Source organism: Perna viridis, chromosome 6 (assembly GCF_037379345.1).
Source record: "Perna viridis isolate PV_CMFRI_1.1 ecotype Kerala chromosome 6, ASM3737934v1, whole genome shotgun sequence".
NCBI lineage: Eukaryota > Metazoa > Mollusca > Bivalvia > Mytilida > Mytilidae > Perna > Perna viridis.
In genome coordinates this window covers 15980923-16041938 of record NC_142450.1, presented here as the reverse complement: position 1 = coordinate 16041938, position 61016 = coordinate 15980923, and the positions used below count along the sequence as shown (strand labels likewise).

The 61016-nt window shown below is 32.1% G+C and overlaps 1 protein-coding gene across 1 annotated transcript; it reads right to left on the bottom strand.

The window, feature by feature from the left end:
* Nucleotides 1–3745: 3745 nt before the first annotated feature.
* Nucleotides 3746–57216, bottom strand: LOC148613845 (hemicentin-2-like). The gene is made up of 13 exons (XM_088587481.1): nucleotides 57084–57216; nucleotides 27834–27965; nucleotides 26765–26919; nucleotides 23528–23652; nucleotides 23109–23227; nucleotides 20857–20901; nucleotides 20273–20329; nucleotides 16383–16688; nucleotides 15581–15850; nucleotides 14439–14765; nucleotides 10183–10455; nucleotides 9026–9325; nucleotides 3746–8322 (listed from the first exon to the last, which is right to left on the bottom strand). The coding sequence occupies exons 1-13, from the start codon at nucleotides 57160–57162 to the stop codon at nucleotides 8024–8026; spliced, it is 2487 nt and encodes an 828-aa protein (XP_088443607.1). The 5' UTR covers nucleotides 57163–57216; the 3' UTR covers nucleotides 3746–8023.
* Between the last annotated feature and the right edge of the window lie 3800 nt (nucleotides 57217–61016).

Genomic DNA, 61016 nt, shown 5'->3' with positions numbered 1-61016 from the left:
GTGTGAAGAAAAACAGATGGACGAACACTTTAATTTTGGAAATTTTCAAAATGGCAAGTGACCTACAGTTTTAGCCTTTTTATCGGAAATAGAATAAAGTAGCAATTTGACTTGACATTGAAGAAGTAGTTTTTGAAGCGAGGAGCCCAAAACAAAGAAGTCTCTTTCTCACTAGTTTGATATGTTTATCTTGACTGTTATCAGTCTTTTTATCGGCTTTGTTTTTTAATCAGTTGTTGAAATTGTATATATATATATTTTGTTTAAAATAAAAGCAGTATTGTATGGACTTTTTTGTTTTTTTGTTCAAAATAAAAGACATTTGATATATGACAGTCTTTTAGAACAAAAAAAAATCAATGAAAATGTTTCCCCAATCATATACCGTTAAAGAACTTATATAAAAAAAATTAGATAAAAAATTATCATGCTGAATATCCAGTTAATTCTGTTAAAAACTTCCCTCAATGTCACTGAATTCAATTGAAAAAAGAACTATATTCATGACCTAGTTTCACTGTTTTCCATTATAAACATTTCCCTGTTATTTTTTTTTCCAAGAAATATCTATTGTATGTAATAACTGTTGTATATACTCCTGATTCAACAGTAAAAAAAAACAAATTCATGGTTTTGCCTATTCGGGACAAGTGAAAATAAATGACTGAAGTTCAACTGGAGAATTTTCATGGTAGTTCACACAATGTCAAGTACATCCGTCCTTTGTTGCAATGTAACGTTAATATAAATATTTTTTTAATCGACTATGGATGGTTCATTTCCGTTACACAGCAATCAGATTTTGCATACAAAATTAGTATCTCCCTTCTTCATTGAATATCAATGCTTTCTAAGTAATCTCTTTTCCTCAAATCGTCGAAGCTAAAACTAATTTTCAATTTGTAGGAAGGATGAATAGTAATATAAATTGGTTGAATTCTATCATGTGCCACCCACCGCCTGTGTTTTTATGGTTTTGCTCTTAAATAATTATCAATCAATTAAATTAATTTTAGTTGCTCTTCAGAAAATAGGAATTTATCATTACACAGTTATAAAAAAATCCAAACAAGGAAATAACACATAAAAATCCTGCTTTCTATGTATAAACATATATATTTAAACCTATTTCGTGCTTCATACCACTATCTTACATTAGAGACTGAATGAAAGACAGTACCTTATTACCAGTTCTTTCAAGAGTGCCACAAGACCCCCTCCTCATCAGTAACAAAGGCACACGACAATGTAAGCGACCACTCTGTTCGACATGTACTTTCATTTGGGAGACGGCGGACAAGGTTGTCGGGCCAGCTAACGTCTTGTCTTAAAGTTAGCATAATTTTGGTTTCATCTGTACCTCAGAAAAAATCGTTTACGTTCAGATTTGCAAACACTGTCAAATGGTTTACATGGGCGACCAATATTGAAGGTTGTGTGATCGTTTTGAAGAACAGAAACAAACCCTCACCTATAGGAAGGATTGTCAAGTCGGTTATCATTTTCGAGAGCCAAACCAGTGTCGAAAACTTTTGAAAACATATTCAGGCAAAATCCAACAAACGTTTCTAGAATTTCACCAGCTTTCTTAGACTGCCTATCCCTATGGAATGAATGTCAAAACCTGCATTATTTAGTCAATATAACACGCCTTCAATTGCTTTTCGTCTGCTACACTTACAATTTTAATTTTCTTTCATCTTGAACTTGACGCATCTTCTCAATAACCAAGATCAATTTTAAAGGGCACTTTGTCTCTGTGGTGTGGGTCGGTAGTTGTCTCTTTTCCTTTTAATACGTTTTGCCCCTGGCTAAGGTCGTACGTGTACATATTCGGCATGTTTTTACTTTTTATTTTGATTTTATTTGTAGTATAGTTCCTTTTAATTTTTGAACGTGGCCATTTTTCACTGTTTCATTATCTTTATAATCAAAATTTTTTTCCTAACGGAAATCATAAATGAATCTAGAATTTGATAATGAAAACATGACTTATATGTTTTCGCTTTACATTAGTTTAACATCTAACGATTTCTGGTGTATCATTTTGACTCAATAAATCAACATTTCTTTTGAACATTAACAAACCAAGTACCTAACCGACATACTAGTAAAAAACTACGAACATTCGAGAGCGAAGTGCCAGATTACTATACTGAAAATTCTAAACATGGTACGTAATAGAATGTTGTCAATCAATGTTTTGGTTAGGAACTTAATATAGTAATGTAGTTCCAAATTTAAAAGTAAACCCGTATGAAAAAAAAAGCGGTTAAGATTGTTACTAAGAAACTATTTCATTTTCGAGGGGACTTGTTTTCGCTATTTAGGAAGTTTTGGAAAATCGCGAAACCAATACCCGCGACATTGATTTGCAACACATTATTACGCTAACTATATTTTAAAACCGCGAAAAATGATACCCTGGGATATGTTTACTTAATATAATCCGCAAAAAAAAATATACGCTTGCAATTACTATTTTTAACACCAAATATAAAGAATCAATGCAACGCGAGGCGGGCGTAATCCGTTTCGTAATAAACACGCAGATTTGATATTTTTATACTTATAGTTAGTTTTTTTAGGAGGTAGGGTACCTTAGGGTAGGACGTAAGGTAAGGGACACAACTCTTACAAATCATTGGAACGTTTGTATCCAACATTTTCCATTAATCATGTAAACATCACAGTAACTTAGACTGCTCTCATTTTGTGTCAATTGAAAGCTTGATCAGTTTCGGTGAAATTGAATGACATACAAGTACATCACTAATTTCAAGAGTTATACCCCTTACACTGGATCTACTTCCTTAAGTTCCAATCGATAGCCAATAAAGGTAAATAATTATAGAATTGGTGAGGTAATTTTGTTGATACAACAAATAACAATATAGAACAGACTTACGTACTCAAAAATTATTACATACATGTACAATTTAAATTTCTGTTGAATTGAATACTAAATATCGGAATATTGGAAGACTTGTTACACAAATTGTATGATTGTACGCTTCCTTTACAAAATGCTACTCTTTAAAAATTGAGCATTAGAAAAAAATCAATGGCAAATTTAATTTCCTTTACTATCGATTTCTAAGTGTAGGTCAAAATATGAGGTTGGCTTCATAGTGTATGTAGTATCTTTAATCTCAAGTTCTTTGGGGTAGATTCGATGTATCAAATCCTCAAAATTAGGATTGTTTAAAGATAATACGTCATCTATATAGCGGAACCGAGATTGAATGATGTAGCCAAACGATATTCTTTCTTTCTGATCAGATCAGCTATAAAGTCAGCCTCATAAGAGTAAAGGAATAGGTCAGCAAGTAAAGGAGCACAATTTGTTCCCATTGGAATGCCGACCGTTTGTTGAAAAAAAACATGTCATCTATATACCAGAAACTGAGATTTAAGGATCTAGCTAAAGGACATTATTTCTTTCGGGCCAGCTATAAAATCAGACTCATAAGAGTGAAGGAATAAAGCTCTTTGTCAATCATGTAGGAATCTAACACCAACTGATCACCTTGAGAATGAAATTGCAAGTAAGAGTTAATTGTTTTTTTTTCCTGTTTTTTGTTCGTCGTAAAAGAATTGTTGATGCGTAAAAATGTGAACTAGCATTGTAAAAGTAAATGCCAATTATGGAAATATCAGTGTAAAAGCAGTCTCTAAGGTATATGTCTCATGTTTTTTTTTCAATCGAGTTGACTTTAGATAAAAAAATGATTTAAGGCTTATATTTCACTCTTTATTTTATGAATGATATAATAGAATCACCGAACTCATAATCACATATCTGAAAGACATATTGAATAATACAAAATATAATGCAAAGTCAATAATAAATTGGTAAAAGAAAAAAAAACCGCCACTGTGAATGATGTATTTCGAAGTGAAACGTTAAGTTAACCTTGTTTTATTGCTAACCAAACCACATGTTTCAATATTTGCGATATCAGTTCAAGTATAGGTTAATATTATGTTCATAAAAGTCAAAAAATAGTAGAAAGAGTTGACACAATTAAGGTACGCAAAAATTTTATTCCTTTGAATTTCATGATAAGTTTGCAATTTATTGGTTTTAAAAAATAACAAAGCATAACAATCAGTCCTCTTTTGAGTTGAATTCACTATTCTATGGAAGAAAGAGGATGCAAGGTTTTTAATTGTTGAACGAAGATAACAAGAAACTGGAAAAAAAAAACAAAATAGATGATCATTAAACATAATAATGCAACTTTTAAGAATAAGAATACAATGCTCATATAATGTATTTAATAATTTTATATAAGACATCTTAACAATACAATGACAGATCTTATAATTGGAATCCTGATATTTTTCATTCATTCCTTTTTGGGGTAAATTTCTGTCTCCTTTTCCCCATTCTCCATTCCCCTATTCCCTATCCAAAATAGATCTTTAACCATATTCCACGTCCAATTCCTACTTTACATTCAACATTGCCTTATACCCAATCGTCCATCTCCCCGTACCCGCTACCCCTGTACTCCATTATATTGGAAGTTTATCAAATTCTGATGCTGTAGAATTTCATTTTTTTAAATTTTAAAAGAATTTCTGATTAAACTTAAATACATTTGAAATTTGTTTTTCGATTTTCGAATGACACACACCAGATCAATAACTAAATTCACACATACAACGCATTTTGGTTTAAATATTCAATTATACATAATATTCTGCGTATCCGTTAGAAATACATGACAAAAAAGACTTCTAGATGTGATAACCATTATAATAAACTGATTCAAAAACTGTATTTACATTTTAAACATTTACATACGTAAAATATTCTATCCCTATCTAAATACACAATAATTGCATTAAAAAAAAATTGTTATGAGAAAATATTGAAAAGCGCGACATTATAGTTTATACTAAAAATATATATTCACTTCGTATTCATTATTTCTTTTGCAATCATGGGTCTTTCTTTGTAAATGCAATACATGAACATCTATTGTTTCTACTTTTCATATTAATGTTCGATACATCTTTTTTTCGGACTATTTTTATCGTAATGAATGTCCTCTTATGAATGCCACTAACCCTTTTTTAAGTAACGATTTGACATTTTCTGTCGTTTGATTGCTATTAATCTATTTGTTTTTTGGTTAAGATGATGTTTATATATTAACATTCACTTAACGATGTTTTATCTTTTGAAATGTTATGAAATGAAATGCATCCATCATTAGGGTCCTCAAATGATACAAAACATTTCATGTATAAATCAGAAGTGACCTGTGGATCAATCATTAACTGTCAGTCTCTGAATCTGAGAGTGGGTGAAACATGGTATGAAAAAACCATCATTTTGAAAGTTTACGTTGACTGTACTATTAGCATCCAAGGGAAATGATAAGGTTTTCTATGTCAATTTGGTACACTGAAAAAAGATCATTTCAAGGGTTAACTTTAAAAGAAAACCCTCCTTTTTGCAATATGAAACTAAAATGAATCCTGAATAAATGCAGTGATGCAATAATCAAATAATGGTCTTTTCAAATAGGGAATGTACCTTTGAGTAAAATTATATTGTCAGATTGGTGAATTTCTGACATGCAAGTTTCTTTTATTCTTCCCTTTTTGTCTGATTCTTTAAAAGAATTACATCAAATAAAAATCAGAAAGCAAAGACATAAATCCTAATTGTATAATCAGGAGTCATAAACTGCACATTTTTACTGTGAAACTACAATGTTGATGATTATTTGTTGTTTTATTACTGAATTTTACAACAAAACACATGACAACAGTTTACATTATGCCAGCTAGAAGACATGTATGGTTTTCATGTCAATTAAAATCGATTTTTTTTAAATTTTTCCCGTCTTTTCGGTTTAACAATGAAACAAAAAAAAGTTTGAATGATACTGTGAAAGTATTCGTGGGGTACCAATTTTTTGAATTTTTGAAAATTGGTTTCCAACAAAAAGTTAGAGTTAGAAGGCAAAAACAAAACAAAACAAAAACAGATTTTGATTGAATGATAGGTTCGAAATGTTACCCTTACATTATCTAAAATAAAATGAATTTAAAACTGTTACTATAAACATGTAATAATTACTTATTACTTACCTAACAAATTGAGGTACTAATTTTGTCGGTAGTGTGGAGCATTGTAATCAAGAATCAAACAAACAATAAACTGTTAAAAAATTGGAATGTTCTTTTTACATGAGGTTAGAAGTCTCTAACGGTCAACGTCGTGTTTTCTAGTAAGTGTTTAACGGTTTTTAAAATATTTACCGATCCTTGAACTACTAATCTTGCACCCAACGAAATGTTTTTTTTCTGACTTAACATAAAATTCGGAACCCTCGGAAAAACAAAACAAAACAAAACAAAAAAAAAAAAAAAAAAAAAAAAAAAAAAAAAAAAAAAAGTAGTTACAGTAACTATAGTTACAATAAATTTAGTTTGACATTTAAATGAAACGAATGTTTACCTTCAGTTAATGTTTACCTGTTCCAAGTCAATTGTATGGTCAATGTAAAACTTAAATACCAAAATTCATTTGGATAAATTAGCATGCAGCATATTATTTCCGTATGTTAAAAAAACTTTATTTTTACTTTATTTTACTTTTTGAATGGGGGTATTGAAGTTTTGTGGTCCTAATTTTTAGATACGGTATATGGGAGACAACTGTGAAACATTTAGCCTTATTAGCAAGCTTTCATCTTCCCAATACCAACATAAAAATCATTAGATGCACAGTGGTACTACCTATTATTCAAGACCACAAAAATTGAAGTAGAAAAAAAGAATAGTCAACGCAATCAAGATTCTAGTGGAAACAAAAGAATGTACTCCAGGGACAAAGACCAGACAGGGACACATACTCACAAAAAGAACATAAAATAACCAAAATAATAATTGGCATTTGTTACGGTAGCAATTCTAAAGTGCAAAATCAAAAGATCAGATATACAATGGTAAAAATGAGCATATAAACTTTGATTGAAACAACAAAAGACAGGAGGTGAGGGATATTCTTATCACAATTAATGCCTCTACAAAATGGGACTTAATAACAAATAGCAGATCTGGATGCTTATTTTCATGTAAGTATAATTGTTAAATGTCTTTGTTTACTTGAGGTTTATTCATCTGAAACCATTGCATTCCTTTGACGGTGGAACATTTAGTAACAGTCCACATAAAACTCAGGCACTGCCAATGGTAAAGTGATTCATTGTTTATTAAAACCCACCAAATGAATCAGAACAATAATCATTTATATATTCAAATCTACATTTTTTAGAGAATCATAAGTTTATCTTCCACTAAATTCACCCAAGTCAAACCAAATCAATGAGGATAATGCTTGCAAAGTGCTAATGTCATGTACAATCCATTTATTCTTATCCCACAATGCGCAACGACTAAATAGAAAACCAAAACTGGTTATGTGACCAGCAATTGTTTCTAAATAGAAATAAAAGTTAGTTAATTGGGTTTTTGACTTACATGAATCAACTTCTATCTGATTTGGTTTATAGCGACTTATGCTTAAATGAAAGAAATAAATTACTCATAGGAATAACAATAGCATTGAATAATGCAACGTAACCAACACTAATCTAACTCGATAATTACATATTTGTTTTTTTTTAAATTCACATAACAATTGTACTAAAAAGTAGTAATGTCTTAAAAAAATATGTCTAAGTTAATAGAATTATTGTTTAAGAAAACAATTTGATGGAAAATTACAAATGTTTTTTTTTTTTTAAATAGCGCAGAGAGTATTAAAACAATAACTGGTTAATACAAAAAAAAGTATTAGTTTTGAAATATCTTCAAATTTCAGAAAAAAATAATCTGAGTACCAAGAAGTGAGAATTTAAAATTGTAATTAAATACTCAAAATAATTATAAACACAAGGACTTTACAAAATTAAAAACGTATACACAAACACTACTCAGACCTTCCGCAAAGGTTGCCATCCTGATGAATCAATTTTCAATTATTTGCTACTTTCTTTTACTTCGAACAAAATTGTAAGCACGTAACAATATCAAACAGTATGACCACAACTATGGCTGCTACAATTATCACTATACCAAGAGTTCCGATTTGTTCTGCAGACTTCCGGTCGTCAGGCGCACTTGTAAGTTTCCGGATAATGGCGGATATCTTTGATTTATCTATGCTGATGTTGCTCAAGATTTCTTTCATCAAAGGCTGCATTTCCATTAGGAGTTCATCTTTTGAGATATTTTTACTTTTCCAGAATTCCAATTTTGCTTTGAATGTACAGCTACAAGGACACATTGGTACACCTATTTAACAGTAAACATGATAATGTTAAAAAGTGGTTAAAAAGTTTGGAAAAGATTACAATGATCTACAGAATCAATCAAAGGTGTTGAAGTATCGCAATCGCCACAGACGTCTACACATGGATATATTTCCATTAGTTATACTGACTTTTACAAAGTTTTTGACGGAGCAGATGATTTTGATTTCGATTTCACATTGAATGGATATATGGAAGATATGCTTTATAAGTTATGTCCTGTTCTTTTATATACTGTCGTTGCATTGGCTGACAGGTGCAATACAACTCAAGAAAGATTCTCAATAACGTTATAAAAGTGAAGCATAACAAACAGGTTTGTTGCACCATAGTACGTGTACTAACAAGTATCGATTGAGTTATTCAACTTAAATGCAATGTTCCGATTTGTTATGTACCCTCAGACACATCTATCGTTGTATGACAGAGGTCAATAGGTATTTGCGCAGAAAGTCTTCGAAAGACATTTAAATTGTAAGTAAACCATCCGGTTTTGCCATCTGGATTCTAATACAAATGCATTTTTAGTTACCTTTCTCATAAAGATTTAATCGTGGCAATTTTACATCTAACGCATACAAGAAATCTATCACCAATGTTTTTGTTGCAAAAGTGCAAAGTATATCTTGTTTTGAAAAGTCTTACCAATATAGGCAATATAACTTAACTCGATAATCATTACTCACTTTCGCTTACTTGCAATGATACTGAATTTCCAATGCTTGAGCCGACTGCGTTTGTCACATTGCAGGTGTAGTTTCCTTCATCTCCCAATCCTACTTGATCAAAAACTAGATTCGGTGACCCAACCGTGCGATGAATCTTGAATGTATTCCCATCTTTTTCTTTTATCCAGAAAATATTTATTGCTGAGGGTAAAGCTGAAATATTACAAATTAGTTTGGCACTATCCGATTTGTTGACGCTCAGGAAATCCGAGTATGCCCGATCTTGATATTGAATTGTACTGGTGACTGCCGGGTAATCTAAATTAATTTAAAAATGATTAAACATATTTAGAATGACCATGCTGTAATTTATATCTTGGCTGTACTTAAAGGGATAAATGTCACAATATCTGTTGATAGGATAGGGAGTTTGGGACACAAGAACAAGACAATGTTGATCTAATTTAAATATATGTGTGTACAGCAGAAACCTATATATAATTCATTATTAAAATAAATATTGGAAATGTAAAAAATTAACAAAAAATAAGATTTAGATTTGTAAAATGGTCAAAGAATATAAAAATGGTATTAAAGGAATTTTATATGTATACGGAATTGGAACGATGGGTAATAAGGAGTTTGGGTGTTAACCTGTGTAAACCGAACGTTTATACCATTCTAGAGCTGCTTATGTATGCTTATGTATGCTGTTCAGGCATCAGTGCCTAACTGGAAAAAAATTATCTGCCCTTGAAATATTCATTTTGTGCATTTCAATGAAGTGATAACCCATTTTACCAAAATGCTATGGAATTTTGTTTATTTCTTTATTCTAATGGTGACAAAAAACCCGAATTTAAACGTAAAAAAGCGGGTTAATTCAGACCACGCTTAGCCCGTTGACTGATTCTTACAAAAACTGCCTGCTAATGCCAAACACAATGGTACAAAAGAACAAATACATGTATATCTTAACAAGCAATTAAGAACAAATATTTTTTCAACAAAATTGTTTCATAATAATTAAAGAACACAAAACACAAAATTTAACACTTTTTAACTTGCAAAATGCCTCACTTTAAACAGATACAAATGTTCATTAATGTAAACTCCTTATAATAACTATCCGGTTCAATATCATAATTGTTGGTTTTAGTTGTTTTAAAACTTACCTCCAATGACATGCACAAGAAATCCATCGCTTAACTTGGTTTGTTTTGAGTTTTCCACTAAACATTTATACTCTCCACTGTTTCTGAAATCAGCTTCGGTAATTTGATAGTCCCAAATAGTTGACAGTGACATAAATTCCATAGGGTTAACGAAGGTGTCATTCAAAAGCCAAGAAACAGAAGTTGGTTGTGGATTGACGAATTCTATCGGGCATGTAAGATTTATCGTCTCTCCATATACAACATTGATATCAGTAAGATTGGAAAATATTACTGGAATGACAGAAAAGCATCATGTGGTTCAACTGGAATATATATATACTAACATAAACTTGAAGCGTCTTTTAGCCAGAAACAAAGTTTATTTTTCATCTGTCACGTTTCAGTGCTGGTAATAGAGTTTGATATAAAACAACACGTACCGAGCGGTGTATTGCAAACACAGGGTTTATATTGTTTGCGTATCAAACATGTTGTAAGGGATATACTTCCCATTCTATTGTCTATATAAATGATAACATATTAATCGAAATCATGTGAATAAGCTGAAATAATTCCGTCAAACGTAATCGCATTATTTAGTAGAGAGAAAGCTAATAACTTAAAAAAAATAAACATTCATTATTTTAGTTGCCTTATATTCGGATGAATAGAACAGTGCAAACGTGCAAGATATGGTTTGTAATTTAATTATGAAAAATGTATGACAATTAAATGTTGAACCGGGATTTTTATGGGAAATAGGGAACCGCAGATGGTATATAGTGTTCAAATAATTGTATGAAGAATTGGAAACTGTAGATTATACACTAAGATTAAATGTACATTTTCGAACAACGAATTTATGTTCGTTTTCACTTGACTCCTTTTATGTGTTCATCATCTTATTGTATTTTAAATGCATAACGAGTGTAGAGTTATTTTTCAGAATCTTTAAAAAGTAGCCATGTTAGCAAAATTATCCCACAAAAATTGATTAATTCAAAACTGTTTTTTTTTTTTAATAATAATTTCTCAGGTCAATAATAAGTACGTAAACGTCATATAGCAAACCATAACGACATTGTAGAAACATGACGCGAAATTGTTCATTGACGGTACTGTGCTCTTGTATCAATCCTTTCCCGTCATTAGTGTTCATTGTGGGGTTTAGTATAGCACAAACTTATCTAACAAGATCTAGTTTATAAAACACTTTCCATTGTTAATATTATATTTTAACATAATTGCGTGTTATTAGAGATTTCACTAAATTGACGAACCAACGGACGTACCGATAGGGATCGTCTGTTTTGTTATGTGTACTAAATTGCAGTAGAAATAATGCTTCAACCAAAGTTTAACTCATTTCAGTTTAAATGATGATATAAACAAAATTAATGTTATTCCTCTAGAAACTTGGCCTTTTATAATATCACGTATCGTTCGTTCGAAATATGTATTGCTGGGATTATGGAAGGAAAGGAAATTATTTCTAAGCTTTATTTTTTTTTCTTAAAGTTTTTTGTCAATATTTCTCATATTTTTTTACATAACCTGAATAAAAAACAAACTTTTATTTGTATGTGTTCTTTTAAAATATAAATTGTTATTTCTTCAAAAAATGTTTGCAAAAGCTACCCATCATTTAAACATTTTCAAGGCAATACGCGAACCATACATAGATGTATCGAACATCAATTTCTTTTTTCAATTACAGATGTTCGAAGGCCATATAATAGCTGATCTAAACATGCAAGTCATGTCGCGTGTACAAATTCACGCATTTTAGCAAATTACAGTTTTTCCCGCTGAATGTGCATTTCGCAATTTTCAAAACTAGTCTTCTTGGAAAGGATATTTCGTGAAGTTTTGTAGATTTTTATACCAGAGTAGACTCGGCGAATGACTATTTTGATTCTAATCATTTCACGTAGGAACTGTATCAAAGTCGGAGTAAAGATCTAGTGCATCTATACCACCCTTAACTGCAATCATTATGCGTTATATTATACTGAATGTTCGGACATTTTCTCAAGAATTTATCGAGATGTTTTTTTTTCCGAAATTATATTTTCTCCCTCTTTCTTCTTTGTTGGGTTCATCAAGAGAAAAATAACTTACATTTCGGGCGAAAAGTATATATGTGATCTGCACCTGTATAGGGTTATTGTAGTGGAGTGGAAATGGCCGATGATTTTCATTAAAGATAAATACTTATTAGTTACTGGAATCCTTTAAAATAACAGAAACATTGCAAAAGAAACAAAAAGTACAATCTTCAGCTGTGATGTATTTTGTAAGTAACTTCTCCGAACACCCCATCACTTAAATCATTTTCAGAAAATTGCTAACGCAAGGGCGAATCCAGGATTCAATGTTAGATATAAATGCCTAGCAAAATTAACACAATGCGTCGTCAAATAAAAAAAAATATAATAAACAAGAATAATTATTTATTTGAGAACGTCGTTGAACATTCATTTGATTTTATGGAGATCTAGATAGTTGGCTTTTTTACTTTGACGTACTTCAAAATATAATTGTTTGTTGTTTGTACATGCTGGAACAATATCATAACCATAAGTCAATTTCAATCTATTGTTGAAATGTATTTTGAATAATACTATTGATACACATTTGTTTTCAATACAATTTTTCAAGTCTCGAGATATGATGTGGGACGATTGCCTTGCCATTGGACTTTTAAATAATGACATAACAGGTAACTTGTCTTTTAGTGGCATTTAAGATCCTTTCGTTGAAAGGGACAAAATAACCCGTGCTTCATAAATTGTGCTTAATTCCATACTTTAAGATAACCAATTAACTACAAATTCTTTCAAAATTTGACACTTAACCAAAACTTCAAACTTTGTAAAAAATTATATGTAATATAAAACACAATTAGCTATGGCTAAAAATATGCATTTTACATTAACTATCGCAGTGCTGGAGCTTGAAGAGGATTTGCGGTTTGGAAACCCTATTTTGTATTGGAAAAGGTTGCTAACTTCATGCAAAATTAAGACATAAACAAGCTTTTTATAAGCTTGTATCCGGCCTTTTCTTCCACCCTCCTTTTTTTAATCACTGAAACCGCCTCCGAAGTCGCATTTATCTGCTTATCGGAAGCACTGCACAGAATATTAGATTCAAAATATTGTGTTAATATTGTTGATCTCCAATAAAGATATGAACTGTGAAATAGATATGAATGTTTCTATGATTTTTATCTGCACTTAGTATAAATGATTTCTTCCGACCTTCACGGTATGTCGCATAAGGTTCTGTTAGGGAGAGTTTCGTTAAGTTACGTTTGTTTACGCTGAGTTCCGTCAGTTGAGTAGAAATCTCTATAAGCGATTGTTATTTGGTTCCAGACACTGATATTTACAAGAGACTTTAAACGAATTTTAATCATAAAATATGCTTTTCACGGGTGATGGACCACAATCATTCTTTGCAGTACAGCGACAAAGATTTATTAACGTTTACATTTCAAAAATCCAAAAACAAACACTAGAACTACAGTGTTTTCCGACACACACGTCTTCCCGAATTATTTATATTTAGACACTTAAGCGACTATTAATTCTGATTTGGATACTGTTGTGGATTTTTAACCAAGGTTTGATGGAATAGACAGCTAGCTCCGAGTACTTTTGTTTGAAAGCAATTTGGTTTTGCTACGCTAAAAATGGTGCATAAAATCGGATGTTAACGTTTAAGATGGTGTCCTCTTACAGAATAATATGGATGAGGAAATTATAATACAAAATGCCTTAACTGCTCATTGTGGACAAAACCACGACAATAAACCAGCTGAGAATATGTTTACTTACAATTTGAAAACATTATCAAGGAAGAAAATTAAAAAAAGAACACTTCTATTTTTTCCTACCATATGTTTAAGCCATTGCGTTGCGTTGCCTCGTGGTTGAATATTTAGCACATAGGTTGATTAGTTAATTACAACTTATTGCGCACTGCAAGTTACAGAACATTGTAAATTGAAGATATAATTGAAATTAAAGTTTGTTTTACCTTCAAAAACGTTTGCATATCCTCCCTAATGTTGAAGGGATAATTACAGTACTTGTTTATTTTATCTTGTTTTTATTTTTTTTCCGACGTAGCAAACAAAAATCATTTCAATATGTTTTATACTCATGATATTTCTCTGTAGTGTGTTTGAACAATCGCCCATGCAGACCTTTAGGATTTTTCCATTCATAAAACAAATTATGCCCCGATATATATAAATATGTACTTACTCCCAAAAACGTCAGCATATATAATATTACTAGAGCTGTTTCCTACTTCGTTGGTAACTTGACAAGAGAAAATATTTCCAAAATCCTGACTTTTCAAGTTTAGTATAAACTGAAACGATCTTGTTCCGCTTTCGGGATCGATATGATATATATCTGTAACTGTTGAGTTATCTGTTACTATTGGATCACTTTGAGCAATGATTCTTCCATCTTTTATTAGGAGCATATTTGTTGGATCAGGTACAGCTCTTGAAGAGCATGTTATAAGAACAGGTTCACCCAACACAGCTTCTGTGTCTAGTGTTATGTTGACTTCATAAGGGAGTGCTGCAAGTAATTAAAGTATACAATAAAGAGGAACTGAAAAGATGAATGTTAATGCCCGCCTTTTTGTTTTGGCAATTTGAAACCGAACAAAAATTGAATAACGGAGACAGAAAAAATCACAACGACATAATTTGTGGAAATTAGACTTTCTACTATGACATTTTATATTGATGTTGTTTATAAGCGTGTCATTTCTAAATACCGAATTCTAAATTATCAAAGTAGTTGCATGCAAGGATATCTGACCATTGAAAATATACAAAAGTTTTAATTGCAGATGATTTTTAAAATTTGAAAATCAAAACTTTAAAAAGTAAATTATATTTACAGCAATTGTTTATTCGAAGTTAACACTACGAAGAAAAACAATCTGTTAGGAACAATGGTTAAAGGTTTATATCTATAGAAAAATGGAGTCTTGCATGGAGCAAGAAATGGTCACCCTTCTAGATCAAATGAAATTATCTCCCGGTTGCTTATATTACTCATTTTGTTCGCTTTTTTCTGAAAATACTCTTTTAGTTACATTGGGCTGTACGTACGAATAATTCGTCAACTTTGACAGGAAGGAGAAAGATACACTGAGACTGATATAATAGAATGGTGTTATTTTATTGGAACCGGACGAGTGGATAGTTTACTCCATGAAGAGCTTTTTGCCTGTTGAACACGTGCATTGAAGTAAATTTTTGTTTACAAGTTAGCAATTGAGAAATGATTTCACGATTCCTTCTCCTTATGACATTTGAATCCTAGAAATAAAAACAAGAAGAGAAAAGAAAAAAAACAACTAAAGGAAAACAAAATACTCTTACCTCCTAATAATATTTTGCTACTACAATTGGTCCCCTTGATATTCCGCGCACAACAGCTATATTCACCAAGATCTCCGGAATCTACTTGGCTGATTTTCAAGTCTACCGTTTTATTTTGGCTGTCAATCTGACCTGTGACATTTATACCATGTTTTTCCCACCATGTCATTTTAATCGGAGGATAAGTTTCTGTTACGATACATTTTAGCGCTATGTCACTGCCAATTGTAACAGCCTTAAATTCCTCTGTGACAGTTACTCTAGGTAATTCTAGATAAATGGAAACTAATCTAAATTTATTCAAAATCAGACGAAAGTGTATAGAGTTTTAAAAAAAAATGCAGGACGAAGATTCCTTAACAATATGAGGTTGCTATGAAAATAATGGAGTAACGATTGTTATAAATAACCCTTTTGAGACTTTCATTCCGTTGAATGTGTCGGAACATGTTATGTAAAGTACTGTTAAATAAATCACTGAACTATTGTTATTAAATTAATAAATGTTTTGTTGTTCTTTGTTGTTTAAATTATATCAGTTAATTATTCTCTGATCATCTTATCAGTAGGCAAAAGTACATATGTAAGCATAAATCAAGGAGAACCTTAGAGTAACCGCAACTGCTAATGAGAAAGAAAACACGGAAAAAAGTGGCAAAAACGTTGTGAATGAACCCGTGTTAACACGTGGGCTGTATGTCAGGTGCACTTAGCTTTCATTTAAAATCTATTGTGCGCTTTCTTCATGCTTTGCTTAGCCTTTATGCAACTGTATATGTTTTTCAGTTAATCCACTACTCACCTTCCTTTAGATCCAAATAAATTCCAGAAACACTCTCACCGTCTTGATTGGTGACTTTGCAGTCATACTGTCCCATACGTTCAGGTGTTACTTTTTTTACGGTGAGTGTTGACAATTTCTCATCTATTTTTGTGTCAATTTTATAATCAGCCACTTTGCCGGAAATATTAGTACTCTCGCTTAACCATTCTACTCTTGTAACATTTGTTACAGACATAAAATGGCAAAGAAATGTTGCGCTGTCATGGAGGAAAAACTCGGTATTTTGAGGGTCAAAACTAACCTGCACCACAGGCATTGTCAGGTCTACAAAAAAAATTTCATTGATTGTATAATAAATCTATATAGACACGATCTTAGATTGACAATATAAGCAACTTACATATACATCTTCCAGATTTAGTGGAGTCCGAGTTGAGCATCTACTTTTGTTAATTTGTATGTATTATTATGGCTATTTTATGTTCTTTGTTGTGCGTGTCTGTTTTCTATGTCTGGTCTTTGTCCCTGGATTTCTTTTTTAAGTCGCACCCAAGATAAGAATCATTCAAATCTGATTTATGGTTGGAAATCCTACATATTTTTATTTTTGATATTTTGTTTAAAATTTTATAGTAAGCATAAATTAAAATGTGGCTTTTCATATAACCTTTGTTTTTAGGATATACTTATTATATAGAATGTACTGTAGAATCCAAAATTAAGGGAGATAACTCTGTAAATGACACTAAAATACAATAAAGAACTATTGGATTTTCAGTGCACTATCTCCAAAGACAGACAGATTGGAATGAATAATTATACATTTCATTATATTGTCTTATAAAGCAACTTAATAACAAAAATAAAAATGTCTAGCCTACGCTTGAAGTGTATCACACATTACACAATTTGCATGTTTTTTCAAAGAGCACTACTTGAATATGATCTTCCTTATAGTTCAAACAGATTTTGTTATCTGATGTATATTTTCAGGCCCATATGTCTCACTATATGATTCAGAACGGCAGACCTCTTCCACACCATTATCTAGCACAGGAAATGCAAGTTTGCACCATACTTTAAGTAATTGCATTTCGTGACTATTCTCTCCCATCTATCTAAGTATAGTATACATTAAAAGTCGTTTATATATGGGGTACATTTTTTGTGTCAAAGGATTATTTTTCGTTTACACCTTGAGCATTTTCACGGTTTGTCGTGGATAAACTCACATCGAACACTTGTGCGGGTAAAATTTGCCTTCAGGGTTACAGTTTCATATATGAAGAACCCAGCTTTTATAAAGTCTACAAAGGTATAACATTCTGTGTTTTTATATTCAACCTTTTTAACTTATTGTAGTTAGTTTTTCAATTCTTCTTTTGATTGTCATTGTAGTTATGATGTAGGGGACAGTGAATTATAGAATATTCCCTGTGTAACAAATTATGAAATTTCACATGACTGTGAAATAAAACCTGTAATTTTACTCTCGGAATTTCTCACGCCAAAACACTACAGAATTTAAAATTTATTTGAAAATTGCCACATTGTATAAAATGTGCAGATAATATGCATGATAAAATGCATAATCAATCATTATAATTATGAACTGAAATATACTGATCTACTGTAAAGTCTCAAAATGTTGAAAGAGCTAAATGAAAACCTAAGTGTCGGCTACCCGTAAGGCTTATTCTGCAATATTGAGTAAATTTTCAAGGGTTCTGTATTTGAAAAAAAAATTCAAACACAGAACAGAACCTCAAAGTCAGACCAATGCTTAATAAATAAAAAACCTGAATGCATCATCGACTGTCATTAATAATACACCAAAGAGTTCTGGTCATGGTCAGTTACTATTACCGACACGTGCTGGGGAGTCCTTGCACAGAAGACTAAATAACTGACGGTTTTATGTCATTTTTTAAAAATGGATTTAGTGCATTACAAGCATTTTTAAATACGCTTTCTGCTGGTAGATATTTTTTTTCGAGAAAAAATGTCTTCTTATTGGCTTTAGTGCTAGTTTTATGGTGTTAGTGCAAATAAATTGGTCTTTGTGGTGTTTAGACTGACCTGTACATGTATCGTCCAATTTTCTTTTTGGTGGCAGTTTTTTTGGGGCAGGGGGTTGGGGGTATGGCTATTTTTTAATGAACTCTGAAAACCATTCAAAAGCTAAATCAAGAATCGGAATTGTGCAAAACAAATTTGTGTAGTTTATTACACGGGTCAAGGAGCTAAATATAGATTGCTATAAAAATGAATAAAACATTCAGTCAATACAATAATGCAAGTTACAAATAAACCTTATATAGTGTAAAACTGACTTTGATCGTGTGTTCTTAAGTATTCTTTATGACTTGATATGCAAAAATTCATGCGCTCTGTCTATTTGCAAAATTTCTAAAATTTCTCAAATTTGATAAATATGAATAAATGAAATAGAAAAAAAAATATATTTATTCTACTCTTCCACCTATATCTGTCTTTAATATGAATAAATGAAATAGAAAAAAATATAGTTATTCTACTCTTCCACCTATATCTGTCTTTAAATTTGATGGTACTCCGACAAATGCGTAATGTTTTTTTTTTTTTTTTTTTTTGTTTTTTTTTAAATTGATGCTGTGAAATGTTTTATGTCCTATTTTACGATTAAGATTTACATATGGATCTATTGTTAGACGTTCCGAATGCAGACCGACTCGAAGTGCTCGGTGAAAGCGTTTATCAAAATCCCCAGAAATGTAATTACACAGAAATTTCTGCAGCTTTACGAGACATTTCGACTACTGCTGTTTAGTTACGTTATATTCACATCCAAACATTACTAATTTAGTATTATTGTTTTATTTATTTAAAAAAAGAACTCTAACAAATAGGCTTCTGGAAAGGATTATGTTGCCACAAGATTGAAGTCATCACTACAGAAGTTTAATGGTCGTCATCATGAACTCGTGGATCATTACGGTGTATCCATCTGCACCATGAAACGGATCATGGTTTTCCTTTCTTCGTTTGTCTACCCCGGACTTGACTTTTTATGAGCAACTCGGCGGGTGTTTCTAGAAAAGCAGAGGACGCTTGCCCTACTGGTGCACCTGGTCCATGCTCCCAATTTTAAATGGAGTCCGATTTGCTCATTTGCTTTTGCTACTTTGTATGTATAATTTTAGTTACTTTATGTTCTTTGTTGTGTATGTCTGTTTTCCATGTCTGGTCTTTATCCCTGGATTACATTCTTTTGATTACCGCTATAACGTTGGTTCCCTTGATTACACTTTTTAAGTAGTGTACATTAACCTGCTAAATTAAGGTAGATAACTCTTGTTTGAAAAAGTTTTTAAATGACATAGTAATTTGATCGGAACAGAGACTTAAACCATCTTATCACAACCTGACACCGTCTTAACTACATTTTCGGCGCAAGTTTGAAATAGTCTGAACGTGACTGAACTGGTATTGGAAACGAAAGACTGAACCGACTTAAATAGACTTAACAAGACTTAAATGGTTACGCCCGATAACAGTCTTACCAGCTATTGAACGACTGAATTAGACTTAAAAAATGTTTTTTTAGACGTTTTCAGACCAAAATGGCCGTTCCAGACTTTCACTAAAGTACTGGTGCAGAAATTGCGTCACTATTTCAGTAGTAAACGCGGTCTCTCAAATTATCTGTAGAGAGTCACGGCATACCCGAATATTCATACTTCGCACTTTTTCAGGCTCAATCAATATATTTTCACATTTGCTTAGATTAGATTAATATATTTTCACAATTTTATCAGGCTGAAATATATATTATCACAATTTTTTGCAGGCGCTATTGATATATTTTCACATTATTTTCAGACTCTATCAATATATTTTTTCAATGATTGGATATAATGGAAAATTACCAGTTGGGCATTTCTCTGTTGACCCAAAGGTAGGAGATGGTAAACAATCTGGATGCTCTGAAATGAATATTTGCACAATGTTTTAGAATAGAAGCTTCAAACTGTTATTTAGGTATGAGAAAAAGACAGAACCGCTATAACAAACCAAGAAACACTTTTAATATGGACACGATTCAACGTTTAGAAAAAAATTAATCATAAAACGTCCATCATGTTTTTATTTACATTTTGTTTACTTTACTTTTGAAGACAGTGACTTTAGCAAACGATAAAAAATTAGCCATGAAGTTGGAATTTTACTCACCATACAAGTCCATATGTACGTAAAGGCGGTACCTACTTTGATATCATAAAAAGTCCGATTGGGTATATAATTAAGCTTGATACATTTATTATGTAAGTATGTTTAACCGTGGTTATCATCTAAAACGTTTCATGATTAAAATTATATATATATCCAAAGAACATAGTTTGAATAATTTATATCTGTTTAATATTTTTCTATTATTATGCAGCATGCATCATGTACGAAATCACTCAATAGCTTTTGACGTAGGTCGGCATTAAAGGTATTGAGAACTTACGATAGCGAGAAACTGAGACTTCTATAAAGTTAACATATTGGCAAACTATAAATAGAAAGGAAATATAATGATTGACAAGTACATAAGAGAATGAAGTATCGATAATATTCCGAAATATATATGCTTGTGTTATAAATAATAATCTGTCCTCCCTTTGAGCAAATTTAAATTGTTTTTTTTTTAACTTGAAATAATAAAAGTTATTAATGCTGTCATCTACAAGTTAATTATTTACACCTGAGAATACCATTCCGGGAAAACTAAAAAAAGACATTAGTTCAAAACAATATACAACACCATTTTTATGGCATAACTCCTCTACTTGCGTACCTATTCCTTCACGCTTATGAGGCTGGCGTTAAAGATGATCCGAAAGGTCATGGAATAGAGTTAAGCTAGATCCTTTTATCACAGTATCCGCAAAATAAATGAGTATTATCTTTAAACAATCCTAATTTCGGGGATTTGATACATTGCATCTACCCCAAAAAACTTGAGATAAAGAATATCACAGACACTGTGAAGTCAGCCTCATATCTTGACCTACATTTAGAAATCGATGGTAAACTTTACAACAAACGTGATGACTTTTCATTCAGAATTGTCAACTTTCCTTTTATCTGTGGCAACATCCCTTCAGCATCTGCGTATGGAGTGTTCACATCACAACTCATACTTTATGCCAGAGCTTGCCAAAATTACGCAGACTTTTTGTATCGCGCTAGAATTCTAAGAAGTAGGCTTCTCGAACAGGATTATGTTGCCACAAGATTGAAGTCATCGCTACAAAAAACATATGGTCGTCATCATAAAATCGTGGATCGTTACAGTCTATCCATCTGACCATGAAACCTAATTTGTTTAACGTGTCATAGTTTTCCTTTCCTCTTTCGTCTACCCAAGAATTGACTTTTTATGAGCAACTCGGCGGGTATTTCTAGAAAAGCAAAAGACGCTAACCCTACCGGTGCACTTGGTCCATGCTCCCAGTTATTAACGGAGTAGCTCATTTGCTTTCATTACTTAGTCTGTATTATTTTAGTTACTTTATGTTCTTTGTTGTATGTGTCGCTATAACCTTGGTTCCCTAAATTACTCTTTGATCCTTGACATGTAATATTTGCTTGTGAAAAAAGACACAAATAAAGTTAAATAGAAACAACATAAATAAAAAAAGCTGCGCTTAAGCGCATGATACACCCGTTTTCCTTTTAACTTGTCCTTATCCTTAGTGAATTTATATGACCACCTAGAAATATTTTGAGCCCTGTCAAATACCCCCCCCCAAGAAATAGTAAATAACAAATGCACAAAGAATTTGGCACTATGAAGGCTACATCAAGTTACCTAAGTTTGTTGTCTTGCTTTTTCACCCATACATTTCTATCTAGTATAAAGCACAATTATCTGACACGTTTACCAAGTACCTTTTATATTTATTAGTCGATCATCATAATATATGGTCCGTTTTCAACCAATTTTCAACGAATAAAATTTCCTTTGCCGTTTCCGCCTTTTTCATAACACGGAAACGAAAAAAAAAATGACATTTATACAATCGGAAGGGAGCTTACTTCAATAGATATGAACGATTCACTTAAGTTTCATAAAAGTTGAATTGAAAGTGTTTTTGAATAATTGTGCAAAACTTGAAAATTACCTTTTTTAAGTTTAAAAATTTATAACACGGAAACGATAAATCTGAAATTTATAAAAATCGAAAGGGAGCTTGCATGAATTGATATGAATAATTCACCAAAGTTTCATTAAAGTTGGTGAAATTGTTTTTTTTTGAGTTATTGTCCGAAGTGTGTACGATAGACGGACGGACGAAGAGACAACGGTATACCATAATATGTACCGTCATAGTGAATATGAAAATAAAATGAAATATCTTTTACATGAGTGTTGAAATAGAAGTTCCAGAAAGGCTACTTTTCTAGCTGCATTTGTTCCTTTTACGTGAATTCACATCGTATTTAAAAAAACTATTCACACACAAATAGACTTACTTAATGATGTCACCAAAGAGACATTCATCTTATAGTGACGGTGACGGATGCACACATGAGATAAAAAGGAAGTCGGAACAATATGTTTTAAACCGAAGTGTAAATGGGTATTGTATTTTAAAGTATAAATCAAACAAAATGCCCAAATTGATTCTGGTGTACATGTTCATCCCCTTTCCGTTGGGATCCGAATATGAGCATTCTGAGAGTTTTGGCTTGAAAACATAAACAGATACTTACCATGATATTCTTCACCTGTTCGTCTACAAACTTGAGTAGCAGTGTTATTTTCATTTTTGATATTTTTCATATAAACCGACCGATGGCATTCCTTGAACGAAAATTGTAATGGACTTGTACTGAAAAAAAAAAAAAAAACAAAAACAAAAACAAAAACATCTAGAAACAACTTAAGCAACTATAATTGGACATTTGTACTTTTTCGTTCGACCGATTTAGAATATTTTTTTAAGTTCTTGGTTCATGATATATTTTCAATCTTTTTAAAAACTTCATCAAAAAACAATCCAATTATGTGTTTTGTGGTTCTAATAACATTTATTATACTTTTGTATCTCATTTGAAAAAGTTTATACTTAAACATCTAAACAGAAACATCACAGAAATTCGGTGATATTCAAAATGTTTGCTTTTTTTACCTTATAAAACATCCACCGAAACAGGAAGGTCCAGCAGAATCATAAATGATTTCGCATTGCCTTTGGTCATAAAGAATTGTGGTATTTAGCGAAAGATACCAATTACTGTTGAAAACAATATGTACCTGCAAAATAGTTTAACGTTCAATCTGTTGAATTAGTTACTGTGTTTTTTTCCGTAAATTTTCTGAGATTTTTTTTAACAAATTAAGGAAACTATAGTGAAAACAAGTCCGGTAATACAAATATTTAAATGAAGAAAAATAAAAAAGACCCACTTTTCATTTTTGTATCACAGCTACACTATCCAAGAACTGTTCTTTCAGTAACATACGTAGAATCTATGCAGTTATTGTAATCTTCCATATTTTCTAGCGCTAATTAATGACCGGTATAACTATTGATTATGAACTGAATTCCATTTCTCGGTAACTATTAAGAACCATTTTGTGTAAGAATTAGGCAGTGGGTGGCACATCATTTCTCCAAATTTAATCATTTTCGCCTAAAATATATTCAGTTCGTGTAGAAAAAAAGCTATTCAAATTTATCCTGGAGTATCTATGACATAGATATTCTTTGACTATTTTTATAAGGAAAAATACTTAAAAATTTTCCAGCCATTGTATATAATGAATTTCAACTTAACTTGACGAATCAATATCTGATAAATGCAAACTTTACAAACACTTTTATCGTTATTTCTGGTGGTTATGAGGTAAAAATACTTGGATAATGCATGAAAATCTCTGCGTTTCTTTATTCAATTGCCACGCCTGAAAAACATTTTGCCAGATTCTTAGACAGAGAAGTACTACATGAATACAACTAACCGCTACATATGTAAATAGCATTGTGTTTTATCGGTTAATAATCACCTGCTGTCCTTTTCACAAAATATCGTGTGTAAAGTCAGTCGTAAGTTGTGATGTCTAAATAGAGTTAAGTATTGTGACATCACAACTTACGGCTAATTTTACATTTACGATTTTTTATTGTGCAAAGGGCTATTGATGGAATAAAAAGATATGAAAGACTGACTTCAGCATTGGGGTTAATACATATTCTATACATTCATATTATTACTTTATGTGTAATTCAACTGTAATTTAATTTTCGTATTTTAAGTAGATGCTATAAACAGACAACAATTTTCACGTTAAATCCTGAGAATAATTCTGATTTGAGATTCATATAGATAAAAGGTGGTTTACTTTTGAACATGAACATGAAATTTATGTGTAGAATCTTAAAACATGAATGTCAGTGTAACTCATTTACAGAATGTCACAACTCGATTTAGTTAAATGGCATTCAAATATCATGTGACAGTGATTTTGAACACAAATGCAAACACATAATACACTTACACAACAGGTTTGAATAACAAAATTTACTTTTCATTCGGCAAATGAGCTTCGAATAAAAATGATGTTTGCGCTTATCAAACCCATTTGTTTAAACAAACCGCTTACTTAAACTGTTTCACCAATTATTATATTTGAATTAGATGTAATTCTGTGAAGCATCTTAAAATTTGTATTCATACTTCATGATATTCCAAAAAGGAGCTGATTTAGTTAAAATGTTTCCTTAAAGAGAAGGCTAAAACAATGAAGAAACAAGTCGGGTCTCGAATGGTAACAGAATTGACTTTTCATACCTCCTCAACGGAAAAAAATAATACATAATTCATTTTGCTGCCCCCCCCCTCCCAAAAAATAGAAAAATAAATAAATAAATAAATAAATAAATAAATAAATAAATTAAAAAAAAAAAACAACAAAAATGCTGATGGTATAATGTCTAAAAATCAATCATTAATCAATCTAAAATTTAACTTGAATAATTTGCACTGTACAAAAATAAATGCACATTTTTGAAGTGTATTAGTATTGAACGGCATGTTAAGTCTTATACACATTGTTGGGAGGTTAAAACCGCCCCGTTTTTACTGGTTGTATCCACATGTGCCAATTAATCGATACTGGTCCATTTAAATGTATGGTTTCCTAGTTGATGATTTATAATGATGTCAAAATCAGGTCTTATATTTCCAGTTTTTTTACTGTACTCAGTCATTTGCACTACAAATCTCATTAAGATATAAAACCAGACCCTTTTTGGGAAATACTATACCTTTGTATAAGACATCAGTGAGACTAGTGTCAAATGGAAGATGCAATGCCGTGTTCACGGGTAATAGCGTAAATGATATTGTTGAAAAAAGCAAAATAAAAGAAAAAAACTTACAAGCCATTTTGCAATGTCGAGAACCTACGAAACATAAATTTATCCAACTAAGAATCCACTGTTCATATATTGCATTGCCTAATAATTTAAGTATTGACCGGATTTATGCTAACCTTGCTCATACATGTACATATTAGAATTAAAAATTTCTTAGCTTGACAATCGAACTAGTTTTATCCCTTAGGGTACCAGCAAAATTACCGAACACTTATCAAATTCATAATTGACTCCAAAATAATTCTGGCAAAACAGATATTACACTACCGGAGAAGCTGGTACCGCAATGGTCCTGAGTTGGTACAGACATTGAAAACGAAATGGTGGGTTAAATTTAGGTTTTACAGCGCACTTAACTTCCCTTTTCCTCTGCAGCGTGAATATACCAGTGGTGATTAAAAAACAATTGCATGCATTTGTATAATAATGTCATAATTGGTAAATCAGCGGACACATTAACACAAAGAACAATTTAGAAAAAAGCAATCATTACTCATTAATTTAGATGAAACTGATTATTTTTCAACCAAAGACTGATATCTAAAAAAGAACTTGGTAAGAGACATTCTAAGACGCATTATCTCAAACTCTTGATTCAGAAGTCTGTTATGCGGATATTTATGGCGTTCAAGGATATCAGGCTTGTTGGTACTTGCTCTAGTGTAGCGAATCACTGTGAAATATAAACACCATATGCAGGAAATGAAGAAATATATGTGGAACAAGCTGTTTCTCTTTTATCTCGAGCTCTAAGGAATATATAGACGTTAACAGTTTACCAAAAGAAGGGTTGTCGATAAACAATATATCACCAATTTACAATGTATCTGTATTTAAAGTAAAATAATTTAGCATCTTTTAAATTTTTATTCTTGACAAGATTCTGAAGAAATTCAATCTCGTGTGAAAACAAATGATAATGATCAGCCCAATATCAGTTTGGTGCAAATTTTTGATTTAGCTGAAAAACTGTTTCTGCAAACTTACTTTTACTATACACTTGTCTAGCAATTGGTCTATATGCGCAAGTCGATAATGTTCGCTAGATTGGTTTCCACAACTTAGGCCTTTCAATTGAATTAACTCCATCAAGTTATTTGATGCCGAAGCAGGTATTCTCAGATATTTTTCCAGTACACCTACTGTAAATGGAAACAAACATGAATATAAAGACACAGACGTTCATATGTTCCTCCGAGACAAATTTATATCTATCCTATTTTACTATTTTTCCCCGTTTTTAGCTAAATCAAGACAGATCGCCGAATGATAAACATCCTCTTTGTTTGCCAAATAGCGTTAACATTATGGTTGCATATTGAAAATGAGATGAAAAATATGTCTGCTCTACGAACAACTTGGTCGGAAACTATGATTCGATTCTCTTTTAGATTTCCAAACTGCAATATACACTTATATACGTGAGAGAGTAATCAAATGAACCAAGATTCGAGATGTGATACATCAATAAAACATATTGGAATACAAATCTACTTAGTCTTAAACTTAACTATCAGCAAGTGTGAATATATACAAAAAAATTACTTTATATACAGTTTATATATATATATAGCCTATATTTATATGGCCGAGTGGTCTAGGGCGCTGGACTTAGTGCAGGCGTGTTGCCATAGATGTCTGTCACAGCGGTACGAGTTCGAGTCCCGCGGAGGGAACGACCAAAAATTTGCATCGCAAATTAGACAGTTCTAACATCGTTGGGAATTTTTCAGACCTTTTTATACGTTTACATATCTTCACTGTATCAATATGATTCGATGGAGCAGTGTAGCGAATAGAGTCGTCACATTCTGAGACTTTATATGTATATATATGTCTGAAAAATTCTCAATGATGTTAGAACTGTCAAATTTCCGATGCAAATTTTTGATCGTTTCCTCCGCGGGGCTCGAACTCGTACCGCTGTGACATCTATGGTAACACCGCTTGGACTTATCCTACATATTGATACCTAGATGAACTGTCCCGTACTACTAATTTATATTATTTAGTGTTTTCTACTCAGTAATATGACAATTTCCTCTGGAATATTTACCTGATGCACATAAGTGATTATAGACATAAATGTAGGGAAATGGACATTCACAGTTTCCCTCGCTGCACACAGACCACTCAGGGCAGGCATTAGATGTCACACATGACTTTCCAATGTTGGTTAAATTACCACCTAAACAACAAGAATTATTTTCAAAAAGGTAAATAACCTCAGTATGGTTTACAATTGATTTGAAACATTTATATTACATAGCTTTATATGGTAAACCTGAAACGCTTTACAATAAACATAAGTCATACCAACTTTTATTTCCCTGGCCCTTTACAATTATTGAAGTTACTGTCCGATATGGGTTAAATTATCTTTATATACAGTTTGAGTTGCTCTTATGATTAATTCTTTTAATTATCATGGTCCAAAATTTCTTTGGGCCAAATTGTCCGTTATTGGTAAAACCGATAAAGAATTTTCGTTAACATTTTAACTGGCTGATTTAGCCATCCCTAACTCATTTTCAATTAATTACCGATTCTAGCGAATTTGGTCTTAATCGTATTCATAATTATTACTACGGTAAACAATAGAGATATCATGCTTCTTTGAACTATCAAATGATGGTGAAAACCTGATATTGAAACTTGTTTGAGACTAAAGTACACGTAAAAAGGACTCATTTAATAATTCAAACCGGTACGTGTTCTGGTTGAAGCCCGATCTTCTCATATCCTTCAATATTAATTTTAGTCATCACCTCGGTCTAGAGCCAGTGTTTTCGCATATAGTGCGAACGGGTATAAGATTGGTTAGAAGCCCAGTAATACCAAATATTTTAAATTTGGTACCCGCATCATGCGGTATAAACATGTAGAAAATAAAGTGACAAATGAATAGTTCAGGATAAGACAAAATATGTCTTAGTGTTGTGACATGCCTTCCTACGGTTTCGTCCTCAAAGGTATGGTCAACGTTCCAGAGGACGTAAAAACACAATCAAGCAACAAACAATTTGTAAATACATTTTTCTGAAGATTAAGAATCTCTAAAAATTGAATTATATGTTTAGTAAAATTGATTTTGGAAATGCTTTGAAATTCCGGACATAATTAACATTGCAGAGTTATTCTAATAACTAATTTATGCGAACAAATAAGTTCAATTATTATACAACGCAGCTAGCGTCGATTAAGGACTTAAGCTCACCATTTTGAACCTCAAAAGTACGATAAAATGCAAAACTTTGATTGGTTAAAGTAATCTAATTAAAAATTCATTTGCTTTTACAGCAGGATTTTGTCAATGCATCCAGGAAATACTGCTCAGACTGCTTGGTTTATCAGAGGATATGGCGGACGCTAATTTTGGGGATAAGTGATACGATAATGCAATTGGAAAAGTGTTGAAGCTTTTCGGCCAATCAAAATCGCATTTCAACCTCGATGGAAAAGCACTGTTGCCGTGCAGTGTGTGTCGGGCTTTATTCAACCGCCGCAATAAACACCGAGACAATCAATTTTATCCGCTTCAGTACTAGTTGAATGGAAAGAAAATCGTCGTTATGTAATGCGGATTATATCATGGAAAAAATGAATTTATTAACATATGGCTACGTTACATTGAAAGTATATCAAATGTATGACAATGTCTAGCTGGCGTACACACGTGTCGTAGTTTATAAACAGATATATCTCCTTCAGTATTGGGTGAAAGAAAATCGGCATTATCGGTATTTGAAAGGAAACAAAGCATGGACAAAAAACTAATCAATTAACATATAGATGTTTTAAATTGAAAATTTTATAAAGGTATGACAATGTCTAGCTTGCGGCGTACACGCATGTCTTTGTTAATATAGATTTAAATTAGTACAGAATGCGCATATTCGATGACACGGTCCAAGAATGGGTACAGACTTAAGTTAGGGGAAATGGGAATAAATCATGTAAAGTAAAAGTCCAACTACCCTACGCCGTCTCTACTTTTCATCAAACATTTGTGTTTTGTGATGATTTTTATTTGTACAGACAGAGGTGTCAGCAACTCGAGAAAAAAAAAGGAGATTAAATTTCTTAACAGAAAACTAAAAAGTCCTTCTCCAGACAGGCAAATAACTGAGAAAAGACTGCTGAGATCTCTAAGTACGAGCACAAATGAACCAAAACAAAAAAAAAAAAACAATTTCCATCAAATATTAATATACCGAACCTGGTGACTATCCCCCCTTTACCTGAAGCTTGAATTACTGGGGCGTCATGTAGTTCTAAGCTTCCAGTTTCAGAAAGTAAAAGTGTGAGAATATCACTTGGATTTAGCTCCAAAGCAGAAGACACACATTCGAAAGAGAGGGAAGTACATGATCAAGACTTGTGAGGGCTGGAAGGAGAGGGTAAGGTATGCCCAAACACGTGTTTGTTAATGTCAGTTATTGTTTAATAATTAATATGAATAACTAGGTTCAATCACTTGAAGTTTTGGAAAATTGAGATTATATTTCTAAGGGGAAATATATTGGATTCTGTCCCCTCATGAGAAACATGACATGACATGACTTGCACTTTAACAAATTGTATGAGGTTACAGGTAATTGGACCTAATCTTATTAACGGGGTGTCCAATTCATTAAAATTATGTATGTGTTATAGAAAAATTACTTGCATGTACATTTAAAGTATGAATTAACTTTTATGACATATTCTGCATTGAAAAACAATATATTGCAATAGTTAACATTCCAAAACATAATATCATTTATCAAAAGCTTGTTAACAAATATTTTCTGGTTCTGAAATTTGCGTGTTACCCAGTACATATTTCTGCATTAGTTCGCATGATATTGTTTTTACTAAACTCCAGCATGTTACACACTTTGATGCGTTCACGTTTCCCATTTTAGCGTTCGTGCATCGTTTACCGTGCGTTTACACATCGTTTGCGATCGTTCAAACGCACGATAGAAGCGTTCGCTTAAACGCACGATACGAGCCTTCGTTTAAACGCAAGATAGAAGCGTTCGCTTAAACGCACGATACGAGCCTTCGTTTAAACGCAAGATAGGAGCGTTCGTTTATTTCTCTAGTTTGATTATTTCCTTGATTTAATTGTTATTTTTTATATTCTTTTTCTATTATTAGTTTATATTATTTCAATAATTTTATTTTTAAAATATTTTTCTGTCTTCATTATATGTCAATATTATTATTTTTCGTCGTTCGTCTATCATGCGTTTTAACGCACGCTAGAAGCATTCGTTTATCGAGCGTTTGGTGAGCGTTTATTGTGCGTTTGGCTATCGTGCATGTGGGAAACTTAAACGTTTCAAGGAGTGTAGTTTTTGTTAATTAATTGTAATTAATTGTTCTGTTTAACATTTATTTTTCAAGGTAAAGTAAGAGGTTAATTACAGGTTCTTTCTTTTGAATTAGCTAGTAATTTTTTAAGCTAACTAGATTAAAATTGAAATATCTTGGTAAGTAATAATGCTTCTTATTTATAATCACTTAGAGAGGATGGATCATTTATCATATAATTACAATACACTTTGAAAAAAAAATGAAGGCACATACAAATTAAAACCAATATTCACATGAAATCTGGAACTCCATCAATATTTCTTTTCCAAACAATTGTAAAGAACTTACATGTAACTAGTAATCAAGACATTTTCGATTGATTATGTCCATGGAACACTTTTCAACTAGCTCATTTTAGAAAAAAAAATGATACTGTTAAAATATTGATATATTTTGAACAATAATTTTGAGCTTACAGGTATTACTTAGTTTTATGTCGTACACTTTGTACAGCTGACAGTGTATTACCCTAGTGGAAAAAGAAAAATGTTGTCTTTGATGAGAACCATAGGAAAACGTGCCGTGCTATTAGTTGAGGCATGAATATGAAAAACAAAAACCATTACAGATATGTCCTAATGAAATAATTACATTTGCTGCAAAACATATTGAAACTAGATGTGGAAAAAATATGTAAAAGGAGGTCTGGCTCATTGTTGCAACTAAAGAGCTTGCAAGACGTCTTGACATTTGATTGAAAAAGTTTATATAACAGTCTAATCACCAACTGACTTAGTTTAGTTTCTGTTTAGACTGCTGAAAAGGCCACTACTCTTCATCATCAAACCATACTACCACAGAAACATGATTGCATGGTCTGTGATTCAGTATTTTATAGGATGGGGACCACAACATCCTTCCTAGTTATTGCACATCTGCACAAATAACTAAATCCATTCATTTATTCAATGTAATTGTAGTTGTTGATAGAATTACTCGTAAGATGAATAACGGTATTTCTTTCACCATAGATAATATGGAGATCGAGATTGCATCCAACATATAATCAGTCGCTGAACAGGAGATTATTTTAGGATGAGTTGACCTTTGTTCTGGCAACTTCTGTTTTAAGCAATCTTCGTCGGTTTGAAAGATATACAAAGAGAACTATCTGAAACATCTAGAGCACAAATATTCACAAATTGCTGGAGTTAAAACTGAACAGGTACACGCTAGTTACTCTCTAAGTCAAATTTTGTTGCTTATTTTTGTTAAATTCTATCAAGACTTGCATTTGAGTTTATAATTACAAGAGTGTAAAGGAAACACTGAACCTACATGTATGTTCAGGTGATGAATGTGCATGATTTATGTATTCAAAGGTTCCTTAATATTTTTTTATATTTTTGAAAAACCCTTCAAGTAGTTTTCATTTACATATACCCTACGTGTACATTTAAGTGCCAGAAAATGTAATACATGTACATTTGTATTCATTTTTTAGTACCCCTCGGTATATTCAAATGCAATGAAAACAATACTGATAAAGCTGATAAAGTTGCTGAAGGAACTATTAGAGAAATATGTCCCCATGCAAGATAACATGATGACTGATGAAGTTTTCTTTGGAGGTATGTTTCTCTGTAAATTATTTGTATCAAGCTTCAGTAGTGATTTACTATAGGAAATAAGAAATTTTAAATGCTCCCATGAGATTATGCTGCTTTGATTCATATATATGTACGCCCATATCAAACTTGTTTTTATTCAATATAATGCATTTTTAGATTGCCTAGATTTGTCCAGCGTAGTTGGTAAGTACAGGTTCTTTCCAATGATCAGTGGTACAATGTAACTGCAGCTGTATAATAGCTTAATTTACGTATGGTACATGTACATTACAACTACTGTACATATGACGTGATACAAGTAAGAGGTCTGACACTTGAATGAACTTGTACTACTGAAAAAAATAACCAAAGAACTCATTTACATCTTGGCTATTATACCATTTGATCAATCAGATATAAAGTATGTAATAGAAAGCATTATTGCAAAAGTGGTATTGACAATGGTATATGAATTTATGCAGTGTTAAACGGAAATAAAATGCATTTTAAAACACAGCACTTTAATACTCTCTTTTAAAGGTGAGCGCTTAATTAATGAAATGATTTAAGGAGCACAAAAGGCCATGCAAAATGCAGCAAATCCAAAAAAGAAATTAGAAGGCTTCATATCCAAAATGGAAGATTTTCATAGGTTAATAAACTTCCTAGAGATATATTATTACTTTCATGTTTCTATCTCTCCTCCCTTGTCCGTATGTATTTTACAATTATTTCATCACAGTTTACTCAGCCATTGCCCATCAAAAAGGCTTGACATTTTGAAACATTTACCCTGTTGGGATGCCAAATGCTGAAATTCAGTTGCAAAAAAAAGTTGATTACCATTTTGTTTAACGAGGACTTCATTTATTTGCCTTATATTTAAAGAGTGGCTATCACTAGTCGTCATTGCACAAAGATTTCTTGTTATAATGCCAATATATATTCTAGCTTCTTTTGCCCTCCTGAACCAATTGTTCACCCTCTCTTGAAAAAAACATATTTTGATTTCCCCCCTATTAAGGTCAATTTATTTCAAAATGACAGCAGTAAATTAATAAAAATAAATAAAAAGAATAAAATCTTCCCATAATTTTGAAAAATGTTGAATGGGAATCTAAGAATATTTTTGATGGCCTAATCAAATATTTTTAAATGTCAAATGTAATTAACATTTACGTATCATTTCTTAAATCTAGAAGCGAATTACAGACATACCGAAATGATGTCTCCTGTGTGTATTGCTTTTAGGCACTGTGACTTTACTCCTAACACTTTTTTTATATGACGTCGAAAATTAAAATTTGTATTGACAGTAGTATAGATCTACTATAATTACTTTGTAAGTATATGTGAAGTAGGAACATTTTTATCAAACCCAAAGTTAACATTTATTTTACGAAATTCATTGTTGGTCTAATAAGGCCTGTCTTATAGATCTGCATATTTTTTTTTATTTTGTAGGCCATATTCAAACTTTGATGAAGGCAATGACATCTGTCAACCCCTACGAACAATAGCAACTGATACCTTATGTGCGTTGAAAATGACAACAGTGCTTCGTAATTAAACTGTGTTTTAAATGAGCTTTTGATGTGTAAAACATGTTGTTTTTGTTTTATCATCTCTTAAGTGCTTTCACGATAACAGCGCTTTATAGTTCGACTGTAAATGAGTTTTTGGGTGGGTAAAATTGTATCTATTTCATATATTGTACTTAGAAACATATCGTTTTAGAGTAATCAAGGGAACCAAGCTTATAGCGGTAATCAAAAGAATGTAATCCAGGTACAAAGACCAGACATGGAAAACAGACATACACAACAAAGAATATAAAGTAACTAAAATCATACATACAAAGTAACAAAAGCAAATGAGCCACTCGGATTCCAAAAAAACTGGGAGCATAGACCAGATGCACCGGTAGGAAAAGCGTCCTGTACTTTTCTAGAAACACCCACTGAGTTGCTCATAAAAAAGTCAGGTCCGGGGTAGATAAACGAGGAAAGGAAAACTATGACATGTTGAACAAATCAGTTTTCATGGCTGAGATGGACACATCGTAACGATCCACGAGTTCATGATGACGACTATAAAACCTCTGTAGTGATGACATCAATTTTGTGGCAACATAACCCATACGAAGCCAATTTGCTAGAATTCTAGCGCAATGCAAAAAGTCTGCGATGCAGAAAGTTACGGCAAACTCTGGTATAGCGTATGAGCTGTGATATGAACACTTCATACGCAGGTGCTGAAGGTATGTTGCCACAGATAAAAGAAAATCAGTTCAACATCACTTTAGTAGTGTTATGAGCACGTTAAGATTGTTCAGTATTTTCTGTCAAGGGAAAACACTTATATGTCTAGTATTGTTATGTAGATAAAATTTTAACAGTCTCGCATTATGTGTATACTTGAATTAGATATTGAATCAGATTACTTTCCTAAATATTATTTATTTTAAAATGCAAATTTATAGTGTAGTAACTTATGTTTTTTGTAACGTCCTTGACTATCTATTTCGAGTCTCGTATGGACGGCCCTATTTGTGGACTTTAAATCATTATGTTATCTTATTTTGATAGTATTTGATGTATAAATAAAACAAAAATTAATTAATGAAGCAAATGTTTATCATTTATGAGTAATAAAATGACAAAAATTGTAATTTCGGCGTAAATATAGAACAATTATGAAGTAGCTATTGATAATGTGTATTTCATGTATTCGTCCTGAATTTTGCTGGGGAAACGAAGCGTCATATCATATCATAAGAAATTTATTTAAGAATTAAGTTGTGCAGTGAATTTTGTTAATCTCTCCGAGTCGTCGTAAGATTGTTTTACTATGCCTCGTGATTTATTTCTAAATATAGATAGATTCTTGATTTTATCACAATTAAATTGATGTATGCCACACAAAAATTGGTGGAGTGGAGATGAAACTTCAAAATAGTACGTGTAACTTTCGTTTCTTTTTTGTTAAAAAAAAAACTCAAAATGCTCAAATAAAAAACTTTTTAGATATTCAAAATATCCGATTTTTCTTTCATTTAACTACGATATTATATGCATGTATATTCGTAAATTATCCTTTGAATCGCAGTGCATATATATACAACAATGAAATACGTTGCAAAGGATATGGATTTTATTGCATTTACCCGCTTATGTCTAAAATTTCATGGATGTTTTTATTGAAGTTAATGTATGAATATTATGATTCCTTTGGTAACTTTCACGTAATAATGACACACTAGTTAAATACTCACACAAAAAGGGGTACAGTGTGATGTTAAAGCTTGTAAACATCCCCGTATTCCATATATGGAAAATAAGCCGCGTCTGTCAAATTTGAAAGAAATGTGAAATTATCAAACTTCTTGAGAATATTCAAGTGAAAATGACGGGTGATGCTTTAAACTGTTTATATATGTCCTATTTCTTTCAATTGTTCTTGGTAGAATTCCTCAAAAGTGCCTTTAAAGGAATCGCCAACAGACGTTGACGTAGACGTTTCTTAAAACATTGAAGCTGTTTATGACTTCAACAGTTTCAGCATAAATTATGGTCAAGGAAAAGTGGCATTCAAATGCGTTTCGAACATATTTTCGATCAACTCTGCAAGAACAATTTAAGAGTGCATTCACTGTAAAAACAAAGATAACTTGGTGGTATCAATTTTGCAGTTTTATCAATAATCTTACAGTTTGTTTTCATTAAAAACTTATTAAATTATTAATAATTTGGTAGTGTTTCTTTATTGCCAACTTATTTAATTCTTTTATCAAACATTTAGTAATTGATGGGGCTGCTGCTTTCCCTTATTTATGTACTTTAAATGTATGTAGTAGGAAAACTCTTAGGTTTTCCTGATGATTTTGTGAAGGCCTTTTTTAGACCAACCTTTGCATTGTCATGTTTAATTTACACATGTACGTTTTGCCGGCTGCTTACATGTATGTATCAAGAGTTAAATTTGTTTAATGTTAATTCAAATAAATGGTTTTACAGCGTGTATTTACATGCATGCCATTTAATAAGATTTTCGCAGTATACTTGGTTGCATTATTTAGTAAATTATGAGATGGGCATACATACTTTTGTACCTTCAATCTGCAGTACACTCTTGTTATAATAATGATAATAATAATAATAACAATAATAATAATAATAATAACAGTCATAATTATATATATAAGGTGCCTATTTTCAACGTCTATTTCCACTTAATTATACAAAATCTCCATTGAAAAAGCTTAATTCCATGTTCTTCCTCAATCGCTTTTTGCAAAATTAGATTATTACGCTTCAATTAACCGACTGAATTTTCAGATTCTTGAATATTTGAGCAACTGTTTGAAAATAAATTTAAACCAAGCTGAAATAAATCTGTCAATATTTCCTTTATGCAAATTCTAAAGCAACCATAGTTTTCCGAAAGGGATATATTTCCCTCTGACTTCTATATTCAAGTGTAAACGGTCGAGGAAATTACATTGCTAGACCATTTCGAAATGTGAGTTGTAATTGTTACTTAATTGTATATATGATATGTAAAGTCACATCTCAAAACATAATCTATAAAGGGCCGCCATTTTATCAGATGCAAACAGTTATTTATATAATATATAATATTATATAATAGCAATATTTAAGTTGTATAAAGAACGTCTGCAGTTTTGAAGTTGAGACAGAAAATACCAGAGTGAGCCCTATTGGGCAAAATTTTGTATTTGTCGAGATCTTAAAATCTTATTTTTCGTTTCAAAGAAGTCACAGTATATTTACTTAATGTTTTCATTGGATATTATCCATGGCTTTTAATATTGAGATTGAAAATACCAGGCAGATTGAAAAGGTTTAAAAAGGAAAAAAAGATTATAACGGAAATCAAAATAATGTAATCCAGGGACAAAGACAAGAAATAGAAAACGGACACACACAACAATGTAAAATAACCAATTTAATACCTACAAAGAAACAAAGGTAAATTAGCAACTAGGAGCATATACTTGGTGCACTGGTAGGGATTAACAAAGGGCAAACGATAAAGACTTTCATCCCTATTCATTTTTTATTTTCAACTGTTGTTCCCTCAATACAAAATAAGTACCATCTTAAAAAAAGATAGCCGAAGCAGTAAAATTTTACTCTTGTTACTTTTTCATTTACGAAAATAACACATGGCTCACAATTTCAATTTCCGATACAGTTTTATCGAACGCCACTAAGTTCTTTGTTTTTGGCCAATCGGGAAACAGAATTGCGATCAGGTGACTTGCGTTTTTATAGAAGAACGTCTTTAAGTTCAAAGGATAAGAAGCGAAACTATACTGACTGCATCGGAAGAATAATTGATCTGACTCTCTGCAGAAGATGACAAATATGATTCTTTACCATGACAAAGAGATGAAAACAAAAAACAAAAAGCTGATTCGAAATAAAAAGTATTGCACAACATGTACTAAAAATGAATACTCAAGCAATAAATGTATTATTCTTAATGTTCACTGGCATAATTATAAGCGATGAATGACAAAATGCAATTTGAATCAATACAATACAAAATTCTTTGATCAATTATGCTTGTTAGCTCTGGCGTGCAATAATCACGTGTATTAAAGATGTCATGAAGTATTGATAACATGCGAAAACGAAGCATTTTCTTCACACAAAGATAAACCAATAGGGAACATTATTTATTGTTTTATCATCTGTAAATATGAGAAAAAAAATGTTCTCGGATATTTTACCGTTATTGTTTGAATTTTTAATCAATTGCAATAAAATCTCCTTTTTAAGAAATGGAATATTCTCATGCCATTATTTTTTTTTCATTTTTGTTCATATGTGGCATAGTCTATTTTATTTAACTGGTCACATTATACGTATCAAAATCAAATGATAATATGTTTACTTTATATGCTTCTCATTGCTATTATCAGCGAGTCCTTGCCTCTGTATGTAAATTTCCTTGTAGTCCTCTATGGTTAAAGGGTAAGTTATCTGGCCCGATTGTTTCATTTATATTGCTGCGACATCGGAAACAAAAGAAAAACAGCAAAATTATGTGATTGAATTTCAGAAATCGTCATTCTTTCACATATTTGCTGCATAATAGTATTACTGCTATTTGAAAGTCACATTTGGGCTTTTTGTGCATATTATTTTTTGTTGTTGACAATTCATGGAAATCACTTTTTTTCTATTGGAGTATTTAGCAGCGTTTCCATAACTACATATAAAATAGCACACGGACATTTTACATTTAAGATTTTGGACGCTTCGTATGGAGACGTTTGTCTATTAATAAGTAAAGCAATCTTGTAAGTACTGACTTTTTTCTTTAAAAATGACACTAGACCAGGAATAAGTTGAGAACTCCATTAGGCAATTCAGCTAGCAATGTCATCCGTTGTAGAAATAATGTTCGCGCCATGCAGGCAAACTTTATTAGTAAGTTTACAATTAACCTATGAACTATAGGCAATTCTTTATACTGAAAACGCCTAAGCTAAATCTTGTGGAATTGTATTTTCTTTCTTTTTCGGTTAATACTCTAATTATTCGTTTTTTTGTGTTGCTGTTGCTTTTAATATTTGGTTTTGTTTTTGTTTTTTGGTTTTTGTCGAGAAGACAACAGATTTGTTAAAATTACTACACAAATAGAAGGTGTTATATCAAAGAATTGTACGCATACGTGCTTTGTGACCAAGGACCAGTTGGCTCGAAAACAAGTCCCAGTACGAAGAAAATGTAGCATCAAATTCGTCACACCAAAAAGCAAAGTTAGATAAATTAACGCCAAATACTGCACTGAACCCACTGTTAGTCAATTTGCTACAGACAGTGTGAAGTCAGCCTCATATCTTGATCTACACTTAGAGATCGATGATAAAGGAAAACCATTGACCAAACTTTACGACAAACATGATGACTTTTCATTCAGAATTGTTAAATTTCCTTTCATCTGTGGCAACATTCCTTCGTCTCCTGCGTATGGAGTGTTCATATCACAAGCCAGGGCTTGCCGAAACTACGCAGACTTTTTATATCTCGCTAGAACTCTAACAAATAGGCTTCTGGAACAGGGTTATGTTGCTACAAGATTGAAGTCATCACTACTGAAGTTTTATGGCTATCATCATAAACTCGTGGATCGTTATGGTGTATCCATCAGCACCATGAAAACTGGTGTATTCAACGGGTCATAGTTTTCCTTTCCTCGTTTGTCTACCCCGGACTTGACTTTTTATGAACAACTCGGCGGGTGTTTCTAGAAAAGCAGAGGACGCTTACCCTACCGGTGCACCTGGTCCATGCTCCCAGTTTTTAGTGGAATCTGAGTTGCTCATTTGCTTTTGTTACTTTGTATGTATGATTTTAGTTACTTTATGTTCTTTGTTGTGAATGTCTGTTTTCCATGTCTGGTCTTTGTCCCTGCATTACATTCTTTTCATTACCGCTATAACCTTGGTTCCTTGATTACTCTTTGCCAACTCAAAGCATAGCGAATAAAATTGCTAACATGTACAGATTACAATATGCAAAAAAGGTTCAAAACGGATATTTATTTCTACTGCTGTCAGGTTCAATGTGGCAAAGGTAAGCTATATTTCAATATCTAAATCGGTGTTGTCAGTGCTGTTATGGTTTGTATAGGTTCATGTTAGATTAAAAAAAAAAAAACAGTCTTTATATGATTAATATTGTGTCAATAATACCATTACGATGAAACAAATCAAACAAATGAGACCAGAAGCAAATGCCTAATGCTAAAAGCGTTAGACTTTGTATTACAGGATGGCCTATCTCATGAAAAGTATACCCCATTAACTGGTTAAAATTACAAATTTGACTCCATGATGACCCACGTGACAAGACAGAAAAAAGACAACAAAAGATTTCTCCTCGGAGGGGCATGTACTTTGATTAAAAGTTGGTGAAATCTCTCTTTTCTTTTTTTAAGCATTTATTTAACATTGTGTAAGTCCAGAAATCTTTATCCTTAAATTTATCCTTGGATTTGGTCATGTCAATACACACGAAGCAAGAGATTCCCACTAATTTGACGGAACTCGCCGTACACGAATGTAACTCAACGAAACTCGCCCTAACATAGCCTTATGCGACAGACCGCGAAAGACAGGGGAAATTATTTATAATTATTCATAATTAGTGCAGATGAAAATCGTGGTACCATATTAAATGATATTAAATCTCATATTTTGTGCACTTATTCCGATAAGCAGATAAATGCGACAGTAGGGGCGGTTCCAGTGATAAACAAAAGGGAGGGTTGATGAGAAAAAAGCGGGATTGAAGGTTATTAAAAGCTTGTTTTGTCCTCATTAAGTCAACAAATTTTTCCAATAATAAAGAGTTTCCAAATACCTTCTTTCTCCGCCACTGCGAAAGTACATGCAAAATGCATATTTTAAGTCACAAATTTAGTTATAGTCTAGATTTAGTCATTTATCAACCCGAATGTCAATCAAATGCACATAAGCTTGAGTGCGTTTCATATAAACATATTTATTTTAAACTTAAAAGTTTTGGATAAGTGTCATAGTTTAAAAGATTTTGAAGTCAATAGGTTATGTTGTATGGAATAATTGAAAGCACATTTTTATGAGGCACGGGATATTTTGTCTCTTTCAATGACCTTATGCAAATTTTAAAATGCCGCCAAAAGTCAATTTATTTGTTATGTCACTTCTTAAACGTCCAATTACAAGGCAATCGCCCCACATCGAGAGATTTGATATATAATATTGAAAATGCATGTGTGTCTAAAGTATTATTTATAAAACATTTCAACAATAAGATTGGAATCGATTTATGGTACTTACACTTTTCCTGCATGTACAATTACACAAAATTATAACTTGGAATACGACAAAATAAACGCGCAACTAACTATTGGTCGCTCTCCCTAAAATCGAATATTCGACGGTTGTTTCTAGGAAAGCAGAGGACGCTTAGCTTACCGGTGCTCCTGGTCCATGCTTCCAGTTTTTAGTGGAGTCCGAGTGGCTTATTTTTTTTTTGTTACTTTGTATGTATGATTTTAGTTATTTTATGTTCTACACAAATAACGTGTTAAGTAATGTATTCTTAAAAAAAATGAAAATTTAAAAAATCTCTATTTGTAACTTTGGTGATATATATCATTCAAGACCAGTCAATTATCATTTTACAAATTAAATTTCGTTTATATTTTCGCAGTTGTCTTGAAATACTCTCTACACATATATACATAGGTCTTTTTACAAAATCATAAATTACTCTTAATGACTACACGAATTAAAAAAACTTTGCAGATATTCCCATTTTTTCTTTCAAACCACTTTTCACATTTAGATAGATTAACGGTTATACCTCCTGAAACGTCGTGTGCGTGCATCGTGTTCTTGGTGTGCTTGTTTTGTGGGATCGTGTAACGAGCAGCGTTGGATTCGGGTGCCTGTGCCTTTCGTGTGCGTACTTCGTGCTTCGTTTTCCGTGTATTTGCAACGGTTCTGTATTCTGATTGGATTATAAATATAGTTCATAAGGTAGATCATTTGTTTTACGGAATACCGTTGTGATTCCGTTTTCTATGCGAAAATCAGTGTTTTACATTGAAAAGAAAATATTTGGTCAGTAATCAATAGATGTAGTAAATAGTTGGTTTCAAACATTCGTACATTATTTGTACATATAATGAAATATTGCAAAAAATGGAAGTGCCTTACGAAATGTTCGGGGAAAAGCTTTCTGAACTATAAAGCTGTTTGTTTGTAGCTTTAAAATATTGAGCATAATTTATCCAAATTTTATGCATTTTCAACATTTTTTCAGTGCCAGACCAATGAAAATGTTTTCGCAATGTTCAATGTATAATAAAAATGGAGACTTTTCATATCAACAATGCAACATTTTCTTTTTCGCCCAAGTTTTCACTTCATAGCCACTTGGTAGCAAGAAAGTGACCTTGAATTTATTTCATCAAGAATTTTGCTTATGTGCAAATTATAGGGAGCCTTCTTGGTCTGGCTTTAGGGAATTAACGTTATTTCATTGTTGACGACGCAAAAGAGGTATTAAAGCCCTGTTCCTTAATATCGGTTATTTTAAGTGTATCGTGTGAGGTTTTTTTTTTTTCAGATGCGCATTCACTCCATAACCACCCTTTGAAATGTTTATACAAATATGTGATCAACCCCCAAACTGGGTCTTGTTCTCTCGTACCTTTTAATAGTTGAATTGGCGAAAAAAGTCGGAAGGGAACTTTTTAGCATTTTGTCTTAAATTATTATGCAAAACTTCCTGTAGTTATCAAAGAATTACTCCAAATAATGCTTTCCGGTAGGTTATGAAATTGGTCCCTTGCTAATTCGAAAAATATTTTTTTCATCGAACTTGCATGCATTTTTGTGCTGAACAAGTTTACTAAGTTTATTTTATCAAATTGCAAAACCCAGGAGACGAATGGACAGAGTGAAGGATGCTCAACTGAATTGGGAATAATGTGCGTGTTTAGCGTGCTTCGTGTGCGTGGCATTTGAAACGTTACACGTTTCAGGAGGTTTAAACCTAAATTTAAGCGTGCACTTTGACAGTATAAACACATTTTATCATACAAATGTATGTTTTAAAATGTATAAATTTGAAACAATTGTTTTCCCTATTTCCAGGACAGTTTTTGTCAGGAACTGTCAGTGTATAGGGCAAAATTTGTTCTTACCTAGGACAGCCTCTGTCAGGATCTGTCAGGATTTCTGTTCTGTCAGCTGTCGTACACTACCAGGAATTTAACTACAGATTTTATGTACTTTTAATGCCTATTTAAAATCAGTATTTTTTCTTTCACAAAACATTTCAGTGTAGAATTTCTTTTGGCAATTTCAGTACTTACATTTTTTTTTGCATTTTTACAGTACTTTGATTTTTGTCACTTTTCAGTACTGTAAATTTTAGCCAATTTTCAGTACTGTAAATTTTAGCCAATTTTCAGTACTGAAAATTTCAGTAAACTTCAGGTACTTAAAATTTCAGTCAATTGTCAGCACTGATAATTTCAGTAACTTTCAATACTGTAAATGTCAGTCATTTTTCAGTACTGTGGTTCTCTGTCGTTTTTCAGTACAAATAATTGATTAACGATAATTTATCGAAAAAGAACCCCTTGATTTATTATACTCGTGTTGTCGGAATATTCAACTTCGTTCATTTCATGTTTATAAACAAAACACAGGTGCTATTTATAGATCTTTCGTGCATTTACCGAGAAGAAGATGAATGTGAAAATTCAAGCGCGTAAGTGATACCGACGGAAAACGGAAACTGGCGTTCAAAGTCGCTGGAAAAGTCGCCGGATAAATTTTATTGACATCTTCCTGCCACACAGACTTCATCAGAAGAAGAAATTATTCATTTAACAAGTTACTTGAGCTTTGAACTGGTGCAGTGTTCGACAAACACAAGTCACAAGTCCTGATATTTACCCCCTAACCACACACACACACACACACACAATTTTTATATTACCTCTCAAATTGGGCTTTTTACCCATTTCAACAAAAAAAATGAAATATTGTTAACCGTTGAAAAGGTCCTGTTACAGGATCATGCTGAATGCTAGAAGAATTCATGTTTTTACCGTTTGCAAAGGCAGCATATGTTTCTTTTCAGTATGCACTAGTTATACTGTAGGTCCAAAATGCAATATTTCTAGTCCACATAATCATGACGTTCAACGAGTCATTTTAAAAATCTGACCATGCAGAATAAAAAATTCACTAAGATGGCAAACTTGCAATGCATTTGGACTACAAAGAACAATACATGTACATTGTGTATTTCAAGACACCTACATGCAACTTTTAAGATACTAAGTTACATACATGTATGTAAAAGTGAACCTGCTCAGAAAAGATATTGCAAAAAACATTAAATTAGAATTCCACTTTTATCTTAAATATGATTTTTGTTATTTTAAAAACCCACCATTTGTGGGTAGTTTGAAAAACATGTTCACAAACTCCAGAAAAATATTCACGTTGCAGCCAGGGCCTAGTCCTCATATCTGTATAGTGACCAAATCTTAATAAGACATTCAATTATTTATTAAGGGGAGGGTACTCAATAGGGACAGAGAGGACACTGCCTCCTCCATTTTGCCCGAGCAAGGATACTATAGTCTATGGTTGAAGTAATTGCTTAAGCCTCACTTTTATAATTCAATATACAACATATGTACATTATTGTCTCTTTTTACTACAAACCATGCACAAGTAATGTCAATTAAAATTTGAAAAAAAGTATGAAGGTTTAAAGCTAAACGTTGTATACACTATTCAGGGTGAAATGTGTATTAGTTTATTCACGGTATATGATTTTTCTGTAAAATATAAAATCCAACTTATTTTTTTAGACATTATGTTTTTGCATTTGAAAATTACTTGTTTAATTCTATCTTTTTACATTTTCATAGCAGGCTTACGCCATAATGGTTTACTGTTCTTAAAGAGTCATATATTGTGCTGTTAGGTGTAAAGTATTGATGTAATGTGTCTATGAAATAGTTAAATCAGTATGCACTTGTTTTATGGACGAGATAGGTCAGGGTTGAAATTGCCTCTCTATACATGTATTTGATGTAACGTTGCCTTCCCCTATCTCTGAGTGAGTGAACTGATAAATAGGCTTTTATACTATAATACCTCTGTATTAACTGCAAATTTATTTGCAATTTTGTGGACACTTAAACCTAAGCTGAATGTCAAGACAATGTTCCTTTAAGTTAGAGACAAGTCTTTTCACAGAAGTGTTCTTTATTACACTTGACTCAATCATTTAACCCTTACAATGCAAAGAGCTTATATATAGGGTTTTCGTACTGTATTTTGCCAAAAGCCTATATATTGGCTTGGCAACTGGTGTTTGCACATTCAACAAGTCAATCGTTCTGCAATAGTGTAATTGACGTCACAAGTCTGAATATGATGATGTGTGGGGTGCTTTACAGGGTAAATTAAAAAAAAACAAAACAAATTCATTTCTTGCAAGTTTTGATCTTTTGTCTACTTGTCGTTTCGTATTGTCCAAATTGTCACATTTCATTTACTTCTCGTTTTTTATCTTCAGTGCAATCTATTTAAATCGTCCCGCTTTACTTGTACTTCGTACAGAGAAAAAAATACTCGTAAAAAACAAAACATACAATTACAACGATACATTATATACATGTATGTATTTTGATAAAAGCGCAAATATTTCAAAATGTGTTCACTCATAGATTACATCTATCGCACAGTAAATAACTTAAGTAATATTTGTAATAAATGAAATTTGGGATGATTCTTTTTAATGTTTTAAATAATACGTTTACAGGGGCGTGGCTAGGCCTGTTTTATTTGTACACAAAATTACGGCGAGGGGTCTGGGGGGGGGGGGTCGCTCAAGGCCTCCAGTGAGTCATTGCACAAAACCTTTATTTTATCTTCAAAATGTGTGTTTTTATTTTTTGTTATTTTTTCCGAAAGTACGCGTATTTGCGTATAGGCAGCTACGCCCCTGGCTTAATTAATAAATTTCAAGATCAAAAACAAGATTCTGAGAAAATTGTACTTAGAAAGAATATTAATTTGTTTCCCATCTAGTCTAACAGGAAATGAAATAGTCATAACAAATCAAGTCAGATCTGATCCAGCAACCTATAAATTGTTAACCTGATAACAGAAACAAATCCATTCATCCAACATATCAAGCTACATCAGAAGAAATAAAAAGAAAGTGCTCCTTTTGTTCTAGCTGTGAAAGAGGTGTAAGATGAGGCCGGGATCCGTCATGGCTCTGTGTATACCATGTTATCAACTGAATTTTGTTGACCCTGGTTGGGGGATGCCTACTTTTGGATTGTCCTATGAATTTAAATTGCTGAATTATAACCGATTTTGATTTTTTGACATTTTTAATACTTGGAGTAGAGACTTGAAAATAGTTGAATTCACTTGTTTAACATGACATATAAAAACTGATTTTTTATTTTATTTTTTTTATTTTTTTATTTTATTTATTTATTTATTTATTTATTTTGTTGCATTTTCACTTTTTTCTATTTTAACTAGTCAGGAAATGCTATACTACAGTCAATTGATTGACTTTAAGTGAAAACTGATCAATAAAACATTTTTTTTATTTCATTAAAATATCTATCTGTGTCTGTGAGACATTTCTTCTTTTGTCACTACCGAGTACATGCCTATGGTACAAATTTGACTGAAAATCCACATTTTTGGCAACTAAGATGTCTTTTTCATTAAAATGGTGGTAACTATACGACATTATACTCTATTAAACCTAAGTTATGTACCCATGAACTTCAACTTTTTTGCAATTGGCTGTATCAGCCAGCAGATTTTAGATTATCAAGAGGCTCTCTTTTGCTAAGGCTAAAAAAAGGTGGTTCAAACTTAAGTTTCTATGAATAGGAGACAAAGAAATTGAGATTTTGAAACAATTTGGTATTCATAGAACAGTTTAGGCATTTGTCTTATCAATTCATACCACTTTTCTAAGGTAGCTAAATTATTCTTTATCAAAACTGAAATAAACAAATACTGTTATAGGGTACCAAAATTAAAATTGAAACAAAAATTCACAGAAAAGCAGGAGGACAGAGATATTTTGTCTTTAAGTTTGAAATTGAAACAGTTATAGAAAACAACAAGACTTATAAATATCTAAAAGATCTTATTAGTAATAGGTATCAGTCTTGCATTACATATTCCGGAGCGGGTGTACGTCAAAACATGAAGGCTAAAAAATATAGTTCGCTTCAAGCTATGACACAAGAAAACTGTTTTTTTTTTTAATGAAAAACAGTATTTTCATGAAAGAAATGCTTCAGAAAATGTTCGTGCCTTTTTTTCTAGAATGGACCTAAAAATATTTTTGACATTTCATTGATGAAAAGACATGGTCAAAAAATAGATGGAACCCCTTGTCTATTTTTTTTTAAACTATGAAAATGTATGGTTTACTATAGAAGCCTATGGGGCAAAGAATACAAGGCTAAGATCTTTTGTATTTAAGTGTCAATTACAGAGTTATCTTCCTTTATTTTGAATTCTGCTGGCATTCTATTTGATTTTCATCTCCTACAGGTAAGAACATGGATACTATGAAAACCAGAATGTTAATTTCCATTTACTACAGCAATACAAACAAAACATCAAAAATAAAAAATATGTAGGCTGGACTTTTCGGTCATTTATCATATTATGCATGATTCTTAAATGAAGTGTTACTTAATAACAAAAATAAAAAAAAAACAAGAAGTATGTTTAGAGTTGTATCATAAAATTCTAAAATGAATTTTAACAGTCTTTCACAAAATCATTGAAGAATATAATGTGATTTAATTCTTCAGAACAAGGGAAATATGATAATGATTTTCAATTTTCCCTCTTTAAGCATTTCCGTGGCCTTGATGTCAACTAAGTGCAGATTACCAGGGTGATCCTGTACCAGGATATTTGGAAGATGATGATAGTCAAAAAAGTGAAATGTAAGACTTACTTCTAAGCAACTGATGTTATTTTGATGAAGGGAGAAGGAGATCATAACAGTCTAATTAAATTAGACTTTCATTTTTTTTTTTATTTTCTATGCTCGCAACAAATAAAAATCGGAGACTGGGGATCGTATAGGCATAAAAAATACTGAAAATTAATCATCAAGTGTTCAATTTGGATTTGTAAATCAGTTAGATTGGGAAAACATATGAATGTTTATAAATTCTTGAATGCAAATGCCAAAAAGATTCCTTGAATCTTACTAAAATTCATACATTTTGTTCATATTTTTGCCATATTGTTGTCAGAATGATGTTAACAAAAACAACTTAATATTTAGTTAATAGATTCATTAGACACGAAGGAAAGCCTTTCAGTATTCAAAGAATCTTACACCTAGTTTTAAAAAGGGGTTGCAGTGGAGAAAAAGGTTACTGTAGACCTTATCTTTGATGATTCTGTTGTCAGGGTGTTCTTTTTAAAATTCTGTACTTTTTTTGTTTTTTTTTTACGATTGCAGAAATGTGCAAGATTCATATAATGTTATGGCGTTGTCGTCCCCAAATGTACAGGGTTTAACAGGCTGCGAAGGGTATTAGTCCCATTATTGTCAATGTCTAGTTATATTTTATAAGTTATGATACATTTTATATGTATTGCTTAGTATATGTTACTATACAATATTGCCAATAATGTGGAGGATTTATGTCTTAGACTTATATTTTTTATATTTTTGGTTGGTTGTAAAGCCCAAATTGTGAACAAAAGAAAGGAAATACTAGACAGCAAATTGAAGAAACTATATTGTAATTAATATAAAAGATTTAAGGAAACAATTTTTATACATGTATGGCTATCAATTAGAAATGGGTCTTACACATTCATATATCCATCCGTCTGTCTGTGTTTACATGTAACATGGTAACTTTAAAAACGCTTGAATAGTAAACTTCATGTTTATTGTTCAAATTTTATCAGATTGTAAGTTACCATATTTTGTTGATCATATTGGTCCGCAATTTTGATTTGACTAATTTACATGAGTTATTGGAAATGTGATCTTAAACTTTTTTTGGTGAGGAGGGACATGAGGCCATGTGTAGCAATCTTTTTAGTTTTTTGGAATAATTGAATTTTTTATATGACCACAGAAATAGATTTTATTGCCAAATTGTTTAGGAATTAGGGTGCTAAAATCGCTATAAATTCAAGCATTTAATATAATTTTACTACAGAACTTCAATGGAAGCACATGGATGTCTGATATTGTACCACAATATTTAACACCTGGATTAAGACTTAAACTATCTAGGAATGAGGTTACAAAACTAGACAGAAAGCAAGCATTTTCCAGAACTCCAGACACTAAACTAATGATAAGTAAATGAATCTCTTTGAACTGTACCACTAAGTGCCATACCCTTAATTTTTTTTATTGCTAACTTTTTTATTCTTATTGTATAGTCTTATTGTTATTTTTACCATTTTATTTTTCTTCGAAGAACTTTATGCTATACATCAACAGTTAACCTTACTGCATCAAATTAAAGAGTAATCAAGGGAACCAAGGTTATAGCGTTGAAAACAGAATGCAATCCTGGGACAAAGACCAGATATGGAAAACAGACATACGTAACAAAGAACATAAAGTAACTAAAATCATACATACAAAGTAACAAAAACAAATGAGCAACTCGGACTCCACTAAAAACTTGGAGCATGGGCCAGGTGCACCGGTAGGATAAGCGTCCTCTGCTTTTCTAGAAACACCTGCCGAGTTGCTCATAAAAAGTAAAGTAGTCCGGGGTGGACAAACGAGGAAAGGAAAACTAAATGTTGTGTCCTTAAATGCCTTAAAAGTTTTGAAATTGACCTTTGCAAATCCTTTTTATGAGAACAAAATGGTGGTCATATAATGGTATGCTGTTATCATTGTTTATAGACACTTCTTGTCCGGACAATAACTTGAGTATGAATGTATATGTTTATGAAATTATACCACGAGGTGACATACCTTTAAGGACGTCTGGGATTGATGTTGGGAGTGTGCCTTGTACTGTTTAGGAAAAAGGTACCGGAAACGAGCATTTTCATGATTTTCGGACAAAGACTTGAGTAAATTTAAATGAATCTCTTTGAAATTATACCACAAGGTGTCATACCACAAAAGAAAGGCTAGGATTGACTTTGGGGGTTTGCTTATTGATGAATAAGGTTGCCACTGTTATTCTGGTCAAATTAGTTTCCTGTATCAAATATTGAATCGCAATCAAAATTCAGAACTGTATCTAGCTTGAATGGTGTGTTTATATGGCCCATTTTTCAGGGATTGGCCTCTGTTTTTGTATCAAGCTGCGTTTTTTCGTTACGAGTTATGGCAGGTTTTCAGTTTACTTCCATATGCATATGTGGACGGTTGTTACGTGTTCAGGACCCAGCTGTTTATATTTCCATGCATTACTGTTTTCTTAATCCTTTCCAGTTATTACTGGTGTTTATGAATCAATTTATAATAGTTCCCTTCTTTTATATATTATAGAAAAAACAAATGTGTTGTCAGTTGTTGATATTTAATATATAGTAAATGAATGATTAAACATGATATTGGTTATTCATATTTATATGTTAAAAATTGAGGCTTTTTCGAAATAACAAATTGTTCATTTAAATGTGCCATTCCGGTACTGAATTTAAAATTGGCAACAGAAAATGATAAAACACTGTTGCATAACACATTCTGCTTGTAATTTGATATTTACATGAACCAAGTTTCATTATGATGAGTTCATATTCGAACAAATGAAAACTTACACAATTTAAAATACGTTTTATCAGAAATAACATGTAAAATCAATACAACAATGGAAGGAAACCAGAACAAAATATCTCCAAAACGAATCTTTAAAAAATGTTTAGAGTTTGGGCCGTATAAAATTGTAAATTGAAGTAGGACAAGAAATTTGAATAGAAGACATCAATACATATATTCAATGAAAACATACTCGCGAGAGGTGAAAACAAATCAGAAAATATCATAGTTTCCTTTGAAATGAAAAAGTACTAAGGAACTACAGAAAACCACAGTATTGGCAAATGACTGACATTTTCAGTACTGAAAATTGGCTGAAATTTACAGTACTAAAAAAATTCAAAGTACTGTGAAATGACAAAAAAGGTAAGTACTGAAATTACCAAAAACAAATTTCTTACTGAAATGTATTGTGAAAGAAAAGTATTGATTTTATAGCGGCATAAAAAGTACATACAATTTGTAGTTAAATTCCTGGTAGTGTAGAACAGTTTTCCTGACAGATTCTCACAGAATTGAAGAGAGGTTAGAAGAGATTGCAAGGGTAAGTTGTATAGCGTTACTGTTTTTACATTTTACCACATTCATCACATGTAAGATTATGCATGTTCAATGGTGAATCTAGAAATTAATAAGAAGGGTCAGGATCCCTATACAAAAATAATAAGTGCCACTATGGATAACCAGGCTATATATTGCTCAATATTTTTGCTCTGTGAATACGTTTTTATTGCGTATCACATTTTGCTTAACTAAAAACTGCGAAAAGGGAATTTCCGGAACTTTTTTTTCTTTTCTCTTGAGGTTGGATTTGTTATGATGTGTGGTTCAATTATAAGATAAATTTATGCATTTAAAATTATTGGATCATTTACCAAGACGCGTGCAATGAAATATCTATATATTTTCGAAACATTAAATCTTAAATGAAAGTTGATTTTTCGCATATACGATACTTTAACTACTAGTGTATTCTATATTATGTTGAAATATCGTGATTTTCAGGGTATTATTTCCTACATTTTCACAAAAAACCAATAAACTGTACATTCATTTTTATGAAAAATTATATCAAGGCCTGACTTTTGCTGTTTTAATTTAATCAATTCTGCAGAAAGGGCGAAAATGAACTAACTCTGTTTTGAGATGTTCTCTGTGTATTAAACGTAAACTCCATGGACATTGACATGCTTGTCAATTGAGGAACAATACGCATAAGGTTATTTAAACTATAACTGAGTGGGCAATATCAAGTGAATCTCAGGTGTGTGTTTAATTTTGTCATTCGCCACATCTAACACACATTTTGACTTCTTAGACAGAGAAGTACTTAAGTGTCTCAATCAATTTCAACTCGAGATTGAAACCTACATATAATTGACAAGCTGTCTTTGGTCTGTTCTTGAATTTTAATAGCACGTATAGTTAATATGTAAAAATCATTTAATTTGTAAATTTATCTACGATGTGTTCGATAAATATTCATTTTGAAAACGAGAATTTCTCTATGATTTAGTGGTGAGGGAAGGAGGGGGGCGACAATGCTTCGATGGTTGTTAGGTTAATGCATGTAAGCATGACCTGGTCGCGAACAATTTGAGTACTGTTTTCTGGAACAAAATACTCTAGCGACCTTTAAATAAAAATAATTAAACCTGAATTCCGGATATGCATTTGATCGGAGATACCATTTGGAAATGTCAGTGCCTGAAAAAATTGTTTTTGGGCGAGTAAAAATTTAGAATAACTGGCCCAAACTGACTATTGGTGGCCCAACCATTTACTGACAGAAGAAACACAAAAGAAGAAAATCTAAATCTGTTTCCAGAAGAACTTGGGTCTAGACATTGAAAAAGTACATACATGTACCAGTTATCAGTACAATATTTTAAATTGATACAAAAGATTCATTGGGGGGGGGGTTCTGATCCCGGATCACAATTAGTATTTTGCTAGAATCCCGTGTCAAGATTGTTATATTTTCATTTTCCTATTTCCCGTGTTTTTACATATGAATAAATACTTTTACTATATACTGGCATTTGCCGAAGGTATTTCGGGTTGGTCGGCGTTCTTCATTATAAGGCACGGGCTGGCAGGACCATTTGATTTTCTGGGGGTGGTCTGGGATTTGTTTGAAAAAAAATCTTGACCTTGAATTTTACAGATAAAAATATTCTGGTCAGTACAGGCTTTGAAGAAAATAATCTGGCTTTGATTTTGGCCAATGTAAAAAAAAAAAAACAAATTTTCCAACAAAAATTTCTTGTATTAGATGTATTGGAAACAAAATTAATCTGGTCTGCAAAGTGGGCGAAAAAAGTTCCCAGCTCAGGTTAAAATCCCAGGCCACCCCAGAAAATCAAATGGTCCGTGCCTTAAGTGTACTAGAAAACAAACTAAAAATTGTGTGTTGGCTGGCTCTAGCTAAAATACGTTTTCCCGATTTCCCGCACAAGATTTTGATTAATCCCGTGTCACGATCAAACTATTTTCCGTTTTTACAGAACTTTTTTTTCTGCTTTTCCCGCGTGTCACGCTTTGACCCCATTGAGACCCACCAGAAAAGACCATGGAGATTTTTCCCTTTCAGCCATGCCGGTGCGCTTCGTAAGAAAAACTCTGGAAAAAAATAAAATCTGAGAATTCCGATGTCATTATGCAAACTTGATTTCCATTGGTCAGTGAGATATTTTCGACCAATCGCTGTGACCGTATTATATTTGCTATGGAAAACTGATACTGATCGCAAATTTCTGTCTTCGCCGGAAACCGATGGCCATTTTGTTTATTCAAATGATTTTTCATCTGTTTTTTCTGCAGTCGCCCAGATAATTCTTTTTGGGCCAGCATCTCCATTACTTTGGACAACATTTAATCGCCCCATAAAGGTTTTACTCGCCATTGGCGAGTGGGCGACCGTCTATTTCAGGCACTGAATGTGTTATTCTTTAGAAACTAAAAGGGAAAAAGACCCTCCTACTTAAAATGACGTAGAAAATTGCATGTTATCTTATTCATATTAACGTATTCACAAGATAATACTTTACCTAGGCTCTAATAAATACGTCATGAATCGATTATAATGTTTTTTTTTCCATTGGGGAATACCCGGACAATAGGCACAATAGTATGAAACCAAGGAAAATGCGAACTCCCCATTGATAAAATAAAAAAGAATAAAACAACAGTTAACGAAATTATAAATGTCATTGTTGTAATGTAATTTTGTCCAAAAACATGAAATAAAAATAATACAATCATGTTATAACCTGTATCGCATATTGCAGTCTTGATAAGATCATTGGATCAATTTGGGTCCGGACGCTACACTAGATTTTTGGCTTAATAAGATATACAAGGAAAAATTAACACATGTTTGGTGTTTTTTTTTTTTTTTTAAAAGTTACATTTATTACAGAAAAGAACATCATCAACCAGCTTACATTAAAAGTTGTATCCCTATTTAGAAACCGTATCCAAAAACTAATGTTTACTTTGAAATGTTGTTGTACTTTTGAATCGTCTGATTTACCCAAATTTGTATTTTAGTAACACAAATTTCGGTGTTTTTTTTTCAAGATCCGAATAAAAGTGTTGGCAATTTGAAAAAAAAAGTTTTTTAATTTGCTTGTGACAGTTTATGCTCATATATTTCAACATTAGATTTGTTTCTAGATTGGAATGTATGAAAAAAACACTGTTCCGATTTTGAATGTTTAAATGTGTCACTTTTGAGCTTCATTCTCCCAATCAATGTGACTGATGGATACAGAAAAATTCACAAGCGGCAGGTTTAAAGGGTGAGACCATCTTTGCATTAAATTGGGATCTTATGATAAAGCATACCCACATAAACAAGAATAAATAACCTTTAATGCAAAATGCGCTTTTATAAAATGCTCAAGGCTATGCAAAATTCGAAATCCTTGAAATATAAGGCGATAGCCATCTTGCAGAACTCTCCTATCTGAAGGAAAATCATAGCCAGATTTTTTTTTATTTTTACCTATAGCTTCCGATTGGCTCGTGACGTCACTAAGTCGGTTTGGTTCTGATACAAATACTGCAAATGATATGTACACAAAGAATATTCCGTAAATATTTCTACGATCATGTTTATCGAATCACCAAAACACGATGACTTGTCAAGCTTACGATTGCACGAATGATAAAAGGAATGTTCTATAAGTTTTTTTCCAGCAAAACGAACATTCTTCGGAAGTAGCCATACGATTTTCCTTACAAATACTAGTCATCTGGCTGCAAGTCCAGTTGTTCGTCGGTGATGTCTGACATTTGCTTATACATGTTGTGCCTCAATCTCTTATTCTATTTATTATGGGTTGAAATGATAGGGGAAAAGTCCCAAATTTGCGATTTCTTCGGACATCGTAATCAATTACCTATTTACTTTCACGTTACAAACCGACTTCGTGACGTCATAGTTCAACCGGTCATGATGGCGCCCATAGGCGTGGGAAATTCAAATTTCCTAATTATTAATCTCGATTTATTAATTAAGAAAAGGAAATTAATTTGTGTCAATTTAATTTTTATGAATATTTAACTGATTACTTTCGATAGTTATGACGTTCACAACAACATGGTATTTCCCTTTAAGCTTCCGCCGGGAGATTACGAAATGTATGATGAAATATCGGTAGGCTTCCGTCGGAAGCTAGAAAGTAAACACTTACATCGATGTATTAATTTTATACTTTGCAGCAACAATGTACTACTATTAATACAGTACCTGTATGGGATAAACTTTCCATTTTATAGGGTATGGGAGAATGGGGCATGGGAAATGGGACCATGGGGAATGGGGGATAGGGCAATGAGGAATGGGGAATGGGGCAATAGGGCATGGGGAATGTGGAATGGGGATGGGGCGACGGGGAATCGGGCAATGGGGAATGTGGCATTGGGAATGGGGTAAATGAATAAAGCAATGGGAGTGGGGCGAGGAAATAATTTTCATTGGTAAATCAAACAAATTATTCTGCCTCTTTCCGCTAGCAACGTACCTATCGTAATTCTATGACAACAATTAAAATAATTTTTAAACAAGTTTGTTTTAGAGTAATTTAAATTATTACAGGTGTCGCAGTTCGTTATTAATTGACATATTTTTTTCGGACGTGTTTAAATCCAGAAAACTATGCCCATCATCAGGAGACAACTTCATATTTTCACAATAAACGCACTATTTGATAGTGAAAGTATTCTCTAAATACGGCGTTTTTTCGTTGGTGTGGACACCATTTCCTTGCTAATAACATGACCAAAATGTGCAATATTTGATAGAATGTCTGAATAATTGTACACAAGGTTAACTTTAAGCAATATTCCTTAAATGTCCTTTCTATGCACAAATTATTAGTCTTTATGTTTTATCATGTGTGATGGATTCAAATCTCCCAAATCACAAATAAAAAATTCAATACTTTACGATCAGTTTTCACATGAATTTTAGGCCAATAAGACCCTTTATCGCCCCTTCTCCTTTGTTGCAAGTATATATGCATATCAAATAGCGTAAACATAACATTTTATTCAACATATACTGATTGAATTTGCATATTACTTTCTTTAATTCTTTTGTGTAAAGCTACGTAATATACAATTACCCAATGTCAATAAATCAGACAAAAATTACTCATTAGATCTATAAGAGAATTGATATGGTTAATGTCAAAGAGACAACAACCCCACCAAGAAGGAAAATGTATGCTGAAAGCCACCCATGGGTCTTCGATGTACGAGAGGAACTCCTTACCCCAGAGGGAAGGCTTACACTGGTAAAAAAATATGCACGTGTAAATAGAGTCCCTTGTTAAAACAGAAATAATGAAATAGATTATACAAATACACAATCAGAAAAATAATAGCAGTTAAATGAAATGCTACCTCTAGACCAATTCACAACTACAAAAAATTGTTCTCATCCTATGCATAACATTCTTTTTAACATTATTTTATATTCACATACTATTCGTATACTTTACATACCTTCTGTTCTTTCTGGAAAATGTAAGCAAATCAAAAGTAAAATATTCAAAAACGCTGCAATAAATGTATCCAAGAGCATTTTCTAGAGCTTTTACTCCGTGTTAGGAGTACAAGTGTTAAAATGCATTTAATTATCATTAGACAAACATATCTCCTAGAAGTATCTCGGTAATTATCAAAGTGTTTGATGACGATATTATAATGGAAAAATTCGATTATCTATTTCAAATAAAACGATATTCAAATAGAGACTTCAGCTTTCAAACTAATTCGTCCATTCAAATTTTAATATTGTTTTATGGTTGTAAATTAAATATTTAAGAGGGTGTACAAAAACCAGGCAGTCGGTGACACATGACAATTTTTTTCAAATTTGTTCTCACACATTTCGTATCACAAATGCATGCTTTCTCAACGTAAAATGTTAGTTTTGGATTAACAGCAATGATAAAAGAAAGATAGATAACATCGAAATAATACGAAATTCATTGAAAAAAGGGAGAGATATCTTTAGTTGAGCAAAATTTGGTTGCTTAATGAGCCATCCATTGTCGATTCAAAACAAATGTTACAGTGTTTGACATACATATGATATATACATTACATAGGGACAAAAGATTCAGTTTGATAAAATTTATCCTGTGCCACTCATATCATATTTTCTCGAGGAGTACGTTAATTTGAAGACAACCTCCTTTAACAACGGGTTTAACTATTTTATAGGAAACATTGGTGCTAACTTTAACTAATAGTAGTTTTAAACAATATCATATTTCTTTTTAAAGACGTCATGATGATCAGTAAAACGTTAAGTAAGTGATTTAATTTCACCCTCCTATTAATATGAATTGTCGAAACCGTGTGCCACCAAATCCATTAAAGCAGTGCGTGCATTATGGTTATGTACACACACTTACACTTATTCGCACAATTTTAATCTTGAAATTTGGCCTAATAGCAAATTAAAAAAAATCAGTGAAATTATTTTTTTTTTATGAAAACGGGCCCTATTGTTGATGTCATTGTCGATATACATATATTAACAATTTTATTTACTCTATAACAAGCTTTCCTATTGGGTAATTCTCTTTGAACAAACCAGGTTATTTTCTATAACATGGTTTTGTTATATGACGTCATTTACATCGATTGGTCCGCATTCCGCCTTTCAAAAAATCCAAAACAAAATAACATTTTGACTTCGAATCAGTTATCAATAATTGGACTGACATCCATTAGAAATATGATTTTATAGTATATATGTAATTTTTGATTCTGTTAAACTCAATAGCTTGGTATGTACAAGTTTACATTTTGTAGGTTTTTAAATGTAAACTATCAAAAACCAATTTATTTAGTATGAAAAATAGAAACTTTCCTTAAAAACGCTTTTCTTTACGTGGTCAGATTTTAACGTACATTCACTGAGATGCGAAACATAAACAAAGTAAAGAAAATATAGCTTTTACAAGTAAAAAAGCCTTGAGTAACATTAATAGCATTTAAAGAAATGTCGTTTTAGGAATGACAATTACAATTACAATTTTTTTTTTTTTGTATCAAATGTACACCACGTGATTGCATTTGTTTTCTTTAAAGACAGAAAACATTTGAAAGTTATTCCTTATAATGGATTTTTGGTAGTAAAACATACAATTTTCAATTATTAAAAGAGGTTGATTACGTCGCATAACAAATTCAGATCTAAAATATGCTGCTGGACACAATACAGTGCCTGAAATAGACGGTCGCCCACTCGCCAATGGCGAGTGAAACTTTTATGGGGCGATGACATGTTGTCCAAAGTAATGGGGATGCTGGCCCAAAAAGAATTATCTGGGCGACTGCAGAAAAACAGATGAAAAATCATTTTAATAAACAAATCGGCCATCGGTTTTCGGCGAAGACAGAAATTTGCGATCAGTATCAGTTTTCCATAGCAAATATAATACGGTCACAGCGATTTGTCGAAAATATCTCACTGACCAATGGAAATCAAGTTTGCATAATGACATCGGAATTCTCAGATTTTATTTTTTTCCAGAGTTTTTCTTACGTAGCGCACCGGCATGGCTGAAAGGGAAAAATCTCCGTGGTCTTTTCTGGTGGGTCTCATTGGGGTCTAAGCGTGACACGCGGGAAAAGCAGAAAGAAAGTTCTGTAAAAACGGAAAATAGTTTGATCGTGACACGGGATTAATCAAAATCTTGTGCGGGAAATCGGGAAAACGTATTTTAGCTAGAGCCAGCCAACACACAATTTTTAGTTTGTTTTCTAGTACACTTAAGGCACGGACCATTTGATTTTCTGGGGTGGCCTGGGATTTTAACCTAAGCTGGGAATTTTTTTCGCCCACTTTGCAGACCAGATTAATTTTGTTTCCAATACATCTAATACAAGAAATTTTTGTTGGAAAATTTGTTTTTTTTTACATTGGCCAAAATCAAAGCCAGATTATTTTCTTCAAAGCCTGTACTGACCAGAATATTTTTATCTGTAAAATTCAGGGTCAAGATTTTTTTTCAAACAAATCCCAGACCACCCCCAGAAAATCAAATGGTGCTGCCAGCCCGTGCCTTATAATGAAGAATGCCGACCAACCCGAAATACCTTCGGCAAATGCCAGTATATAGTAAAATTATTTATTCATATGTAAAAACACGGGAAATAGGAAAATGAAAATATAACAATCTTGACACAGGATTCTAGCAAAATACTAATTGTGATCCGGGATCAGAACCCCCCAATGAATCTTTTGTATCAATTTAAAATATTTTACTGATAACTGGTACATGTATATACTTTTTCAATGTCTAGACCCAAGTTCTTCTGGAAACAGATTTAGATTTTCTTTTTTTGTGTTTCCTCTGTCAGTAAAAAGTTGGACCACCAATAGTCAGTTTGGGCCAGTTATTCTAAATTTTTACTCGCCCCCAAAAAAAGTGGCCCTTATTTCAGGCACTGCAATATTATTTCAAATCCAAAAACATACTTATGAAATTAAAATACATTTGATATTTCAGATTGAATTTTGTCGTTTTTATTTTAGTTTCAACTCGTAGATCAACAAAGGTAATAAAATGAAATTTTTTGCATCTAGTTTCAAATGTGGAAATTTGTTCACTATTAACCTCTGTTGCTTTTTATTTATTTATTTATTTATTTTTTTTTTTTCGAACTCTTGTTACACTTCTGTACGAAACAGTAAATAAAAAATATCATCCCAAATGAATATTTCAAATTTCATACTTCTGTACACATGTTTCAAAACGTAACCGTGTATCAGCAACATAAGACCCAAATAAAAAAGAAAGATCTTAACCGAACAATAAAATGTATGCAAGAAAAACATCAAATTAAAAACAAAACAAAACAAAACAAAACAAAAAATGGAAAAGTTCTTTAGGTGTAGTACAAGAAATCAAACCTTAGTGTTTTATAGTGTAGTCCTTTTTACTTTTGTAGTTTTCTAGTATTGCAAATGTTCAAATCTATAATATAAATCGTGTCTGACAAGAATTAATACTAGATGCATGAATACCCTCGAACTCTTGATTTGACATTTTGACCCACTATTCTTTCTTAACCCATTTTCCTTAGCGGTGGTAACTGTTGAAGCGTCTAAAGGCTTGCAAACGCAATACAATTATGTTATTGATGCTCAATTAAATTGCCTCATTCTAGTTTGAATAAATTTTTTATGACTTATTGAAGTTTTTCAAATTCATTTTTAATTTCGTTTTTCCAAAAAAGGGTCATATGAAAATTCAAATGTTACTTTCTTTTTATTTCAACATTTTAAACAAAATTTAAAACAAAACTTTGTAGGCTTTCCAACTATGAATCTCAGTTTGCATGATTCTTAGCAGGACTCTACTATTTATAGGGGTATTCAACCCCCCCCCCCCAAAAAAAAAAAAAAAAAAAAAATAT

Coding starts and splice junctions, on each gene's coding strand:
- LOC148613845 (XM_088587481.1), bottom strand. CDS start 57,162: ATGCTCTTGGATACATTTATTGCAGCGTTTTTGAATATTTTACTTTTG. Junction 23,228..23,527: donor TTCGGTGGATGTTTTATAAG/GTAAAAAAAGCA, acceptor TTTTTTTTTCAG/TACAAGTCCATTACAATTTT. Junction 16,689..20,272: donor AACAGAGAAATGCCCAACTG/GTAATTTTCCAT, acceptor TTTTTTTTGTAG/ACCTGACAATGCCTGTGGTG.